The 70734-nt window shown below is 43.9% G+C and overlaps 1 protein-coding gene across 1 annotated transcript; it reads right to left on the reverse strand.

Annotated features, from left to right (window-relative positions):
* Positions 1–25116: 25116 nt before the first annotated feature.
* On the reverse strand, positions 25117–55250 carry LOC133622119 (uncharacterized). Its single transcript, XM_061984667.2, has 16 exons — positions 53431–55250; positions 53184–53354; positions 52904–53077; positions 52787–52833; positions 52142–52715; positions 47821–48106; positions 47548–47724; positions 45707–45758; positions 45054–45267; positions 28504–28760; positions 28325–28396; positions 26410–28255; positions 26163–26333; positions 25883–26056; positions 25765–25811; positions 25117–25691 (listed from the first exon to the last, which is right to left on the reverse strand). The coding sequence occupies exons 1-16, from the start codon at positions 55152–55154 to the stop codon at positions 25117–25119; spliced, it is 6561 nt and encodes a 2186-aa protein (XP_061840651.2). The 5' UTR covers positions 55155–55250.
* Between the last annotated feature and the right edge of the window lie 15484 nt (positions 55251–70734).

The raw sequence follows: 70734 nt of genomic DNA on the forward strand, positions 1-70734 counted from the left end.
TGTATTATCTTTAAACACCTTTAACTTATTACCAATATTAACTATAAGTGTTACCTCTGGATTGGCAGACCGGGGTGGTGGTTCCTCTCTTTAAGAAGGGGAACCGGAGGGTGTGTTCTAACTATCGTGGGATCACACTCCTCAGCCTTCCCGGTAAGGTCTATTCAGGTGTACTGGAGAGGAGGCTACGCCGGATAGTCGAACCTCGGATTCAGGAGGAACAGTGTGGTTTTCGTCCTGGTCGTGGAACTGTGGACCAGCTCTATACTCTCGGCAGGGTCCTTGAGGGTGCATGGGAGTTTGCCCAACCAGTCTACATGTGTTTTGTGGACTTGGAGAAGGCATTCGACCGTGTCCCTCGGGAAGTCCTGTGGGGAGTGCTCAGAGAGTATGGGGTATCGGACTGTCTGATTGTGGCAGTCCGCTCCCTGTTTGATCAGTGCCAGAGCTTGGTCCGCATTGCCGTTAGTAAGTCGGACACGTTTCCAGTGAGGGTTGGACTCCGCCAAGGCTGCCCTTTGTCACCCATTCTGTTCATAACTTTTATGGACAGAATTTCTAGGCGCAGTCAAGGCGTTGAGGGGATCTGGTTTGGTGGCTGCAGGATTAGGTCTCTGCTTTTTGCAGATGATGTGGTCCTGATGGCTTCATCTGGCTAGGATCTTCAGCTCTCAATGGATCGGTTCGCAGCCGAGTGTGAAGCGACTGGGATGAGAATCAGCACCTCCAAGTCCGAGTCCATGGTTCTCGCCCGGAAAAGGGTGGAGTGCCATCTCCGGGTTGGGGAGGAGATCTTGCCCCAAGTGGAGGAGTTCAAGTACCTCGGAGTCTTGTTCACGAGTGGGGGAAGAGTGGATCGTGAGATCGACAGGCGGATCGGTGCGGCGTCTTCAGTAATGCGGACGCTGTATCGATCCGTTGTGGTGAAGAAGGAGCTGAGCCGGAAGGCAAAGCTCTCAATTTACCGGTCGATCTACGTTCCCATCCTCACCTATGGTCATGAGCTTTGGGTTATGACCGAAAGGACAAGATCACGGGTACAAGCGGCCGAAATGAGTTTCCTCCGCCGGGTGGCGGGGCTCTCCCTTAGAGATAGGGTGAGAAGCTCTGTCATCCGGGGGGAGCTCAAAGTAAAGCCGCTGCTCCTCCACATCGAGAGGAGCCAGATGAGGTGGTTCGGGCATCTGGTCAGGATGCCACCCGAACGCCTCCCTAGGGAGGTGTTTAGGGCACGTCCGACCGGTAGGAGGCCGCGGGGAAGACCCAGGACACGTTGGGAAGACTATGTCTCCCGGCTGGCCTGGGAACGCCTCGGGGTCCCACAGGAAGAGCTGGACGAAGTGGCTGGGGAGAGGGAAGTCTGGGCTTCTCTGCTTAAGCTGCTGCCCCCGCGACCCGACCTTGGATAAGCGGAAGAAGATGGATGGATGGATGTTAAACATGCTTGTATTATCTTTAAACACCTTTAACTTGTTAACAATATTAACTATATGTGTTAAACATGCTTGTATTATCTTTAAACACCTTTAAGTTGTTAACAATATTAACTATATGTGTTAAACATGCTTGCATTATCTTTAAACACCTTTAACTTGTTAACAATATTAACTATATGTATTAAACATACTTGTATTATCATTAAACACCTTTAATGTATTAAAAATATTAACTATATGTGTTAAACATGCTTGTATTATCTTTAAACACCTTTAAGTTGTTAACAATATTAACTATATGTGTTAAACATGCTTGCATTATCTTTAAACACCTTTAACTTGTTAACAATATTAACTATATGTATTAAACATGCTTGTATTATCATTAAACACCTTTAATGTATTAACAATATTAAATATATGTGTTAAACATGCTTGCATTATCATTAAACACCTTTAACTTGTTAACCAAAACATATATTTCATAAATAAGTAGAGGTAGATCCCCACGACTTGATCAATTGAAAAGTAGCTCGCCTGCAGAAAAAGTGTGAGCACCCCTGGTCTAGATCATGCCTGCACAGCACTTTAGTAGAGGAAAAAAAAAGTATTTGAGATTTATGAAACAAGTTGCTGTTAGCATGTGAGCATAGTGTGGATGATGTTGTTGTCATGAGAAAGAGGTCCTCAGTGCACGTCGTCGCGAGTGTGTTTCTTTTCAAAGTTTGTGTGTGTGTGTGTTTGTGTGCCTTTAATGGAGAGCTGCAGATTATTTTCTTGATGTTTTTAGGCCGCCGCCATCCATCAAAGGCACAGGCTAATGGAGGTCAACCATCTTCTTCTTTCTCCTCCTCCTACCATGACCTCACACACTCGTAAGTCTGTGTGCGTGTGCGTGTGTGTGTGTGTGTGTGTGTGTGTGTGTGTGTGTGTGTGTGTGTTCTGGCAATGCTTACTTAATGGGGACATCGCTTTGTTTACAGAGTCACCTTTAGGGGACCTCTGACAGTAAGGGGACAAAAAAACAGGTCCCCTAAATGGAAACCTTTTTAATCAATCAATGTTTATTTATATAGCCCTAAATCACAAGTGTCTCAAAGGGCTGCACAAGCCACAACGACATCCTCGGTACAAAGCCCACATAAGGGCAAGGAAAAACTCACCCCAGTGGGACGTCGATGTGAATGACTATGAGAAACCTTGGAGAGGAACGCATACGTGGGTAACCCCCCCCCCCCCCCCCCCCCCCCCCCTCTAGGGGAGACCGAATGCAATGGATGTCGAGTGGGTCTGACATAATATTGTGAGAGTCCAGTCCATAGTGGATCCAACATAATAGTGAGAGTCCAGTCCATAGTGGATCTAACATAATAGTGAGAGTCCAGTCCATAGTGGATCCAACATAATAGTGAGAGTCCAGTCCATAGTGGATCTAACATAATAGTAAGAGTCCAGTCCATAGTGGATCTAACATAATAGTAAGAGTCCAGTCCATAGTGGATCTAACATAATAGTAAGAGTCCAGTCCATAGTGGATCCAACATAATAGTAAGAGTCCAGTCCATAGTGGATCTAACATAATAGTAAGAGTCCAGTCCATAGTGGATCTAACATAATAGTGAGAGTCCAGTCCATAGTGGATCTAACATAATAGTAAGAGTCCAGTCCATAGTGGATCTAACATAATAGTGGGAGTCCAGTTCATAGTGGATCTAACATAATAGTGAGAGTCCAGTCCATAGTGGATCTAACATAATAGTGAGAGTCCAGTCCATAGTGGATCTAACATAATAGTAAGAGTCCAGTCCATAGTGGATCTAACATAATAGTGAGAGTCCAGTCCATAGTGGATCTAACATAATAGTGAGAGTCCAGTCCATAGTGGATCTAACATAATAGTAAGAGTCCAGTCCATAGTGGATCTAACATAATAGTGAGAGTCCAGTCCATAGTGGATCTAACATAATAGTGAGAGTCCAGTCCATAGTGGATCTAACATAATAGTAAGAGTCCAGTCCATAGTGGATCTAACATAATAGTAAGAGTCCAGTTCATAGTGGATCTAACATAATAGTGAGAGTCCAGTCCATAGTGGATCTAACATAATAGTGAGAGTCCAGTCCATAGTGGATCTAACATAATAGTAAGAGTCCAGTCCATAGTGGATCTAACATAATAGTAAGAGTCCAGTCCATAGTGGATCTAACATAATAGTAAGACTCCAGTCCATAGTGGATCTAACATAATAGTAAGAGTCCAGTCCATAGTGGATCTAACATAATAGTAAGAGTCCAGTCCATAGTGGATCTAACATAATAGTAAGAGTCCAGTCCATAGTGGATCTAACATAATAGTGAGAGTCCAGTCCATAGTGGATCTAACATAATAGTAAGAGTCCAGTCCATAGTGGATCTAACATAATAGTAAGAGTCCAGTCCATAGTGGATCTAACATAATAGTGAGAGTCCAGTCCATAGTGGATCTAACATAATAGTGAGAGTCCAGTCCATAGTGGATCTAACATAATAGTGAGAGTCCAGTCCATAGTGGATCCAACATAATAGTAAGAGTCCAGTCCATAGTGGATCTAACATAATAGTGAGAGTCCAGTCCATAGTGGATCTAACATAATAGTGAGAGTCCAGTCCATAGTGGATCTAACATAATAGTAAGAGTCCAGTCCATAGTGGATCTAACATAATAGTGAGAGTCCAGTCCATAGTGGATCTAACATAATAGTAAGAGTCCAGTCCATAGTGGATCTAACATAATAGTAAGAGTCCAGTCCATAGTGGATTTAACATAATAGTGAGAGTCCAGTCCATAGTGGATCTAACATAATAGTGAGAGTCCAGTCCATAGTGGATCTAACATAATAGTAAGAGTCCAGTCCATAGTGGATCTAACATAATAGTGAGAGTCCAGTCCATAGTGGATCTAACATAATAGTGAGAGTCCAGTCCATAGTGGATCTAACATAATAGTAAGAGTCCAGTCCATAGTGGATCTAACATAATAGTAAGAGTCCAGTCCATAGTGGATCTAACATAATAGTGAGAGTCCAGTCCATAGTGGATCTAACATAATAGTGAGAGTCCAGTCCATAGTGGATCTAACATAATAGTAAGAGTCCAGTCCATAGTGGATCTAACATAATAGTAAGAGTCCAGTCCATAGTGGATCTAACATAATAGTGAGAGTCCAGTCCATAGTGGATCTAACATAATAGTAAGAGTCCAGTCCATAGTGGATCTAACATAATAGTGAGAGTCCAGTCCATAGTGGATCCAACATAATAGTAAGAGTCCTGTCCATAGTGGATCAAACATAATAGTAAGAGTCCAGTCCATAGTGGTTCCAACATAATAGTAAGAGTCCAGTCCATAGTGGATCTAACATAATAGTAAGACTCCAGTCCATAGTGGATCCAACATAATAGTAAGAGTCCAGTCCATAGTGGATCTAACATAATAGTAAGAGTCCAGTCCATAGTGGATCTAACATAATAGTAAGAGTCCAGTCCATAGTGGATCCAACATAATAGTAAGACTCCAGTCCATAGTGGATCTAACATAATAGTAAGAGTCCAGTCCATAGTGGATCTAACATAATAGTAAGAGTCCAGTCCATAGTGGATCTAACATAATAGTAAGAGTCCAGTCCATAGTGGATCTAACATAATAGTAAGAGTCCAGTCCATAGTGGATCTAACATAATAGTGTGAGAGTCCAGTCCATAGTGGATCCAACATAATAGTAAGAGTCCTGTCCATAGTGGATCTAACATAATAGTGAGAGTCCAGTCCATAGTGGATCTAACATAATAGTAAGAGTCCAGTCCATAGTGGATCTAACATAATAGTAAGAGTCCAGTCCATAGTGGATCCAACATAATAGTAAGAGTCCTGTCCATAGTGGATCTAACATAATAGTAAGAGTCCAGTCCATAGTGGATCTAACATAATAGTAAGAGTCCAGTCCATAGTGGATCTAACATAATAGTGAGAGTCCAGTCCATAGTGGATCTAACATAATAGTAAGAGTCCAGTCCATAGTGGATCTAACATAATAGTAAGAGTCCAGTCCATAGTGGATCTAACATAATAGTGAGAGTCCAGTCCATAGTGGATCTAACATAATAGTGAGAGTCCAGTCCATAGTGGATCTAACATAATAGTGAGAGTCCAGTCCATAGTGGATCCAACATAATAGTAAGAGTCCAGTCCATAGTGGATCTAACATAATAGTGAGAGTCCAGTCCATAGTGGATCTAACATAATAGTGAGAGTCCAGTCCATAGTGGATCTAACATAATAGTAAGAGTCCAGTCCATAGTGGATCTAACATAATAGTGAGAGTCCAGTCCATAGTGGATCTAACATAATAGTAAGAGTCCAGTCCATAGTGGATCTAACATAATAGTAAGAGTCCAGTCCATAGTGGATTTAACATAATAGTAAGAGTCCAGTCCATAGTGGATCTAACATAATAGTGAGAGTCCAGTCCATAGTGGATCTAACATAATAGTAAGAGTCCAGTCCATAGTGGATCTAACATAATAGTGAGAGTCCAGTCCATAGTGGATCTAACATAATAGTGAGAGTCCAGTCCATAGTGGATCTAACATAATAGTAAGAGTCCAGTCCATAGTGGATCTAACATAATAGTAAGAGTCCAGTCCATAGTGGATCTAACATAATAGTAAGAGTCCAGTCCATAGTGGATCTAACATAATAGTGAGAGTCCAGTCCATAGTGGATCTAACATAATAGTAAGAGTCCAGTCCATAGTGGATCTAACATAATAGTGAGAGTCCAGTCCATAGTGGATCTAACATAATAGTGAGAGTCCAGTCCATAGTGGATCTAACATAATAGTAAGAGTCCAGTCCATAGTGGATCTAACATAATAGTGAGAGTCCAGTCCATAGTGGATCTAACATAATAGTAAGAGTCCAGTCCATAGTGGATCTAACATAATAGTGAGAGTCCAGTCCATAGTGGATCTAACATAATAGTGAGAGTCCAGTCCATAGTGGATCTAACATAATAGTAAGAGTCCAGTCCATAGTGGATCTAACATAATAGTGAGAGTCCAGTCCATAGTGGATCTAACATAATAGTAAGAGTCCAGTCCATAGTGGATCTAACATAATAGTGAGAGTCCAGTCCATAGTGGATCTAACATAATAGTGAGAGTCCAGTCCATAGTGGATCTAACATAATAGTAAGAGTCCAGTCCATAGTGGATCTAACATAATAGTGAGAGTCCAGTCCATAGTGGATCTAACATAATAGTAAGAGTCCAGTCCATAGTGGATCTAACATAATAGTAAGAGTCCAGTCCATAGTGGATCTAACATAATAGTGAGAGTCCAGTCCATAGTGGATCTAACATAATAGTGAGAGTCCAGTCCATAGTGGATCTAACATAATTTTGTGAGAATCCAGTCCATAGTGGATCTAACATAATAGTGAGAGTCCAGTCCATAGTGGATCTAACATAATAGTGTGAGAGTCCAGTCCATAGTGGATCTAACATAATAGTGAGAGTCCAGTCCATAGTGGATCTAACATAATAGTGTAAGAGTCCAGTCCATAGTGGATCTAACATAATAGTGAGAGTCCAGTCCATAGTGGATCTAACATAATAGTGAGAGTCCAGTCCATAGTGGATCTAACATAATAGTAAGAGTCCAGTCCATAGTGGATCTAACATAATAGTAAGAGTCCAGTCCATAGTGGATCTAACATAATAGTAAGAGTCCAGTCCATAGTGGATCTAACATAATAGTAAGAGTCCAGTCCATAGTGGGGCCAGCAGGAAATCATTCCGAGCGGAGACGGGTCAGCAGCGCAGAGATGTTCCCAACCGATACACAGGCGAGCGGTCCACCCCGGGTCCCGACTCTGGACAGCCAGCACTTCATCCATGGCCACCGGACCTGTGCCCCCGCCCACCCCCCCTCCATAAGGGAGAGGGGAGCAGAGGAGAAAAGAAAACAAACTGGTCTAACAGGGGGTCTATTTAAAGGCTAGAGTATACAAATGAGTTTTAAGATGGGACTTAAATGCTTCTACTGAGGTAGCATCTCTAATTGTTACCGGGAGGGCATTCCATAGTACTGGAGCCCCAATAGAAAACGCTCTATAGCCCGCAGACTTTTTTTTGGGCTCTGGGAATCACTAATAAGCCGGAGTTCTTTGAACGCAGATTTCTTGCCGGGACATATGGTACAATGCAATCGACAAGATAGGACGGAGCTAGACCGTGTAGTATTTTATACGTAAGTAGTAAAACCTTAAAGTCACATCTTAAGTGCACAGGAAGCCAGTGCAGGTGAGCCAGTATAGGTATATATATATATATATATGTATATAAATGTATATACAGTATAGGCGTAATATGATCAAACTTTCTTGTTCTTGTCAAAAGTCTAGCAGTCGCATTTTGTACCAACTGTAATCTTTTAATGCTAGACATAGGGAGACCCCAAAATAATACGTTACAGTAGTCGAGACGAGACGTAACGAACGCATGAATAATGATCTCAGCGTCGCTAGTGGATAAAATAGAACGAATTTTAGCGATATTACGGAGATGAAAGAAGGCCGTTTTAGTAACACTCTTAATGTGTGACTCAAAGGAGAGAGTTGGGTGGAAGATAATACCCAGATTCTTTACTGATTCGCCTTGTGTAATTGTTTGGTTGTCAAATGTTAAGGTGGTATTATTAAATAAATGTCAGTGTCGAGCAGGACCGATAATCAGCGTTTCCGTTTTCTTGGCGTTGAGTTGCAAGAAGTTAGCGGACATCCATTGTAATGTTCCCCTTTAACATTTAAGTGGTGAAACTTCCTATAAGAGAACAGCTGTAGTGCTGTATTCTGACCATCATGTCATATTTCATATGAACCTTTTTTTTTTTTAAATGGTCCTCAGTAGTCCCGTACAAATTTGTGTGAATTATGCGAAATTATTAAAATTTGGTCCCCATGAACCATATTAACTTTTTTTTCCCCAGGGTCCCCAGTAAGAATGATCAGCACATTGTCATGTCTGTGTGATCATGTTTTTGTTTTGGTCATGTTTGTTTTGGGTTTTGGACTTTTTGTGCACTTTTGTTTTGTCACCATTAGTTTTCACCTGTCACGTCACGCACCTGTTTCACGTTTTGAGTCACGCACCTGCTTTCACTAATCATGTCCATAGTATTTAAGTTCATTCATTTTCTGTTGTTCGTCCTGACGACCTCACCCCATATATGCTTCTGCACACCCTTATGATCCTTGCTGCTCTTTTTTCATGCCGGTTCCATGCCAAGTAAGTTTTTGTTTATCAAGCCACAGTTAATGTTTTGTTTAATTGTTCATAGTTTCCGCCACTGTGCATGATTTTCATTTGTATTTTTTTTGCTATAGTCTTTTGGTTTCATAGTTTATTCTCCGCCACTGTGCGCGCTTTTCGTTTGTACTTTTTTTATATATTAAATAAATCATGTACCTTAATTCCCGTCTCGCCCGAGCCAACTTTCCGTTGCATCCCGGAAAAGCTAACACCCAGGACCAAGTCTTGACACACATTACTTCATCAATCCAGAGAATTAAAGACGTGTGTGAGCTATCTGAGCTGTGGCCATTTTACCAAAAATTGTTTATGCCTCCACAACCTGTAGAAAGGGGGGTCCCCACAAGTGATGATCAAAAACTTGGTCCCCATTCCAAATCATAACCTGTGTGTGTGTGTGTGTGTGTGTGTGTGTGTGTGTGTGTGTGTGTGTGTGTGTGTGTGTGTGTGTGTGTGTGTGTGTGTGTGTGTGTGTGTGTGTGTGTGTGCTTTCTTGTCTATCTGTCCTTCTTGAGACATGAAGAAGGAAAAGTATCTTCCATATGAGGAGGTGTGAATAAGTGATGACATAAATCAATAACATTGCATCTAATAGACAATGTCTCATTCGTGGTCCCAAAAAGGAGGGATTTTTATAATTGTCGCTTTTAAAAAGTGCTCCCCCTCTGGTCAACATATGAAATAACAAGTGTGTGTAACAATTTGAAGTACTCCCCCTCTGGTCAACATATGTAATGACAAGTGTGTGTAAGAAATTGAAATGGGCCCCCTTTGGCCAAAATTAATAAAACAAATGAAATCAATATGTATACAGAGACATACTGTAATAACTTGAAGTAAATAATGAAGATTAAAAACCAATTACAAACAAAACATTTAAAAAATGTATAAATTAACTAAAAGCAGTCATTTTCTCACAATGTGTCGACTTTTTTCTTATCAAATTGGGAACAATTTATTTTTATTGCAAAATGGTGACATTTGTCATATAAAATTCTGACTTTTATCACAACATTGCCAATTTTTGTGTTGTTCTTGTGAAACATTTTTTGGAGTAAAATGATGACTTTTGTCATAATTTTGCCAAGTAAAATTCAGATTATTATTATAATATTGCCAACATTGTAAAGGTTTCTTATAAAATTGTGACTTGTTGAGTAAAATTACGACTCTTTTCGTAACATTGCTAAAATTCTGAGCTTTTCTTGTCAAATTGCGACGGTTATTGAGTAAAATTCCAACTTTTATCATAATATTGCATAAATGTTCACTTCTTCTTGTCAAATTTTGACTTGCGTTGAGTAAAATGATCATTTTTATTATAACACTGCCAAAATTCTAAGTTTTTCTTGTGAAATTGTGACCTTTTTCTTGTGAAATTCCAACTCGTTTTTCACAACAAGCTTTTTTATATGTGCATAGTATGTATATATTATTAATGTTGTAAATACACATCTTTATATATCTAGAAAGGCTGGTCCTAAAGAGGGAGGCAATATTCACAGGGCTCAAGAAGGTAACAAATACAAGAATGTGTGTGTGTGTGTGTGTGTGTGTGTGTGTGTGTGTGTGTGTGTGTGTGTGTGTGTGTGTGTGTGTGTGTGTGTGTGTGTGTGCGTGCAGGCCCGGCCCTAACCAATCTGGCGCCCTAGGCAAGATTTTAGGTGGCGCCCCCCCACATCGGCAGTGAAGTGTATATACTCACAAGAAACCGAATAGCTTTGTCTTTGACCTTTTTTTTTACTTACAACCAGAGGTGGGTAGTAACGCGCTACATTTACTCCGTTACATCTACTTGAGTAACTTTTGGGATAAATTGTACTTCTAAGAGTAGTTTTACTGCAACATACTTTTACTTTTACTTAAGTATATTTATAGAGAAGGAACGCTACTTTTACTCCGCTACTTTTATCTACATTCAGCTCGCTACTCGCTACTAATTTTTATCGATCTGTTAATGCACGCTTTGTTTGTTTTGGTCTGTCAGACAGACCTTCAAAGTGCCTGCCTTACTGGTGACGTTTCACTTCGTTCCACCAATCAGATGCAGTCACTGGTGACGTTGGACCAATCAAACAGAGCCAGGCGGTCACATGACCTGACTTAAACAAGTTGAAAAACTTATTGGGGTGTTACCATTTAGTGGTCAATTGTACGGAATATGTACTGTACTGTGCAATCTAATAATAAAAGTTCCAATCAATCAATCAAAAGTGTGAAGGAAAAAAAATACTTTTTTTATTTCAACCGTACATCCCGTCAAAAGCCTAAAGACTGACCGCACAGTTCCTGTCTTCACAATAAAAGTGCCGCTCCATCGCGCCTGCGCTTTCAAAACAAGAGTCTCCGAAAGCCAGCGCAAACAAGCTAGCAAGCTACGGAGTTTGACGCCAATATATTTCTTGTAAAGTGTATAAAAACGAATATGGAAGCTGGACAAATAAGATGCCAAAAACCCACCACTTTCATGTGGTATTAGACAGAAAGGAGGAACTTTTCTTCTCCTCCATTTGAAAACGTGGACGTTATCATCACTGCTGTCTGATTACAATCAACGCAAGTCATCAGAATCAGGTAATACACCAACTTATATTCTAGTCTGCATGAAAGAAAGGAATCTATATGTGTTAAACATGCATGTATATTCATTAAAACATCTTTAACATGTAAACAAAAACAGCAAAATAAATACATATAAATTATATACTGTATATATCAATGTATATGTATGTATATATATATATATATATATATATATATATATATATATATATATATATGTGTGTGTGTGTGTGTGTGTATGTTACTCATCAGTTACTCAGTACTTGAGTAGTTTTTTCACAACATACTTTTTACTTTTACTCAAGTAAATATTTGGGTGACTACTCCTTACTTTTACTTGAGTAATAAATCTCTTAAGTAACAGTACTCTTACTTGAGTACAATTTCTGGCTACTCTACCCACCTCTGCTTACAACTATACCTAATACCTGTATATAAAGGGGTGGAAAAGTGACTATTACCTGCAGGGCAAACATTAGCTAACCAGAAGGCAATAACAATGTAAACAAAAAACACCTGCTTAAAAGATCTAATACAAATGCCCCTGAGGAATGTAAGGTGGGAGTACTGTAATTACCTAACGTTACATTATTATTTTCCATAACAATTTAGCCCCCTCCACAATATTAACCCGACGTTAAAACAGAACTAGCTATTTATTGATTAGCAATTGCCGAATCATGTAACATTAGCTTAATGCTAAAAAGCCAGGTTACTATCACATTCTGTAACAGACAAATCATTTCATGTAGGCTAACGTTACCTACCTGCTACCTCTGTCTTTTCTCGTTTCTCCTCTTCTTTTCTCTTTTTTCTTCCCTGGGCACCTGACAGTTTTGGCCGTTTTGACATCTTGTGTTGATTTTTTGATGTGGTGACGTCCAAAAAGAGTCATGATACGGGAAGGGGGGGGGGGGCGTAATGTTGTAACAAATAATATTTTTATTAAATAGGCTTTACTTTGCATTTTAATTAACGTGGGATTATTTTTTTGTATTTAGAAATAATAGTACCAACTTTATTTTTTATTTTTTATTTTTTTCTCCAACATTTGTGGAACTGGCGTGGCGCCCCCTGATGGACGGCGCCCTTAGCATGTGCCTATACGGCCTATGCCACGGGGCCGGCCCTGATTAATGTTGTAAATACACTTCTTTATATATCTAGAAAGGCTGGTCCTAAAGAGGGAGGCAATATTCACAGGGCTCAAGAAGGTAACAAATACAAGAATGTGTGTGTGTGTGTGTGTGTGTGTGTGTGTGTGTGTGTGTGTGTGTGTGTGTGTGTGTGTGTGTGTGTGTGTGTGTGTGTGTGTGTGTGTGCACGAGAAAGGAAATTAATGGAATAATTTGTGATGACCTATGATGAGCCTCGTTCTCCTCGTGGAGGAGGGAGGATGATGGCGATGAGGAGGCGGAGAGTCATCCATTCATCTTTAGGGAGTTAAGGAAGCAAATGAGGAAGTAGGAAGGAGCTTGGTTAGCGTGACAGATGAGCTCTGCGATTGGACGCGACACACCGATGGGTGGAGTCACCAGCTGATTGGCTGATTGATGGTCATGTCGTTAGCGGGCTCCTCGTTAGTCCCGCTCGGTGGCGCGGGGCAAATGGATGTTTATTCACCTGACAAACAATCTAATGACACTGCTAATGCTAACATGTGCTTTATTCCACCACACCACATCAACATCATTTGAACACTTTTGTCAGGCTTGTCCCTGACAGTTTGGTCAAGTTTTAGTTTTTCCTCTGTCATTTCCTGTCAACGCTCTTATTTTGGTTCTGTTTCCTGTTTCTCCCTGAGTGCACTCCGGTGGGTCTACAACCTACGGCACCACCATCCTGTCCGGTGGGCCAGCAGCAGAGGGCGCCACCATCCTCCTCTCCGGTGGGCCAGCAGCAGAGGGCGCCACCATCCTCCTCTCCGGTGGGCCAGCAGCAGAGGGCGCCACCATCCTCCTCTCCGGTGGGCCAGCAGCAGAGGGCGCCACCATCCTCCTCTCCGGTGGGCCAGCAGCAGAGGGCGCCACCATCCTCCTCTCCGGTGGGCCAGCAGCAGAGGGCGCCACCATCCTCCTCTCCGGTGGGCCAGCAGCAGAGGGCGCCACCATCCTCCTCTCCGGTGGGCCAGCAGCAGAGGGCGCCACCATCCTCCTCTCCGGTGGGCCAGCAGCAGAGGGCGCCACCATGCACTCCGGTGGGTCTACAATCCACGGGGCCACCATCGTCTCCGGTGGGCCAGCAGAGGGCGCCACCACCATCGTCTCCGGTGGGCCAGCAGAGGGCGCCACCACCATCGTCTCCGGTGGGTCCTCCCATGCCGGCGGTCGAGCCGCCTCGCCAATTGCGGCGGCGTTCAACTCGCCGTCGCCACCTAACTCTTCCCCGCTGGTTGCGGGGACACTTAGCCTGGTGGCCCACCTCCTTGTCCTCCCTCCACCCTCCCGTGACTTTGGACTTTTTTGGGGCGGGGGGGTTCTAGAACGTCTGGTATCCGTTATAGGAAGGGGAGCTACTGTCAGGCTTGTCCCTGACAGTTTGGTCAAGTTTTAGTTTTTCCTCTGTCATTTCCTGTCAACGCTCTTATTTTGGTTCTGTTTCCTGTTTCTCCCTGAGTGCACTCCGGTGGGCCGGCAGACGCCACCATGCACTCCGGTGGGCCGGCAGACGCCACCATGCACTCCGGTGGGTCTACAACCTACGGCACCACCATCCTGTCCGGTGGGCCAGCAGCAGAGGGCGCCACCATCCTCCTCTCCGGTGGGCCAGCAGCAGAGGGCGCCACCATCCTCCTCTCCGGTGGGCCAGCAGCAGAGGGCGCCACCATCCTCCTCTCCGGTGGGCCAGCAGCAGAGGGCGCCACCATCCTCCTCTCCGGTGGGCCAGCAGCAGATGGCTCCACCATCCTCCTCTCCGGTGGGCCAGCAGCAGAGGGCGCCACCATCCTCCTCTCCGGTGGGCCAGCAGCAGAGGGCGCCACCATCCTCCTCTCCGGTGGGCCAGCAGCAGAGGGCGCCACCATCCTCCTCTCCGGTGGGCCAGCAGCAGAGGGCGCCACCATCCTCTTCTCCGGTGGGCCAGCAGCAGAGGGCGCCACCATGCACTCCGGTGGGTCTACAATCCACGGGGCCACCATCGTCTCCGGTGGGCCAGCAGAGGGCGCCACCACCATCGTCTCCGGTGGGCCAGCAGAGGGCGCCACCACCATCGTCTCCGGTGGGTCCTCCCATGCCGGCGGTCGAGCCGCCTCGCCAATTGCGGCGGCGTTCAACTCGCCGTCGCCACCTAACTCTTCCCCGCTGGTTGCGGGGACACTTAGCCTGGTGGCCCACCTCCTTGTCCTCCCTCCACCCTCCCGTGACTTTGGACTTTTTTGGGGCGGGGGGGTTCTAGAACGTCTGGTATCCGTTATAGGAAGGGGAGCTACTGTCAGGCTTGTCCCTGACAGTTTGGTCAAGTTTTAGTTTTTCCTCTGTCATTTCCTGTCAACGCTCTTATTTTGGTTCTGTTTCCTGTTTCTCCCTGAGTGCTGTGTCCCTTCAGCTGTGGCTGATTGGCACCTGGCCACACCTGGTGTCAATCAGCCAGCTGCTATTTATACCTGCCCTACCCTCCAGTCACTGCTGGATCATTGTCGTTCCTACCTGTCGTGTCGTTGTTCTAAATACTTGTCGTTGTAGCTCTGTCTACTTTTGTTTCACTCTGCTCATGTCCTAGTTCCTTCGTGTCACAGTAAGTGTTTTTGGTTTCTTGTCCACAGTTAGCCTCTGTGCTATTTTAGTTCATAGCCAAGTTTGTTCTCCGCCTTGTGCGCGCCTTTTGTTACCCTTTCGTTTGTTGTTTTGCCTTAGTGTTTAATTAAATCATGTTTTCTCGTACAATGCCTTCCGCCTTCTCTGCATCTTGGGGTTCGTCACCTACAAACTCTGACATAATGATCCAGCCAAATTCGAATCTCGCAGAGATGTCCATGGCGGAGAGGCTTAACAAAGCTTTGGACTTAATGGCAGAATCTGAAGAAAAGTTCGGCCGCTTTTCGAGCCCTCTCCCTCCCACCCCTGTCGTCTGTGGTCCTATCTGGGGACGTCTGGGATCCGTCCCTTGGGGGAGGGGCTATGAGTAGCAGTGCAGCTGGGGAGGCACAGCTACTTCTCGCCCCAGTGGGTCTGCAAGAGACGGCGCCATCATCTCTGGTGGGTCTGCAACCTACGGCGCCACCATGCACTCCGGTGGGCCGGCAGACGCCACCATGCACTCCGGTGGGCCGGCAGACGCCACCATGCACTCCGGTGGGCCGGCAGACGCCACCATGCACTCCGGTGGGCCGCCAGACGCCACCATGCACTCCGGTGGGCCGGCAGACGCCACCATGCACTCCGGTGGGCCGGCAGACGCCACCATGCACTCCGGTGGGCCGGCAGACGCCACCATGCACTCCGGTGGGTCTACAACCTACGGCACCACCATCCTCCTCTCCGGTGGGCCAGCAGCAGAGGGCGCCACCATCCTCCTCTCCGGTGGAGAGGAGGATGGTGGCGCCACCATCCTGTCCGGTGGGCCAGCAGCAGAGGGCGCCACCATCCTCCTCTCCGGTGGAGAGGAGGATGGTGGCGCCACCATCCTGTCCGGTGGGCCAGCAGCAGAGGGCGCCACCATCCTCCTCTCCGGTGGAGAGGAGGATGGTACTACACACAAACACAAACCCACTCACACACCCTGGCCCTGTCAGGACTTTATGACGACACAGAGATTAATTGTGTTCACTTGTTTTATACTGTAAAGCACAGCTACCAAACTCTAGGCCCGGGGGCCAGATCTGGCCCGCGACATAATTTTACCTGGAAATGTTACGTGTCAATAAAGTACTTAATATTTTCTCACTAAATGTAATGTATTTTTTTCATTTTGACAGAAAAAATATATATGTACTGCTTGAAATTGCATAACTTTTAAACTTTAATAGTATCCAATATTGCAACAAATATTATTAGTGATGGGTTGATGAGGCGTCATGAAGCGTTTCGACACATTGCAAAACTGTATTGATACTGTGTCGATACTGTGTCACTAAATACTGACATCTGCTGGACATTAAAAATCCCTACAGGCAACCTATGGACCGACTCAACTGACACTGATTTGATGCCCTAGTACAGGGGTCACCAACCTTTTTGAAACCAAAAACTACTTCTTGGGTACTGATTAATGCGAAGGGCTACCAGTAGTGATGTGTCCGGCAACACCGATGCATCGGCGCATGCGTCGAGCTCATAGAGCAAAACCCTGTGTCGGTGCGCGTACCGCTTTTAGAAAGTCACGTGACCGATCATGAGCTGTTTTGGTCACGTGACCGATACGCCAACTGTGTCGCACTGACGCCTCCTCTGTGCCCTGTGAGCGGCTCTTTTCTACAGCCCGAGAAATAATAACTAAGAAGAGAAATCGTCTAAAATGTAATACGTCGGAAAAACTTTTTTTTTTTTAATAAAAATGTGTAAAAAAATTAAAAAAATTCCCAGTCCACAATCATCCACAACACGTTCTCTTCGATTTCCATGTTATGATACATGTTCACATTATTTATTGACTGTATCTAAAAAAGATACAAATATATTTTTATTTAAATGAAGATATGAAATAATCCTAAATGACTTGGTTTATATTATTGTATATACTAGGGCAGGGGTCACCAACGCGGTGCCCGCGGTCACCAGGTAGCCCGTAAGGACCAGATCAGTCGCCCGCTGGCCTGCCTGTTCTAAAAATAGCTCAAAGAGCAGCACTTACCAGTGAGCTGCCTCTATTTTTTAAATTGTATTTATTTACTAGCAAGCTGGTCTCGCTTTGCTCCACATTTTTAATTCTAAAAGAGACAAAACTCAAATAGAATTTGAAAATCCAAGAAAATATATTAAAGACTTGGTCTTCACTTGGAATAAGCGGTAGAAAATGGATGGATGGATGGGTCTTCACTTGTTTAAATAAATTCATTTATTTTTTACTTTGCTTCTTATTACTTTTAGAAATACAATTTTAGAGAAAAAATACAACCTTAAAAATGATTTTAGGATTTTTAAACAAATATACCTTTTTACATTTTACATTTCTTCCTCTTCTTTCCTGACAATTTAAATCAATGTTCAAGTACATTTATTTATTTTTATTGTAAAGAATAATAAATATTTTAGCTTCTGGTATTTCGACGAAGAATATTTGTGAAATATTTCTTCAAACTTACTATGATTAAAATTCAAAATAATTATTCTGGCAAATCTAGAAAATCTGTAGAATCAAATTTAAATCTTATTTCAAAGTATTTTGAATTTCTTTTAAAATTGTTGTTCTGGAAAATCTAGAAGAAATACTGATTTGTCTTTGTTAGAAATATAGCTTGGTCCAATTTGTTAAATATTCTAACAAAGTGCAGATTGGATTTTAACCAATTTAAAACATGTCATCAAAATTCTAAAATGTATCTTAATCAGGAAAAATGACTAATGATGTTCCATAAATTATTTTTTTAATTTTTTCAAAAAGATTCAAATTCAAGTTTTTCTCTTTTTTTTGTCGGTTGAATTTTGAATTTTAAAGAGTCGAAATTGAAGATAAACTATGTTTCAAAATGTTATTTTAATTTTTTTCGTGTTTTCTCCTCTTTTAAACCGTTCAATTAAGTGTTTTTTTTCATCATTTATTCTCTACAAAAAACCTTCCGTAAAAGGAAAAAAAAATATACGACGGAATGACAGACAGAAATACCCATTTTTTTATATATATAAATGTATTTATTTAGCTATTCTTGTTTAAATCACACTTACGTGTAACTTACAAATGACAATATATTTATTTATTTAAGTGTGTATCAAACTGGTAGCCCTTCGCATTAATCAGTACCCAAGAAGTAGTTTTTGGTTTCAAAAAGGTTGGTGACCCCTGTACTAGGGCATCAAATCAGTGTCAGTTGAGTCGGTCCATAGGTTGCCTGTAGGGATTTTTAATGTCCAGCAGATGTCAGTATTTAGTGACACAGTATCGACACAGTATCAATACAGTTTTGCAATGTGTCGAAACGCTTCATGACGCCTCATCAACCCATCACTAGCTACCAGTTTGATACACACTTAAATAAATAAATATATTGTCATTTGTAAGTTACACATAAGTGTGATTTAAACAAGAATAGCTAAATAAATACATTTATATATATAAAAAAATGGGTATTTCTGTCTGTCATTCCGTCGTACATTTTTTTTTCCTTTTACGGAAGGTTTTTTGTAGAGAATAAATGATGAAAAAAAACACTTAATTGAACGGTTTAAAAGATTTTTAGAACAGGCCAGCGGGCGACTGATCTGGTCCTTACGGGCTACCTGGTGACCGCGGGCACCGCGTTGGTGACCCCTGCCCTAGTATATACAATAATATAAACCAAGTCATTGTATTTCATTTAGGATTATTTCATATCTTCATTTAAATAAAAATATATTTTTATCTTTTTTTAGATACAGTCAATAAATAATGTGAACATGTATCATAACATGGAAATCTAAGAGAACGTGTTGTGGATGATTGTGGACTGGGAATTGTTTTAATTTTATTTTTTTACACATTTTTATAAAAATAAAAAAATAAAGTTTTTCCGACGTATTACATTTTAGACGATTTCTCTTCTTAGTTATTATTTCTCCGGCTGTAGAAAAGAGCCGCTCACAGGGCACAGAGGAGGCGACACAGTTGGCGTATCGGTCACGTGACCAAAACAGCTCATGATCGGTCACGTGACTTTCTAAAACCGACACAGGGTTTTGCTCTATGAGCTCGACGCATGCGCCGATGCATCGGTGTTGCCGGACCCGTCACTACTGTATATTATCATACTTTCCAAACATGTTTTTGTCTCAGTAAAAATACTTAACTTTACAGCAAACTATCCATCAAATTAATAAAAAGGACAATACATTTTACCTTCTTTACAGCGTATTACTGTAAATTGAAAAAAACTACGACTGTTTTTTGCGTTAAAATTCTGTTGACCGAGCTGCCAGTTTCTGACTGTAAAATCTACGGTTGTTGTTTTTAACGGTGTATTACTGTAAATGGAAAGACGGTACATTTGTTTTTACGGTAGAAAAACTTGCAGCTAAGTTGCCAGAATAAACAGATAACTTGTAATGTTTTTTCATTAGCAATATAATTGTCACGGCCAGGGTGCATTGGAATGCGCCCTCATCATTGCGCTCTGCGCTTCACACCGCGGGACACGCCCACGACTGTGGCGCACATCCAGGGACGCGCCGCGCGCGTCTCCGCCCTGCAGCTGCCGCCAGCTGCAATCACTTGCCGGCAATCATCACACCTGCCTGGAATGAAGGAGCTGCCTTCATAAGCCTGGACATCTTGGCATGCCGGCGCCGGAATATAATCATCTGTTGGCGTATAACCTCCGTTCCCGTGTTTTGACGTTGCTGTGTGTCTCGTCATTTCTCGTCGTCGTTCCCCTGCTTCTCGGACTGCTCCTTGGATCTCGACCTCCCGCTTGGACACGGATTTCCCTCTTCCCCTGTACTTCCTCATCTCTCGTTCAACACTTGGTAACGCACACCTCAGTTAAATACTACACATAGTCGTACACCATACACACTCTTGGATTTTGCCACACTCCATTTCCTTAGTTCATATATTTAGTGTTGTTTATTATATATATTACTATATATAATAAATCATTGAACGTTACTGCCATCTAGTGTCTGTTGCCGTCACCTCCCCTGCAAACCTTAACAATAATGTTGTAAAAACCAATGTAAATTTAAAAACAAAAATTCTGGCAACTAAGCTGCCAGCTTTTTTTGTAAACCCCCCCCCCCCCCCCCCCCCGCTCCCCCAAAAAACAACAAAAAACAGTGATACTTGTTGCGTTTTGGACCAGTTGTTCCTCCCAGGGAATTCAAGTCACAATTCGCTCCCAAGTTCTTTCCGACACTTAAAGCTGAGTTGAAAAACCACCAGAGACAGAATAGGTATTTTGTTGTATATTCTCAAAGCTTTGCCAATATACATTTTGATTGAGACCAGTCTAACCCTAGAACCTTCTATCGCGCCTCCCAAAAATGGTCTGTCTTCCCAACGCCAAAAAACCTCTCTTTCCTTCCCCCTCCCTAGCCATAACACAAGCACAACGTCTCCCTAGCCATAATACATTCCAAAGAACTCAAGGTTAACACACACAGTTTGCTCGCTGACAGAGCATCAAGAGAAGAAGTGGAAAACACGAGCTGTTTTCAAATATGACAAAGAAATGGAAGAAGTACAACCAGTACCAACCAATCTGGTGCCCTAGGCAAGATTTTAGGTGGCGCCCCCCCACATCGGCAGTGAAGTGTATATACTCACAAGAACCCGAATAGCTTTGTCTTTGACCTTTTTTTTTTTACTTAAAAGTTAAAGTTAAAGTTAAAGTACCAATGATTGTCACACACACACTAGGTGTGGCGAAATTATTCTCTGCATTTGACCCATCACCCTTGATCACCCCCTGGGAGGTGAGGGGAGCAGTGGGGAGCAGTGGGCAGCAGCGATGGCTGCGCCCGGGAATCATTTTTTGGTGATTTAACCCCCAATTCCAACCCTTGATGCTGAGTGCCAAGCAGGGAGGTAATGGGTCCCATTTTTATAGTCTTTGGTATGACTCGGCCGGGATTTGAACTCCCAACCTACCGATCTCAGGACGGACACTCTAACCACTAGGCCACTGAGTAGGTACTTACAACTATACCTAATATATAAAGGGGTGGAAAAGTGACTATTACCTGCAGGGCAAACATTAGCTAACCAGAAGGCAATAACAATGTCAACAAAAAACACCTGCTTAAAAGATCTAATACAAATGTCCCTGAGGAATGTAAGGTGGGAGTACTGTAATTACCTAACGTTACATTATTATTTTCCATAACAATTTAGCCCCCTCCACAATATTAACCCGACGTTAAAACAGAACTCGCTATTTATTGATTAGCAATTGCCGAATCATGTAACATTAGCTTAATGCTAAAAAGCAGGTACTCTCACATTCTGTAACAGACAAATAATTTCATGTAGGCTAACGTTACCTACCTGCTACCTCTGTCTTTTCTCGTTTCTCCTCTTCTTTTCTCTTTTTTCTTCCCTGGGCACCTGACAGTTTTGGCCGTTTTGACATCTTGTGTTGATTTTTTGATGTGGTGACGTCCAAAAAGAGTCATGATACGGGAAGGGAGGGGGCGCACCGTGCGGGGGGTGGAGGAGGGGCGTAATGTTGTAACAAATAATATTTCTATTAAATAGGCTTTACTTTGCATTTTAATTAACGTGGCATTATTTTTTGTATTTAGAAATAATAGTACCAACTTTTTTTTTTTTTTCTCCAACATTTGTGGCACTGGCGTGGCGCCCCCTGATGGACGGCGCCCTTAGCATTTGCCTATACGGCCTATGCCACGGGCCGGCCCTGAGTACAACTTAAATTCGGATATATGTAAATATCTGCCTCCGACATACTGTTTTTCCATTTACCCTAAAATGTTGTAAAAAACAAAACAAAAAAAACCCACTATATTTTACAGTAAAATGTTGTAAATGTAAAGTTTTACTGTAAAATCGACAGTCTACTTCAAACAATTTATATAATTAATAATGAAATCCAGATTCATACATTATTAGTTGTTACAAGCGACCCTCTGATAGCAGACTTATATAACTGCCATGTGGCCCTCAATAAAAAACAGTTTGATATGGAAGTTATGGAACTTATATATATCAATATGATATTAATACATATGCATATATTAATAAATATACAAATACAAATGTGATATACAAATAAATAAATAATTTGTATAAACGCGTTTTTGTAAATATATTTTTGAGATTTGAATATAAATATGCTTGAATTTGTATTTGTATTGAATTTGCATATGTGGATCACTTTTTAGCTTTCGTGTCGATGAGACATTCCTCCCACAAACCAGATGCACAAATAAATGTGACCTACACACTCCCCTGAACAACCAGCAGAGGGCACATTGCACTGATAAGAGATCAATATCTACATCGTGACTTTGATTGATTGATTGAAACTTTCATTAGTAGCTTGCACAGTACAGTAGATATTCCCTACAATTGACCACTAAATGGTAACACCCGAATACGTTTTTCAACTTGTTTAAGTCAGGGTCCACGTTAATCAATTCATGGTGATGTAATGGTAATGACAAGGTCATTAAACGGCATTGATACAATAAAATAAGCAGCTAGCACGGTTTTTCAGATTAACTGGATGAATTAGCATTAGCTAATACAACGCTAACGTTAGCAAGCTCAGGCCCGTTTTGCGTTCTCTCTGTAAAGACGTGGATTGTTTTTGTGCAGAGAACTCCGGGCATTTTGAATATAATGCATTAAAATGCTCTGTGACCGAGACCGCTCTGGCTGCAGTGCCCTCTGCTGGTTGTTCAGGGGAGTGTGTAGGTCACATTTATTTGTGCATCTGGGTTGTGGGAGGAATGTCTCATCGACACAAAAGCAAAAAAGCGATCCACAAATTCAGTACAAATATAAAATCAAGCATATTTATATTCAAATCTCAAAAATATATTTACAAATACACGTTTATTTATATACATTCTTGATTTATTAGTATGTCACATTTTTATATTTATACATTTTATTTGTATATATTTTCAAATCACAAAAATATATTTACAAATACGCGTTTATTTATACAAATTATTTATTTATTTGTAGATCATATTTGTATTTGTATATGTAATAATATATGCATATGTATTAATATCATATTGATATATACAGGTAAAAGCCAGTAAATTAGAATATTTTGAAAAACTTGATTTATTTCAGTAATTGCATTCAAAAGGTGTAACTTGTACATTATATTTATTCATTGCACACAGACTGATGCATTCAAATGTTTATTTCATTTAATTTTGATGATTTGAAGTGGCAACAAATGAAAATCCAAAATTCCGTGTGTCACAAAATGAGAATATTACTTAAGGCTAATACAAAAAAGGGATTTTTAGAAATGTTGGCCAACTGAAAAGTATGAAAATGAAAAATATGAGCATGTACAATACTCAATACTTGGTTGGAGCTCCTTTTGCCTCAATTACTGCGTTAATGCGGCGTGGCATGGAGTCGATGAGTTTCTGGCACTGCTCAGGTGTTATGAGAGCCCAGGTTGCTCTGATAGTGGCCTTCAACTCTTCTGCGTTTTTGGGTCTGGCATTCTGCATCTTCCTTTTCACAATACCCCACAGATTTTCTATGGGGCTAAGGTCAGGGGAGTTGGCGGGCCAATTTAGAACAGAAATACCATGGTCCGTAAACCAGGCACGGGTAGATTTTGCGCTGTGTGCAGGCGCCAAGTCCTGTTGGAACTTGAAATCTCCATCTCCATAGAGCAGGTCAGCAGCAGGAAGCATGAAGTGCTCTAAAACTTGCTGGTAGACGGCTGCGTTGACCCTGGATCTTAGGAAACAGAGTGGACCGACACCAGCAGATGACATGGCACCCCAAACCATCACCCAACCATGCAAATTTTGCATTTCCTTTGGAAATCGAGGTCCCAGAGTCTGGAGGAAGACAGGAGAGGCCCAGGATCCACGTTGCCTGAAGTCTAGTGTAAAGTTTCCACCATCAGTGATGGTTTGGGGTGCCATGTCATCTGCTGGTGTCGGTCCACTCTGTTTCCTGAGATCCAGGGTCAACGCAGCCGTCTACCAGCAAGTTTTAGAGCACTTCATGCTTCCTGCTGCTGACCTGCTCTATGGAGATGGAGATTTCAAGTTCCAACAGGACTTGGCGCCTGCACACAGCGCAAAATCTACCCGTGCCTGGTTTACGGACCATGGTATTTCTGTTCTAAATTGGCCCGCCAACTCCCCTGACCTTAGCCCCATAGAAAATCTGTGGGGTATTGTGAAAAGGAAGATGCAGAATGCCAGACCCAAAAACGCAGAAGAGTTGAAGGCCACTATCAGAGCAACCTGGGCTCTCATAACACCTGAGCAGTGCCAGAAACTCATCGACTCCATGCCACGCCGCATTAACGCAGTAATTGAGGCAAAAGGAGCTCCAACCAAGTATTGAGTATTGTACATGCTCATATTTTTCATTTTCATACTTTTCAGTTGGCCAACATTTCTAAAAATCCCTTTTTTGTATTAGCCTTAAGTAATATTCTCATTTTGTGACACACGGAATTTTGGATTTTCATTTGTTGCCACTTCAAATCATCAAAATTAAATGAAATAAACATTTGAATGCATCAGTCTGTGTGCAATGAATAAATATAATGTACAAGTTACACCTTTTGAATGCAATTACTGAAATAAATCAAGTTTTTCAAAATATTCTAATTTACTGGCTTTTACCTGTATAAGTTGATGTGAGACAATTCTACTTCCATAGTTTGACATACCTGCTCTAAAGTCTTAGTCTTGCTTGTGCGTGAGACGAGGGCGTCCTCGTGTGGTCATTGCAGAACGCTGCACCTTGTTACTACGTCACTGTGTCTCTGCTACAAAGTTACTGAGCCTCACCATTAACACACCCGCGCATACGCACACGCACGCACATTAACGCGCACACACACACACACACTACTGTACATTGTTATCAAACCTATCAAACAAATCAAAAGTTAAGTTAATTGGTTAGCTGGAAGTTATAGTGTCAGCATCAGTAAAAAGTGTTAGTGCTGGCAGTCTCGTCGGGGATCAGAAGCGGGTTGAAAGAGAATCTCCACCGATTGTCACGGAGCTTCCATAGCCTAAATAACCATTTTCAAAGCCGAAGCCGAATGCAGGGTAGAGTGACTGCGTGAAAGTGTGCTGGTACGTGTGCAGCAGGATTCTCTCGCCGGATTTCACTTTGTAGAAGGACAGCTCCCCGGCGGAAATGTCCAAAAACACGGCAACCTTTTTGGATATGGGAAAGGAGTCTTGCTCCAGGTATACAGTTCTGTCCTCATGCCGCACAGCGTAATAGCCTTCCTCATTGCAGAGCAGCGCCCAGGAAATATCTGCGTTTCCCAGGCAGATGTCGTCACCCTCTCCGATCCGCCTAAGTCCGGCATATGTCACAGCAATGTAGACCTCCCCTTCCCAGTCCACCTCCCAGTAGCAGCGTCCCACGAGCCCGGCACCACACAGAACCTGACGCCACGAATCAAACCTCTGTGGGTTTGTGGGATATGGCTGCACCTCCTTCACCACGGTTACCTTCCTGCAGTGGTCAGAGAGACTGAGGTTTCTGTGGGCAGTGTTGAGGTCCAGAGTGGGTCTGCATATATCTGACAACACAAGGAGACGAGGACAATTTTTAACTGCTTATGTCTTTTTTTAACTAGATTAAGTTTGTCTTACATTTTTTGATGCCAGGAATCAATCGATCTATGCTGCCATGCTCCAGGCTGAAGAAAGACACAGCGCATGACTATTTGACTAAACACTCTTTAAAGATCAACTAATTTTTTTATAATACTTGACAATCTCCAGGCAGGAATTGGGATCCATTTGGATCTCCATCAGGGCCGTTCTTCCTTCCTCTCCTGGGTGATTGTAGCTCAGGTCCAGCACCCGCAGGTGAGAGGGGTTTAACTTGAGAGCCTTGGCCAGTGACAAGCAGCCCACCACGGTGATAATGCAGCCTGATAGCCTGGAACAAACAGACATTAGGACTGACAGCCTGGAACAAACACACCTGATTGATTACCTTTACTTCAAAAGCTCTTTTGAAGTGTGTTTTCGCTGTAACTTCTGACCTGAGTATCTGCAAAGTGCATTGTGGTGTCTTTAGTCCAGCCGAGAGAAGCTCAATGCCTGCATCATAGAGGTTGTTGTCGCCAAGATCCAGTTCCCTCAGGTTGGAATGCGAGCCAAGAACAGAGGCCAAGAGCTGACAGCTGCTCTTTGTCAGGTTGCAGTTGTTAAGCCTGAAGACGAAACAAGAACAAGAACTTGAGCTTGCAGCTGGCCAAACATGTTGCATACTGACTTTAGCGCCCTCACAATGATTTTTGTGAAGCTTTGACCACTGGCAGCAACATGTATAGTCCTATCAGAGATGCCGAGTACCTCTTCAGCTCAAAGCACTTCAAAGCTTGGTCAGAGGAGCGTAGGAAGAATACCAGAGCCGCCCACATAGAGCGAGGCAGGTCGTCCGTAGACAAACTTCCTGACTTTATGTACTGTTGGATCTGCTCCAGCAAGGAACCATCCTTCAGCTCATTGAGGCAGTAAAACAAGTTTATATTGTCCTCTGGATAGTTCTGATCTATCTGTTTTTTGATTAACTGGATGGTGTCTTCGTTGCTTTCCCAAGAGTCCTTGGAAACTCTAAGTAGGCGCTTCAGGAGATTCTGGTTTGACTGCAAGGAAAGGCCCAATAGGAAGCGGAGGAACAAGTCCAAGAGTCCCTTACTCCTGGAGGCTTTGTGAATAGCTATCTCATGGACCTTCGTAACAGGTATCTGCTTGCAAAGTGTAAGAATCCCTTCTACTGACAGCTGTGACTCCGCTAAAACGTTCCTGTTGTCATTTAGGAGGGACATCATCACATACAAAGCAGCCAGATACTCCTGCATACTCTGATGGATGAACTCAAATATTTTTCCCTGTTGGTTTTTATACAGTGGACGTACCTCCTTAAAAACCTCAGTGAACATTCCACAATTCTTTGCAACTTTAAGGACATCAAATCCACTGTCCTGCAGGTCGTTTTCATAGAAGATCTGACTGTTTTTCATCAGGTGGTGAAAAGCCAGTTTTGCTAAGGCTTGGACATTCTTGATGGCCTTTTTGGCATCTCTCTTCATGGCTATATCCAGGTGGTAGAGCATGAACTCTGTGTACATCTCGGTCAGTGTTTCAGGCAGCTCTCCTCTCTTCCCCGTGTCCAAATAATCCTGAAGAACTGTAGTCGTGAGCCAGCAGAAGATGGGCATGTTGCACATGACAAAAATTGTATGAGAATTCTGGATGTAGGAGACAATGTGTTCTTTATTTGGAAACTTCCTCCTGAAATATTCTAGCTTCTGGTAATCATTGAACCCTTTCACCTCAGTTGTACTATCAATGAGGTGCTCAGGGATCTGTCGAGCGGTTGCGGGCCGCGTAGTGATCCACACCCGAGCACATGGAAGTAGGTTCTTCTTGATGAGATGTGCCAACAGAACCTCTACTGTGTAGGCCTTCGTCACGTCCAGGTCTACTTGCGTCTTCTTTTTCTTCTCCTTCAGGAATGCCTCCAGCTTGAGGCGGCACTCATCCAATCCGTCCAGCACAAAGACAATCTTTATGGGGGCGCTTTCATAGTCGCGCTTTCCTGACAACTGCAGTCGCATAAAGATGATGTTTAGCATTTCCAAGCTCAAAGGCTTTGTCTGGTAGATGGAGTGTCTGACGAGCTCCGCAAGTGAAAACCTTTTTCCCTTCTCCAAGTTTAGCTCGCGGAAGGTGAAGGGGAAAATAAATTGCACATCTTTGTTAGTTTTTCGATGGGCCCAGTCCATCACGAACTTGTGCACTAAGAAAGTTTTGCCAATCCCTGCAATGCCGACAGTCAACAGGGTGCGTACGGGCTCCATCTTTCCACTTGAACTTTTAAAAATGTTCCGTGGCTCAATAGATTTGTCCATCGCAGTGCACATTTCCATGTGAAGAGCCTCGTGCTGCGGGTTAGGACTCGCAGGCCCCCCGTACGTGATGTTGAGGTCCATGTAGACGTCATCCATCAGCTGCTGATAGCTGCGCTGAGTTCTACCCTCTTGTGCCTTGACATACTGGTATCGCAGGTTGTCCTGAAACTTCCACTTGTAATCTGCGATCTGCTCGTCAGACACAGAGAATATGGTACCTGTGAAGAAGAAAATGCTACTTAAACAAGTGTCAGGCGAGTTCTTCTCCTGCTAGCTGCTCAACTCACTGTTTTGACGCTTAAGACGAAACTTCTCCCTTTTTGGCGGCAGGTTGAATGTTTTGCTCCCAGGAGCAGAAGCTTTGGAACAAAACCGAAAGTATGTACATTAGATTACATTACATGTTACATGTAATGTTACATTACATGTTATATGTTTTTCTTCGGACACGTGGCTCATGCCTCACCTCTTAGCTGATCAAAATCTCTGCGTAACTTCTCTGCCAGATCGTATTCCCCGATTTTCTCTAGAATTTTGATAGCCTCCTCGACGGCCTGCTGTCCGTGCCTTTCCTCCAGCTCGCGGATTACGTCTCCCAGATTCGCCCTCTCCTCCTTGCTCTGGGGCAGGTGCATGTGAAACTTGAACGCCTTGAAGTCATCCTGTTTGACACCATTGAGCTTGTTCCACAACAGCTCTCTGCACCCCTCCTCCAGACTCATCCTTCCAACATGGACAAACACCTTCATTCTGTTATCTTGGTGGTGTTAACATTCATGGACCTACAATAACTTTGTCACATTTAGTCGTCATCATGCAACACATAAACATTGATCTGGAAGCAGCGCAATGTTTTCGAGGAACAACGCCATAGAGTCGTCACTAGTGTCCAGTGTTGGGACTAACGCGTTACTTTGTAGTTAACACCGTTAGTTTCGGCGGTAACTAGTAATCTAACGCGTAATGGGTGTGGGGAGGGAGGGAGGGGAGAGGGGCGTGTCTGATCATGGCGGAGCTGCAGTCGAGTTTCTTAACATGAAGATATTATCACTATTTTTCTTTTGTCGAGCACAAAGAAAAGAACATTTTAGTTAAATGTAAGTTGTGTCTTGGATCAAAAATCCCATCTACTGCCCAAAACAGCAATTGAAATCTGCTGAAACAGCTACAAAAGCAACATGCTTCGACGAAGCTAGTGAAGAGAGACACACTTCACCTCCTAAGCAACAGCGACTGGATTTTAACAAGGCACTGCTAGCCAGGACAACATTGATAAAGCCATTGCAGCGTATGTGCTAGAAGACATGCAGGCTATTTATACAGTGGAGTCACCCAATTTCAGGCAGCTAATTAGCATGATACCGGCGTCAAACAGCAAATGGCACGAAAACATTTTCCAAGCTCCCGGACACAGTGGACAGTGAGCACATAAACATGAAAAGCTAGCTAAAGAAGACACTCCAAACTCTGCCTCTGCTCATCATTCAGCACTGAAGGTACACACACTGTCAATTCTCTTATATACTCTTTCATTCTAGAGTGTTTGATTATCACATCACTCTAAATGTATAAACTATGGGGTTAGGTTTTTTCAATAGATCGCAATTTTAGCCAGTCCCGATGTGTGTGTTCAGTTTGGTGAGTTTTGAAGCATGTTAAGGGGGTCAAATTACAGCTCAAAGAGGCAAAAGTTACTGTTTTTAGTACTTTTTTGTCTTGAAGGGGGAATAGCCAACTTCCTGTTGATTTTTGCCCGAAAATATACCATTATGAAATCTAGGTCTAAGTCAGACCTACATAAAGGTTTTTGTTTCATGTCTCTCCGACCTTCCTAGTGGGAGTTACAGGCAGTCTAGTTCTTTTTTTCCTAGGGGGCGCTAGAGCGCAATTTTGAGTTTTGGGGTTCGGTTTTTTTATAAAAAAGTTTTGCCGTTTATTACTGATGTGTGTGTAAAATTTGGTGAGTTTTGAAGCATGCTAAGGGGGTCAAATTACAGCGCAAAGTTGCGGAAGAATAATAATAATAAAGAATAAAACCTTACAAATTCAATAGGTCCTTATGTCCCATTGCATAAGGACTCCCTGTGGGAGTCCTTATGCAATGGGCCATGCGGGCCCTAATTAAGGCTAAAAGGGCATTAATGGGAGCTTTAAAAAAAAAAGAAGAAAAAAAGAAGTACCGTATTTTCCGCACTATTAGCCGCACCTAAAAACCACAAATTTACTCAAAAGCTGACAGTGCGGCTTATAACCCGGTGCGCTTTATATATGGATTAATATTAAGATTCATTTTCATAAAGTTTCGGTCTCGCAACTACGGTAAACAGCCGCCATCTTTTTTCCCCGTAGAACAGGAAGCGCTTCTTCTTCTACGCAAGCAACCGCCAAGGTAAGCACCCGCCCCCATAGAAGAGGAAGCGCTTCTTCTTCTACTGTAAGCAACCACCCGCCCCCGTAGAAGAAGAAGAAGCGCGCGGATATTACGTTTCATTTCCTTTGTGTGTTTACATCTGTAAAGACCACAAAATGGCTCCTACTAAGCGACAGGTTTCCGGTTCATGAAAAGACGCAAACTCTCCATCCGCACACGGATTACTATTTCACAGCAACTGCCTAAAGACTTTCAAGAAAAGCTGGCTACTTTCCGTGCATATTGTAAAAACAAGATAGCTGAAAAAAAGATCCGGCCAGAGAACATTATCAACATGGACGAGGTTCCACTGACTTTTGATATTCCTGTGAACCGCACTGTGGATACAACGGGAGCACGTACGGTGAATATTCGCACCACAGGGAATGAGAAGTCATCCTTCACTGTGGTTCTAGCTTGCCATGCTAATGGCCAGAAACTTCCACCCATGGTGATATTCAAAAGGAAGACCTTGCCAAAAGAGACCTTTCCAGCCGGCGTCATCATAAAAGCTAACTCGAAGGGATGGATGGATGAAGAAAAGATGAGCGAGTGGTTAAGGTAAGTTTACGCGAAGAGGCCGGGTGGCTTTTTTCACGCAGCTCCGTCCATGTTGATATACGACTCCATGCGCGCCCACATCACGCTGGTTTTTAATATATTATTAAAGTTTGACTGACCTATCTGACTGTTTTTTTGACATTCCCTTTAGCGCAGTTAGATGCGGCTTATAACACGGGGCGGCTTATAGGTGGACAAAGTTTTGAAATATGCCGTTCATTGAAGGCGCGGCTTATAACCCAGGGCGCCTTATGGTGCGGAAAATACGGTAACTGAGTTAGTAACTGCGTTACTTTTGAAATAAAGTAACAAGTAGCTGTAACTAGTTACTGGTTTTCAGTAACTAACCCAACACTGCTAGTGTCACACCACCAGCGAGCAAAGGGCATCTTTATCTTTATCAGCAACTTTTATGAGTTACCGTCATCCACTATCTCCATTTCGTCAAACAACACACAGACTTCCTGCTCTTTTGATTGTGTGACAGGAAAACTACGCCTCGCTTTTACTTCAAGCTAACTTGAAACGATCAAGTTACGTGTATGATATAAGACAAAAAAATTTTTACATTCAACAACAGTTTGACGATTATTCTCATAATCCATCCATTTTCTACCGCTTATTCCCTTTTGGGGTCGCGGGGGGCGCTGGAGCCTATCTCAGCTACAATCGGGCGGAAGGCGGGGTACACCCTGGACAAGTCGCCACCTCATCGCAGGGCCTATTCTCATAATGAATAGTAAATAATCCATCCATCCATCCATCTTCTTCCGCTTATCCGAGGTCGGGTCGCGGGGGCAGCAGCTTAAGCAGGGAAGCCCAGACTTCCCTCTCCCCAGCCACTTCGTCCAGCTCCTCCCGGGGGATCCCGAGGCGTTCCCAGGCCAACCGGGAAACATAGTCTTCCCAACGTGTCCTGGGTCTTCCCCGTGGCCACCTACCGGTGGGACGTGCCCTAAACGCCTCCCTAGGGAGGCGTTCGGGTGGCATCCTGACCAGATGCCCGAACCACCTCATCTGGCTCCTCTCGATGTGGAGGAGCAGCGGCTTTACTTTGAGCTCCTCCCGGATGACAGAGCTTCTCACCCTATCTCTAAGGGAGAGCCCCGCCACCCGGCGGAGGAAACTCATTTCGGCCGCTTGTACCCGTGATCTTGTCCTTTCGGTCATGACCCAAAGCTCATGACCATAGGTGAGGATGGGAACGTAGATCGACCGGTAAATTAAGAGCTTTGCCTTCCGGCTTAGCTCCTTCTTCACCACAACGGATCGATACAGCGTCCGCATTACTGAAGACGCCGCACCGATCCGCCTGTCGATCTCACGATCCACTCTTCCCCCACTCGTGAACAAGACTCCGAGGTACTTGAACTCCTCCACTTGGGGCAAGATCTCCTCCCCAACCCGGAGATGGCACTCCACCCTTTTCCGGGCGAGAACCATGGACTCGGACTTGGAGGTGCTGATTCTCATCCCAGTCGCTTCACACTCAGCTGCGAACCGATCCAGTGAGAGCTGAAGATCCTGGCCAGATGAAGCCATCAGGACCACATCATCTGCAAAAAGCAGAGACCTAATCCTGCAGCCACCAAACCGGATCCCCTCAACGCCTTGACTGCGCCTAGAAATTCTGTCCATAAAAGTTATGAACAGAATCGGTGACAAAGGGCAGCCTTGGCGGAGTCCAACCCTCACTGGAAACGTGTCCGACTTACTACCGGCAATGCGGACCAAGCTCTGGCACTGATCATACAGGGAGCGGACTGCCACAATCAGACAGTCCGATACCCCGTACTCTCTGAGCACTCCCCACAGGACTTCCCGAGGGACACGGTCGAATGCCTTCTCCAAGTCCACAAAACACATGTAGACTGGTTGGGCAAACTCCCATGCACCCTCAAGGACCCTGCCGAGAGTATAGAGCTGGTCCACAGTTCCACGACCAGTACGAAAACCACACTGTTCCTCCTGAATCCGAGGTTCGACTATCCGGCGTAGCCTCCTCTCCAGTACACCTGAATAGACCTTACCGGGAAGGCTGAGGAGTGTGATCCCACGATAGTTAGAACACACCCTCCGGTTCCCCTTCTTAAAGAGAGGAACCACCACCCCGGTCTGCCAATCCAGAGGTACCGCCCCCGATGTCCACGCGATGCTGCAGAGTCTTGTCAACCAAGACAGCCCCACAGCATCCAGAGCCTTAAGGAACTCCGGGCGGATCTCATCTACCCCTGGGGCCTTGCCACCGAGGAGCTTTTTAACTACCTCAGTAACCTCAGCCCCAGAAATAGGAGAGCCCACCACAGACTCCCCAGGCACTGCTTCCTCATAGAAAGACGTGTTGGTGGGATTGAGGAGGTCTTCGAAGTATTTCCTCCACCGATGCACAACATCCGCAGTCGAGGTCAGCAGAACACCATCCTCACCATACACGGTGTTGATAGTGCACTGCTTCCCCTTCCTGAGGCGGCGGATGGTGGACCAGAATTGCTTCGAAGCCGTCCGGAAGTCGTTTTCCATGGCCTCACCGAACTCCTCCCATGTCCGAGTTTTTGCCTCTGCGACCGCTGAAGCCGCACACCGCTTGGCCTAGTAAATAATGTCATGATAAATAGAGCACTGATCAAGAAGGGACTTAAGTTTGTGTGTGGCGTGATTAAAGTGTGTCATGAATGATTGTCAGGATAAATAGTTTGTCTGAAACACAAAAGTAGAAAGTCAACTTACGTGCGGTTGTCTTCTCTCGGACGCTCTTATGCAGTGTGAAAACATGTGACACTAGGTCCCAAAGTCCCAGTCGCTATAAAAACATGATGTCATAACGACCACGCCTACAACGCGTGAGCGTGGGTGTACGTGACTGACGACACGAATGTGACACAAACACAAATAGAGGGTGTAGACGTCGTTCAACTTATATTTCATTGAATAGACTGCAAAGACAAGATATTTATGTTTGAACTGAGAAACTTATTTTTTGGGGGGCAAATAATCATTAACTTAGTGTGGAGAGGGGCGTGGTTCGCGCGTTCCCTGCGGGCGGGGTGTGTGCGGAGGCCGCTGGAGTGAGTTTTTCCTTGCCCTTATGTGGGCTTTGTACCAAGGATGTCGTTGTGGCTTGTGCAGCCCTTTGAGACACTTGTGATTTAGGGCTATATACAGGTAAAAGCCAGTAAATTAGAATATTTTCAAAAACTTGATTTATTTCAGTAATTGCATTCAAAAGGTGTAACTTGTACATTATATTTATTCATTGCACACAGACTGATGCATTCAAATGTTTATTTCATTTAATTTTGATGATTTGAAGTGGCAACAAATGAAAATCCAAAATTCCGTGTGTCACAAAATTAGAATATTACTTAAGGCTAATACAAAAAAGGGATTTTTAGAAATGTTGGCCAACTGAAAAGTATGAAAATGAAAAATATGAGCATGTACAATACTCAATACTTGGTTGGAGCTCCTTTTGCCTCAATTACTGCGTTAATGCGGCGTGGCATGGAGTCGATGAGTTTCTGGCACTGCTCAGGTGTTATGAGAGCCCAGGTTGCTCTGATAGTGGCCTTCAACTCTTCTGCGTTTTTGGGTCTGGCATTCTGCATCTTCCTTTTCACAATACCCCACAGATTTTCTATGGGGCTAAGGTCAGGGGAGTTGGCGGGCCAATTTAGAACAGAAATACCATGGTCCGTAAACCAGGCACGGGTAGATTTTGCGCTGTGTGCAGGCACCAAGTCCTGTTGGAACTTGAAATCTCCATCTCCATAGAGCAGGTCAGCAGCAGGAAGCATGAAGTGCTCTAAAACTTGCTGGTAGACGGCTGCGTTGACCCTGGATCTCAGGAAACAGAGTGGACCGACAGCAGCAGATGACATGGCACCCCAAACCATCACCCAACCATGCAAATTTTGCATTTCCTTTGGAAATCGAGGTCCCAGAGTCTGGAGGAAGACAGGAGAGGCACAGGATCCACGTTGCCTGAAGTCTAGTGTAAAGTTTCCACCATCAGTGATGGTTTGGGGTGCCATGTCATCTGCTGGTGTCGGTCCACTCTGTTTCCTGAGATCCAGGGTCAACGCAGCCGTCTACCAGCAAGTTTTAGAGCACTTCATGCTTCCTGCTGTTGACCTGCTCTATGGAGATGGAGATTTCAAGTTCCAACAGGACTTGGCGCCTGCACACAGCGCAAAATCTACCCGTGCCTGGTTTACGGACCATGGTATTTCTGTTCTAAATTGGCCCGCCAACTCCCCTGACCTTAGCCCCATAGAAAATCTGTGGGGTATTGTGAAAAGGAAGATGCAGAATGCCAGACCCAAAAACGCAGAAGAGTTGAAGGCCACTATCAGAGCAACCTGGGCTCTCATAACACCTGAGCAGTGCCAGAAACTCATCGACTCCATGCCACGCCGCATTAACGCAGTAATTGAGGCAAAAGGAGCTCCAACCAAGTATTGAGTATTGTACATGCTCATATTTTTCATTTTCATACTTTTCAGTTGGCCAACATTTCTAAAAATCCCTTTTTTGTATTAGCCTTAAGTAATATTCTAATTTTGTGACACACGGAATTTTGGATTTTCATTTGTTGCCACTTCAAATCATCAAAATTAAATGAAATAAACATTTGAATGCATCAGTCTGTGTGCAATGAATAAATATAATGTACAAGTTACACCTTTTGAATGCAATTACTGAAATAAATCAAGTTTTTCAAAATATTCTAATTTACTGGCTTTTACCTGTATGTTGCTCCAAAACCTGTATGTACCTTTCAGCATTAATGGCGCCTTCACAGATGTGTAAGTTACCCATGTCTTGGGCACTAATACACCCCCATACCATCACACATGCTGGCTTTTACACTTTGCGCCTATAATAATCCAGATGGTTCTTTTCCTTTTTGTTCCGGAGGACATGACGTCCGCAGTTTCCAAAAACAATTTGAAATGTGGACTCGTCAAGACCACAGAACACTTTTCCACTTTGCATCAGTCCATCTTAGATGAGCTCAGGACGGCATTTCTGGGTGTTGTTGGTAAACGGTTTTCGCCTTGCATAGGAGAGTTTTAACTTGCACTTACAGATGTAGCGACCAACTGTAATTACTGACAGTGGTTTTCTAAAGTGTTCCTGAGCCCATGTGGTGATATCCTTTACACACTGATGTCACTTTTTAAGTTAAAGTTCCAATGATTGCCACACACAAACACTAGGTGTTGTGAAATGTGTTCTCTGCATTTGACCCATCCCCTTGTTCACCTCCTGGGAGGTGAGGGGAGCAGTGAGCAGCAGCGGTGGCCGCACTCGGGAATCATTTTTGGTGATTTTTACCCCCAATTCCAACCCTTGATGCTGAGTGCCAAGCAGGGAGGTAATGGGTCCCATTTTTATAGTCTTTGGTATGACTCGGCCGGGGTTTGAACTCACGACCTACCCATCTCAGGGCGGACACTCTAACCACAAGGCCTGAGGGATCAAAGGTTACGGGCATTCAACGTTGGTTTTCAGCCATGCCGTTTATGTGCAGTGATTTCTCCACATTCTCTGAAACTTTTGATGATATTACAGACCTTAGATCAGTGGTTCTCAAACTTTTTTTGTCATCCCCCACTTTGGACAAGGGGGAGTTTTCAAGCCCCACCTGCCCCCATCGCCCCAACAGAGCGCTAATGCCAAGCTTTAACATTTTCAAATTTTATTGAACATCAAGTTGTATACATTCGAACTCAATAACATAAAATAACATCAAGTTCAATAATAAATAAAATAACTTCCATCAAGTTCAATAATAAATAAAACAAAAGTGTTATAACTTGCATCAAGTTCAATAATAAATCAAAAAAAGTGTTATAACTTGCATCACGTTCAATAATAAATTTAAAAAAACTGTTATAACTTGCATCAAGTTCAATAATAAATCAAAAAGTGTTATAACTTGCATCACGTTCAATAATAAATCAAAAAAAGTGTTATAACTTGCATCAAGTTCAATAATAAATCAAATAAAAGTGTTATAACTTGCATCAAGTTCAATAATAAATCAAATAAAAGTGTTATAACTTGCATCAAGTTCAATAATAAATCAAAAAAAGTGTTATAACTTGCATCAAGTTCAATAATAAATCAAATATTTTGCTTCAAGTTCAATAATAAATCAAAAAAAGTGTTATAACTTGCATCAAGTTCAATAATAAATAAAACAAAAGTGTTATAACTTGCATCAAGTTCAATAATAAATCAGAAAAAGTGTTATAACTTGCATCAAGTTCAATAATAAATCAAAAAAAGTGTTATAACTTGCATCAAGTTCAATAATAAATCAAATATTTTGCTTCAAGTTCAATAATAAATCAAAAAAAGTGTTATAACTTGCATCAAGTTCAATAATAAATAAAACAAAAGTGTTATAACTTGCATCAAGTTCAATAATAAATCAGAAAAAGTGTTATAACTTGCATCAAGTTCAATAATAAATAAAACAAAAGTGTTATAACTTGCATCAAGTTCAATAATAAATCAGAAAAAGTGTTATAACTTGCATCAAGTTCAATAATAAATCAAAAAAAGTGTTATAACTTGCATCAAGTTCAATAATAAATAAAACAAAAGTGTTATAACTTGCATCAAGTTCAATAATAAATCAGAAAAAGTGTTATAACTTGCATCAAGTTCAATAATAAATCAAAAAAAGTGTTATAACTTGCATCAAGTTCAATAATAAATCAAATATTTTGCTTCAAGTTCAATAATAAATAAAAAAAAGTGTTATAACTTGCATCAAGTTCAATAATAAATAAAACAAAAGTGTTATAACTTGCATCAAGTTCAATAATAAATCAGAAAAAGTGTTATAACTTGCATCAAGTTCAATAATAAATAAAACAAAAGTGTTATAACTTGCATCAAGTTCAATAATAAATCAGAAAAAGTGTTACTGTTGCTATATCTGTCAAACTTTCGCTCGTACCGAGAAATATAAAGCCTACAGTAAAAATAAGTACCGGTAATTTCCATTTATTTATATAGTGGATTTCACAGACAGAATCACAAAGTGATTTACAGTGTGTATAGAAAATGAAAGCATAGTAAAAAAAAAATAATCTAAGAATATAATAATTAAAAAAAAAAAAATTTAAGTGAAATTTCCTCCCGTTCCTCGCGCCCCACCTGTCATGTCTCTATTCCCCACCAGTGGGGCGCGCCCCACACTTTGAGAAACGCTGCCTTAGATGGTGAAATCCCTAAATTCCTTGCAATAGCTGGTGGTTGTTCTTTAACTGTTGGACAATTTGTTGACAAAGTGGTGACCCTCGCACAATCCTTGTTTGTGAATGACTGAGCATTTCATGGAATCTACTTTTATACCCAATCATGGCACTAGTGATGGGTTGATGAGGCGTCATGAAGCGTTTCGACACATTGCAAAACTGTATTGATACTGTGTCGATACTGTGTCACTAAATACTGACATCTGCTGGACATTAAAAATCCCTACAGGCAACCTATGGACCGACTCAACTGACACTGATTTGATGCCCTAGTACAGGGGTCACCAACCTTTTTGAAACCAAAAACTACTTCTTGGGTACTGATTAATGCCAAGGGCTACCAGTTTGATACACACTTAAATAAATAAATATATTGTCATTTGTAAGTTACACGTAAGTGTGATTTAAACAAGAATAGCTAAATAAATACATTTATATACAAAAAAAAATGGGTATTTCTGTCTGTCATTCTGTCGTACATTTTTTTTTCCTTTTACAGAAGGTTTTTTATAGAGAATAAATGATGAAAAAAAACACTTAATTGAACGGTTTAAAAGAGGAGAAAACACAAAAAAATTTAAAATAAAATTTTGAAACATAGTTTAGCTTCAATTTCGACTCTTTAAAATTCAAAATTCAACCGACAAAAAGAAGAGAAAAACTAGCTTATTGAATCTTTTAGAAAAAATTTAAAAAAATAATTTATGGAACATCTTTAGTAATTTTTCCTGATTAAGATACATTTTAGAATTTTGATGACATGTTTTAAATTGGTTAAAATCCAATCTGCACTTTGTTAGAATATTTAACAAATTGGACCAAGCTATATTTCTAACAAAGACGAATCAGTATTTCTTCTAGATTTTCCAGAACAAAAATTTTAAAAGAAATTCAAAATACTTTGAAATAAGATTTAAATTTGATTCTACAGATTTTCTAGATTTGGCAGAATTTTTTTATTTTATTTTAATCATAGTAAGTTTGAAGAAATATTTCACAAATATTCTTCGTCGAAAAACCAGAAGCTAAAATATTTATTATTCTTTACAATAAAAAAATTAAAAAATTACTTGAACATTGATTTAAATTGTCAGGAAAGAAGAGGAAGAAATTTAAAAGGTAAAAAGGTATATTTGTTTAATAATCCTAAAGTTGTATTTTTTCTCTAAAATTGTATTTCTAAAAGTAATAAGAAGCAAAGTAAAAAATAAATGAATTTATTTAAACAAGTGAAGACCCATCCATCCATCCATTTTCTACCGCTTATTCCAAGTGAAGACCAAGTCTTTAAAATATTTTCTTGGATTTTCAAATTCTATTTGAGTTTTGTCTCTTTTAGAATTAAAAATGTGGAGCAAAGCGAGACCAGCTTGCTAGTAAATAAATACAATTTAAAAAATAGAGGCAGCTCACTGGTAAGTGCTGCTCTTTGAGCTATTTTTAGAACAGGCCAGCGGGCGACTGATCTGGTCCTTACGGGCTACCTGGTGACCGCGGGCACCGCGTTGGTGACCCCTGCCCTAGTATATACAATAATATAAACCAAGTCATTGTATTTCATTTAGGATTATTTCATATCTTCATTTAAATAAAAATATATTTGTATCTTTTTTAGATACAGTCAATAAATAATGTGAACATGTATCATAACATGGAAATCTAAGAGAACGTGTTGTGGATGATTGTGGACTGGGAATTTTTTTAATTTTATTTTTTTACACATTTTTATATAAAAAATTTAAAAAAAAGTTTTTCCGACGTATTACATTTTAGACGATTTCTCTTCTTAGTTATTATTTCTCCGGCTGTAGAAAAGAGCCGCTCACAGGGCACAGAGGAGGCGACACAGTTGGCGTATCGGTCACGTGACCAAAACAGCTCATGATCGGTCACGTGACTTTCTAAAACCGACACAGGGTTTTGCTCTATGAGCTCGACGCATGCGCCGATGCATCGGTGTTGCCGGACCCATCACTACATGGCACCCACCTGTTCCTAATTAGCCTGTTCACCTGTGGGAATAAGTGTTTGATGAGCATTCCTCAACGTTCTCAGTCTTTTTTTGCCACTTGTGCCAGCTTTTTTGAAACATGTTGCAGGCATCAAATTCCAAATGAGCTTATATTTGCAAAAAATTAAGTTTACCAGTTTGGATGTTTAAGTATCTTGTCTTTGCAGTCTATTCAATTGAATATAAGTTGAAAAGGATTTGCGAATCATTGTATTTGGACCGGTCGGACGTGCCCTAAACACCTTCCTAGGGAGGCGTTCGGGTGGCATCCTGACCAGATGCCCGAACCACCTCATCTGGCTCCTCTCGATGTGGAGGAGCAGCGGCTTTACTTTGAGCTCCCCCCGGATGACAGAGCTTCTCACCCTATCTCTAAGGGAGAGCCCCGCCACCCGGCGGAGGAAACTTATTTCGGCCGCTTGTACCCGTGATCTTGTCCTTTCGGTCATAACCCAAAGCTCATGACCATAGGTGAGGATGGGACCGTAGATCGACCGGTAAATTGAGAGCTTTGCCTTCCGGCTCAGCTCCTTCTTCACCACAACGGATCGATACAGCGTCCGCATTACTGAAGACGCCGCACCGATCCGCCTGTCGATCTCACGATCCACTCTTCCCTCACTCGTGAACAAGACTCCGAGGTACTTGAACTCCTCCACTTGGGGCAAGATCTCCTCCCCAACCCGGAGATGGCACTCCACCCTTTTCCGGGCGAGAACCATGGACTCGGACTTGGAGGTGCTGATTCTCATCCCAGTCGCTTCACACTCGGCTGCGAAACGATCCAGTGAGAGCTGAAGATCTTGGCCAGATGAAGCCATCAGGACCACATCATCTGCAAAAAGCAGAGACCTAATCCTGCAGCCACCAAACCAGATCCCCTCAACGCCTTGACTGCGCCTAGAAATTCTGTCCATAAAAGTTATGAACAGAATCGGTGACAAAGGGCAGCCTTGGCGGAGTCCAACCCTCACTGGAAACGTGTCCGACTTACTGCCGGCAATGCGGACCAAGCTCTGGCACTGAGCATACAGGGAGCGGACTGCCACAATCAGACAGTCCGATACCCCGTACTCTCTGAGCACTCCCCACAGGACTTCCCGAGGGACACGGTCGAATGCCTTCTCCAAGTCCACAAAACACATGTAGACTGGTTGGGCAAACTCCCATGCACCCTCAAGGACCCTGCCGAGAGTATAGAGCTGGTCCACAGTTCCACGACCAGGACGAAAACCACACTGTTCCTCCTGAATCCGAGGTTCGACTATCCGGCGTAGCCTCCTCTCCAGTACACCTGAATAGACCTTACCGGGAAGGCTGAGGAGTGTGATCCCACGATAGTTAGAACACACCCTCCGGTTCCCCTTCTTAAAGAGAGGAACCACCACCCCGGTCTGCCAATCCAGAGGTACCGCCCCCGATGTCCACGCGATGCTGCAGAGTCTTGTCAACCAAGACAGCCCCACAGCATCCAGAGCCTTAAGGAACTCCGGGCGGATCTCATCTACCACTGGGGCCTTGCCACCGAGGAGCTTTTTCACTACCTCAGCAACCTCAGCCCCAGAAATAGGAGAGCCCACCACAGACTCCCCAGGCACTGCTTCCTCATAGGAAGACGTGTTGGTGGGATTGAGGAGGTCTTCGAAGTATTCCCTCCACCGATCCACAACATCCGCAGTCGAGGTCAGCAGAACACCATCCCCGCCATACACGGTGTTGATAGTGCACCGCTTCCCCTTCCTGAGGCGACGGATGGTGGTCCAGAATTGCTTCGAAGCCGTCCGGAAGTCGTTTTCCATGGCTTCCCCGAACTCCTCCCATGTCCGAGTTTTTGCCTCTGCGACCGCTGAAGCCGCACACCGCTTGGCCTGTCGGTACCTGTCCGCTGCCTCAGGAGTCCTATGAGCCAAAAGAACCCGATAGGACTCCTTCTTCAGCTTGACGGCATCCCTCACCGCCGGTGTCCACCAACGGGTTCTAGGATTACCGCCACGACAAGCACCAACTACCTTGCGGCCACAGCTCCAATCAGCCGCCTCGACAATAGAGGCGCGGAACATGGTCCATTCGGACTCAATGTCCAGCACCTCCCTCGTGACATGTTCAGAGTTCTTCCGGAGGTGGGAATTGAAACTCTCTCTGACAGGAGACTCTGCCAGACGTTCCCAGCAAACCCTCACAATGTGTTTGGGCCTGCCAGGTCTGTCCGGCATCCTCCCCCACCATCGCAGCCAACTCACCACCAGGTGGTGATCGGTAGAAATCTCCGCCCCTCTCTTCACCCGAGTGTCCAAAACATGAGGCCGCAAATCCGATGACACAACTACAAAGTCGATCATGGAACTGCGGCCTAGGGTGTCCTGGTGCCAAGTGCACATATGGACACCCTTATGTTTGAACATGGTGTTCGTTATGGACAATCTGTGACGGGCACAAAAGTCCAATAACAAAACACCGCTCGGGTTCAGATCCGGGCAGCCATTCTTCCCAATCACGCCTCTCCAGGTTTCACTGTCGTTGCCAACATGAGCATTGAAGTCCCCCAGTAGAACGAGGGAATCACCCGGGGAAGCACCCTCAAGTACACCCTCGAGTGAATCCAAAAAGGGTAGGTACTCAGAGCTGCGGTTTGGCGCGTAAGCGCAAACCACAGTCAGGACCCATTCCCCCACCCAAAGGCGGAGGGAAGCTACCCTCTCGTCCACCGGGTTGAACTCCAACGTACAGGCTCTGAGCCGGGGGGAAACAAGAATTGCCACCCCAGCCCGTCGCCTCTCACTGCCAGCAACGCCAGAGTGGAAGAGAGTCCAGCCCCTCTCGAGAGAACTGGTTCCAGAGCCCTTGCTGTGCGTCGAAGTGAGTCCGACTATATCTAGCCGGAACTTCTCCACCTCACGCACTAGCTCAGGCTCCTTCCCCCCCAGCGAGGTGACGTTCCACGTCCCAAGAGCTAGCTTCTGTAGCCGAGGATCGGACCGCCAAGTGCCCTGCCTTCGGCTGCCGCCCAGCTCACATCGCACCCGACCTCTATGACCCCTGCTATGGGTGGTGAGCCCATTGGAGGGGGGACCCACGTTGCCTCTTCGGGCTTTAATCTCTTGTTTAATAACTCTCAAATATTAAAATGAACTGATTCTGTACATTATGAAATGGCAAAAATCATGAAAAAAGCAAATAACAACTGGCTGCCCGGACATATACAACAGTATTTCTAAACAAGAGAAGAGAAGTAACAATCTTAGGAATAAATGGAATTCAAAAAATGTATAAACACGCACAACTTTGAACGCTTTTTGTGTATCTGTATGTGGAATTTAAACCATGGAGCGGATTAAGTAAAGAACTGAAACCACGTACTAAAGTGAACCAGTTTAAGAAACAATACGAGCAGATGATGTTTACAAAGAACACAAAATAACAGTTGAAGTGTCTGATATTGCTAGGAGATACTTGTTAGAGGACACGGGTAGAAACAAATAGGCTGGACTTTATCCTATTCTTCTGAACTACAGTGTATGTTATTTCTTATCTCTCACTCGACCCTGTCTCTCTCTCTCTCTCTCTCTCTCTCTTTACCCAAGTGCTTGCTCGTGTGGGGTTCAGGTGGTTCCTTCCTTCTTTTTTTCTCTCTTTGGAATGCTGTTTATGGTACACGGGTAGGACCAGACCCCCATACCATCACAGATGCTGGCTTTTCAACTTTGCGCCAATAACAATCCGGATGGTTCTTTTCCTTTTTAGTCCGGAGGACACGACGTCCACAGTTTCCAAAAACAATTTGAAATGTGGACTCGTCAGACCACAGAATACTTTTCCACTTTGTATCAGTCCATCTTAGATGAGCTCAGGCCCAGCGAAGCCGACGGCGTTTCTGGGTGTTGTTGATAAACGGTTTTCGCCTTGCATAGGAGAGTTTTAACTTGTACTTATAGATGTAGCGACCAACTGTAGTTACTGACAGTGGGTTTCTGAAGTGTTCCTGAGCCCATGTGGTGATATCCTTTACACACTGATGTCGCTTGTTGATGCATTACAGCCTGAGTGTTGTGGTTTTAGTGTTTTTCCTGCTTTCTCCTCTTGTCTACACCTGTGCTTCTCCCATCGCCTTTTGTTGCAGTTGTTGGACTTATTAAATATTCCCCTTTTATTATTCAACATTGCCTCTCGTCTCTGCATCCTGGGATCACCGTGATCAAATCCTAACATAATAACCGGCCACATCATGAATCCCGCAGAGACCGAACCGGTCAGAAGAACTCTACGCCAACAGGAAGAACAGTTTAGCCTGCTTGGGGCTTGTGTCAACACCATGGCGGAACGCCAAGACTCTTGCCTAAATGCCCTGGAGACACAACTGGGAAGTGTACTCACCGCGCTGCAGGCAATGACTTCTCCCTCGTCCGACCCAGCAGTCCAACTGCGCCATCTTCGTCCCACAGATAATCCGCTGCCTAACGACATCCCTCCTGCTGCTTGTCCTCCACTCTCCAAGCCCGAGCGATTCTCCGGCGAATCAGGTGACGTGCGATCCTTCCTCACCCAGTGTGAGATTTTTTTTTAACTGCTACCAACATCTTTTTACTCCGAAAGAGCTCGTGTGGCTTTTGTCATGTCCCATATGAGTGGCAGGGCTTCCTCCTGGGCCACCGCGGAATGGGGACGTCAATCTCCCGTGTGTGCTTCATACGCCGCGTTCGCCAAAGCCATGAAGAACATTTTCCAGCGCGAAAGGCCAGGACGTGAGGCAGCTCGGTCATTACTTCGTCTGCAGCAAGGACAGCGGAGCGTCACGGACTTCGCCATCGAATTCCGAAGGCTTGCGGCTGATAGTGGATGGCCCACTTCCGCATTGGTGGACGTCTTTTCCCTCGGTCTGGCTGACCAAGTCCGGAAGCAGATGATCCCGCTTAAAACTCCCGACAACCTTGATGAGCTCGTCGCTCTGGCGGTGGAGATTGAAAATCGCCTTGTTGACTGGGAAAAAGAGAGACTCCGCACTTCAACATATAATGGGAGTGGCCATGGAGCGCGTCAAACTGCATTCGCGCCGATACCCAGTGTCGATACCCCGCCGATATCATACAAAGAGAAGACAATGCAGCTCGGAGGAAATCGTCTCGCTCCAGCTGAGAGAGATCGTCGCCTTCGTCTCCAGCTGTGTTTTTATTGCGGCAAGGCTGAGCATCGCATCACCCACTGTCCTCTTCGTCCTGCCCGCCGCCGCATCCAAGCGTCACCTCCTCGCCGCATCCAAGCGTCACCTCCTCACCGTCTCCAAGCGTCACCTCCTCGCCGCATCCAAGCGTCACCTCCTCGCCGCATCCAAGCGTCACCTCCTCGCCGCCTCCAAGCGTCACCTCCTCACCGCCTCCAAGCGTCACCTCCTCGCCGCATCCAAGCGTCACCTCCTCACCGCATCCAAGCGTCACCTCCTCCAGCGACCGACCCTGCTCCTCTACTGCCATCTACAGGTCAGACATTATCTAGGCTTCAACTCACGGGCATACTTACCTGGGATAAGGACCAGAGATTGGACATTAGGGCGCTCATTGACTCAGGTTCTGATGACAATTTTATTGATGAGTCTGTTGTTAAACATTTTTCTATACCCGTTGCTAAATTACCCAGACCTAGAGTGGTCCGATCCCTCGACGGAGGCCACCTGGCGAGCGTCACCCATCAAACTCAGCCGTTATCTCTCAAATTATCTGGTAACCATTTTGAGTCAATCAATTTTCTTATCATTCCCTCTCGTTCGGCTCCTGTTGTGCTCGGGCTTACCTGGCTAGCAAAACATAATCCCCATATTGACTGGGTCAAGACCACTATCATTAACTGGGGTCTTTTTTGTCATACGCACTGTCTGCGGTCCGCATGCCCTCGCACTGTTCCCACACGCGTCGTAACCCAGGAGGTCATTGATTTATCGGTTGTGCCAACTGCTTACCACAACCTTAAAGAAGTCTTTAGCAAGGACCGCGCGTTGTCGCTACCTCCACACCGTCCCTATGATTGTTGCATTAATCTCCTCCCTGGTGCCACACTCCCTTCATCCCGTCTTTATAACATTTCAAAACATGAAAGAGATGCACTAGAGGAATATATCACCACTTCGCTCGCTTCTGGTCTCATCCGTCCCTCCAACTCTCCTCTAGCCGCCGGTTTTTTCTTTGTGGAAAAGAAAGATAAAACACTCCGCCCCTGCATCGATTACCGAGCCCTCAATAATATTACTGTTAAAAATAAGTATCCTCTTCCGCTTCTCGACTCAGCTTTCAACCCACTAGACGCTGCTAGACATTTCACCAAGTTGGACCTCCGCAATGCTTACCACTTAGTCAGAATTAAGCAAGGGGATGAATGGAAAACTGCATTTAACACACCACTAGGACACTTTGAATACCTGGTCATGCCTTTCGGCCTCACCAATGCTCCTGCCGTTTTTCAGGCCCTCATCAATGATGTCCTGCGTGACATGCTCGACCGCTTCGTGGTAATTTACTTGGATGATATCCTCGTTTTCTCGCCGACCTCTGAACTTCACATTCAGCACGTCCGCTTAGTTCTCCAACGCCTTCTCGAGAATCGTCTGTATGTCAAGGCTGAGAAATGTGTTTTTCATTCCAAGTCTGTTCCTTTTTTGGGTTTTATTGTTGAGAGGGGTCAACTCCGAGCAGATCCAGCGAAGATCCAGGCGGTGGTTGATTGGCCCACACCCACGTCTAGAAAGCACCTCCAAAGGTTTTTAGGTTTCTCAAATTTTTATCGTCGTTTTATCCGTAATTTTAGTAGAGTAGCTGAACCATTAACGAGACTGACTTCCACTAAGCTCCCCTTTTTATGGACCTCAGAGACTCAGTCTGCTTTTGATAAACTCAAGTCTTCGTTCACCTCTGCACCGGTTCTTGTCCACCCTAACATTTCCTCTCAATTTTTTGTCGAGGTTGACGCATCTGACTCCGGCGTGGGGGCTGTTCTCTCCCAGCGCTCCACCTCCGACCAGAGGCTGCACCCCTGTGCCTTCTTCTCACGCCGCCTGACACCAGCAGAACGCAATTATGATATCGGCAATAGAGAGCTACTTGCCGTGGTGTTGGCGCTGCAAGAATGGAGGCACTGGCTGGAGGGCTCGGAGACCCCTTTTGTGGTATTCACAGACCATAAGAATCTGGCCTACATTCGAACTGCTCGACGGCTCAATCCCAGACAAGCAAGGTGGGCATTATTCCTAGCCAGATTCAATTTCACCATGACCTTCCGCCCCGGCTCCCAGAATGGTAAGCCAGACGCCCTGTTGAGGATGCACTCCTGCCCCGAGGAAGAGGTCAAGACCGAGATGATCATTCCGTCATCACAAGTGCTGGGAGCGTTGCAGTGGGACATTGAAGGCCGTGTTAAGGAGGGACTCAAGAACGTCCCCTCTCCTAAGAACTGCCCTCAGGGACGTTTGTTTGTGATCCCAGAGCTCCGTCCAGAAGTGCTGAACTGGTCCCACAGTTCCAAGGTCGCCTGCCACCCAGGCATTACCCGTACCATTTTCCTCCTGTCCCAGCGCTTTTGGTGGCCAACCTTCAGGGCCGACACCAGGGAATTCGTATCCGCCTGTGCCACTTGTGCCCGTAATAAGGCCTCACACCGGGCACCAGCTGGTCTTCTGCGCCCACTCCCCATCCCCTCCCGCCCGTGGTCACATGTGGCGTTGGACTTCATCACAGGACTTCCACCATCCAAGGGCAACACTGTGATATTGACTTTGGTGGACCGCTTCTCCAAGATGGCCCATTTCGTAGCCCTTGCCAAATTGCCCTCTGCACTTGAAACGGCAGAACTGATCGTACACCATGTTTTCCGGCTGCATGGTATCCCGGTGAATGTGGTGTCGGATAGAGGGCCACAATTCTCGTCTGCAGTTTGGAGGGCATTCTGCAAATCATTAGGAGCATCGCCAAGCCTCTCTTCAGGATACCACCCGCAGACAAACGGTCAGACTGAGCGCACCAATCAAGATCTGGAGACCGCCATCCGCTGCGTCTGTCACCAGCAACCAGCCTCCTGGGCGTTCAATCTACCGTGGATCGAGTATGCCCATAATACACTCATCAGCTCTGCTACAGGCATGTCACCCTTTCACTCTGCCTACGGTTACCAACCTCCCATTTTTCCTTCTCTGGAATCCGAGGTCACTGTCCCTTCTGTGGCTGCCCACCTGCACCGTGCACATCAAGCCTGGCGCAATACCCGGTCTGCACTACTACGCACCTCAGAACGCAACCAGCGCCTCGCTAACCGCCACCGCAGCACAGCACCAGACTACAGGCCCGGTCAGATGGTGTGGTTGTCGTCCCGTGATCTACCTCTCCAAGTGGACTCCAAGAAACTCCAGCCACGATTTATTGGACCCTATCCCATTGAGCGAATCATTAATCTCTCCGCCGTGCATCTACGCCTTCCCTAATCCTTGAGGATACATCCCTCATTCCATGTCTCTTTAATCAATCCCGTTTCCACCAGTCCCTTGAGTCCTCCAGAGGTGCCTCCTCCACCTCCCAGACTTATTGATGGCCATCCCGCGTTCTCAGTCAAGGCTATTCTCGATGTGAGGAGAAGGGGCAGGGGTTTCCAGTATCTGGTCGACTGGGAGGGCTACGGCCCCGAGGACCGATCATGGGTCCCACGTTCACTTATTCTAGACCCCTCACTGTTAACTACCTTTTATGATCACTTTCCGGAGAAACCAGGTAAGCCGCCAGGTGGCGTCCATTAAGGGGGGGGGGGGGGGGGGTACTGTTGTGTTTTTAGTGTTTTTCCTGCTTTCTCCTCTTGTCTACACCTGTGCTTCTAGTGATTTGTCCTCGGCGAGGGGCGGACCTTGATGCACACCTGCTCACAATTAGCACTCCGGTATATAGGCACGTCACGGTCAGCTTGACCTCGCCGGTTATTGTCTCCTGCACCTCCCACGTGCATGTGCCTGCTTCGTTTCATCAGTCCCGGTATGTTGCCACTCCTTATTCCTGTAATCCCTCACCTCTTTGTGCTTGCTTCCTAGCCCCCCCTGAGGTAAAGAGGATTTTTGTGTTGGACTTATTGCTGTGTTAAGTGCGCCCTGGCCTACCTCCCTGCCGACCACTGTGGAACCTGTTTTTGTTGATTATTCATGGTGTGCATTTTTTGCCCCATCGCCTTTTGTTGCAGTTGTTGGACTTATTAAATATTCCCCTTTTATTATTCAACATTGCCTCTCGTCTCTGCATCCTGGGATCACCGTGATCAAATCCTAACACTGAGGGATCGAAGGTCACGGGCTTAGCTGCTTACGTGCAGTGATTTCTCCAGATTCTCTGAACCCTTTGATGATATTACGGAGCGTAGATGGTGAAATCCCTAAATTCCTTGCAATAGCTGGTTGAGAAAGGTTTTTCTTAAACTTGACAAAGTTTGTTGACAAAGTGGTGACCCTCGCCCCGTCCTTGTTTGTGAATGACTGAGCATTTCATGGAATCTATTTTTATACCCAATCATGGCACCCACCTGTTCCCAATTTGCCTGTTCACCTGTGGGATGTTCCAAATAAGTGTTTGATGAGCATTCCTCAACTTTATCAGTATTTATTGCCACCTTTCCCAACTTCTTTGTCACCTGTTGCTGGCATCAAATTCTAAAGTTTAATGATTATTTGCAAAAATAAAATGTTTATCAGTTTGAACATCAAACATGTTGTCTTTGTAGCATATTCAACTGAATATGGGTTGGAAATGATTTGCAAATCATTGTATTCCGTTTATATTTACATCTAACACAATTTCCCAACTCATATGGAAACGGAGTTTGTATAAAAACGTGTGTGTGCATATATGTGTGTATATATATTTGCATATTTGTATATATATATATATAAGTGTGTATATATATGTATATGGATGTATATGTGTGTATATATGGATGTATGTATATACAGTATATATATATATATATATATATGTGTGTGTGTGTGTTTTGTGTGATACAGTAGATACATAAATATAGAGTCACATTTTATTCTTTCTTGTTTATTTTTTGATATTGCTCAAATTTGAGGGGAAATTCAAAATAGTGATTTCTTTGTCAAGGCATGGGGGTTATTGCACCACCCGAAGGAATGTTTACAATGAAAGTAAAAGGAAAAATTAAATTACAGTCACTATTTCAAGCTAATTTCCATTAATAGAGTAATAGTTGTTCAAATGTTATTTATTCTGATCAACATCTTATCTTACAACTGCTACCATTGATCGTTTACTTCATTAAAAAAATAAATCAAACGGTTAAAAAAAAAATCTATAATAACAAATCAATCAATCAATCAATGTTTATTTATATAGCCCTAAATCACAAGTGTCTCAAAGGGCTGCACAAGCCACAACGACATCCTCGGTACAAAGCCCACATAAGGGCAAGGAAAAACTCACCCCAGTGGGACGTCGATGTGAATGACTATGAGAAACCTTGGAGAGGACCGCATATGAGCTCTGGTTTCTTCTGTAAACCATGGGGTGCGCCTTTTAGGGGCCCTTTTTTGTTTTAGCGGTGCTATACTATCAATGGTTTAGCGCAGGGCATTGTCAAAGTTGTTAGTTAGGTTATCAATAGAGCCGACATAATTTGGGAATGGTGCCATTACCGAAGGCAGTAGGTCAGCAAGAGTCATCGTTGTGGCAGCATTAATGTTGCGGCTGCTATAGCAGTTATTATTGTTATTAGTTTGTTGACAATGAGTCAGAACTTCGAATTTTATAAGGTAATGATCGGACATTACTTTAGTATACGGGAGTACCATAACTTTGGAGGTGGTGACACCCCTGACCAGCACTAGATCTATCGTATTACCGTTGCGATGCGTAGGTTCATTTATTATTTGTGTAAGACCACAGCTATCAATTATAGTCTGGAGCGCCACGCACTGAGGGTCCGATGGGGTATTCATATGAATATTAAAGTCCCCCATTATGATTATATTGTCTGCGTGCGTCACTAGATCAGCAACGTTGTGCGTTCTCTCTGTAAAGACGTGGATTGTTTTTGTGCAGAGAACTCCGGGCATTTTGAATATAATGCATATAATGCTCTGTGACCGAGACCGTTCTGGCTGCAGTGCCCTCTGCTGGTTGTTCAGGGGAGTGTGTAGGTCACATTTATTTGTGCATCTGGTTTGTGGGAGGAATGTCTCATCGACACAAAAGCAAAAAAGCGATCCACAAATTCAGTACAAATATAAAATCAAGCATATTTATATTCAAATCTCAAAAATATATTTACAAATACACGTTTATTTATATACATTCTTGATTTATTAGTATGTCACGTTTTTATATTTATACATTTTATTTGTATATATTTTCAAATCTCAAAAATATATTTACAAATACGCGTTTATTTATATAAATTATTTATTTATTTATTTGTAGATCATATTTGTATTTGTATATGTAATAATATATGCATATGTATTGATATCATATTGATATATATAAGTTGATGTGAGACAATTCCACTTCCATAATTTGACATACCTGCTCTAAAGTCTTAGTCTTGCTTGTGCGTGAGACGAAAGCGTCCTCGTGTGGTCATTGCAGAACGCTGCACCTTGTTACTACGTCACTGTGTCTCTGCTACAAAGTTACTGAGCCTCACCATTAACACACCCGCGCATACGCACACGCACGCACATTAACGCGCACACACACACACACAGTACTGTACATTGTTATCAAACCTATCAAACAAATCAAAAGTTAAGTTAATTGGTTAGCTGGAAGTTATAGTGTCAGCATCAGTAACAAGTGTTAGTGCTGGCAGTCTCGTCGGGGATCAGAAGCGGGCTAAAAGAGAATCTCCACCGATTGTCACGGAGCTTCCATAGCCTAAATAACCCTTTTCAAAGCCGAAGCCGAAGGCAGGGTAGAGTGACTGCGTGAAAGTGTGCTGGTACGTGTGCAGCAGGATTCTCTCGCCGGATTTCACTTTGTAGAAGGACAGCTCCCCGGCGGAAATGTCCAAAAACACGGCAACCTTTTTGGATATGGGAAAGGAGTCTTGCTCCAGGTATACAGTTCTGTGATCATGCCGCACAGCGTAATAGCCTTCCTCATTGCAGAGCAGCACCCAGGAAATATCTGTGGCTCCTAGGCAGATGTCGTCACCCTCTCCGACCCGCCTAAGTCCGGCATATGTCACAGCAATGTAGACCTCCCCTTCCCAGTCCACCTCCCAGTAGCAGCGTCCCACGAGCCCGGCACTACACAGAACCTGACGCCACGAATCAAACCTCTGTGGGTTTGTGGGATATGGCTGCACCTCCTTCACCACGGTTACCTTCCTGCAGTGGTCAGAGAGACTGAGGTTTCTGTGGGCAGTGTTGGGGTCCAGAGTGGGTCTGCATATATCTGACAACACAAGGAGACGAGGACAATTCTTAACTGCTTATGTCTTTTTTTAACTAGATTGTTTGTCTTACATTTTTTGATGCCAGGAATCAATCGATCTATGCTGCCATGCTCCAGGCTGAAGAAAGACACAGCGCATGACTATTTGACTAAACACTCTTTAAAGATCAACTATTTTTTTATAATACTTGACAATCTTCAGGCAGGAACTGGGATCCATTTGGGTCTCCATCAGGGCCGTTCTTCCTTCCTCTCCTGGGTGATTGTAGCTCAGGTCCAGCACTCGCAGGTGAGAGGGGTTTAACTTGAGAGCCTTGGCCAGTGACAAGCAGCCCACCATGGTGATAATGCAGCCTGACAGCCTGGAACAAACACACATTATGACTGACAGCCTGGAACAAACACCTGATTGATTACCTTTACTTCAAAAGCTCTTGGAAGTGTGTTTTCGCTGTAACTTGTTCTGACCTGAGTATCTGCAAAGTGCATTGTGGTGTCTTTAGTCCAGCCGAGAGAAGCTCAATGCCTGCATCATGGAGGTTGTTGTCGCCAAGATCCAATTCCCTCAGGTTGGAATGCGAGCTAAGAACAGAGGCCAAGAGCTGACAGCTGCTCTTTTTCAGGTTGCAGTTGTTAAGCCTGAAGACGAAACAAGAACAAGAACTTGAGCTTGCAGCTGGCCAAACATGTTGCATACTGACTTTAGCGCCCTCACAATGATTTTTGTGAAGCTTTGACCACTGGCAGCAACATGTAAAGTCCCATCAGAGATGCCGAGTACCTCTTCAGCTCAAAGCACTTCAAAGCTTGGTCAGAGGAGCGTAGGAAGAATACCAGAGCCGACCACATAGAGCGGGGCAGGTCGTCCGTAGACAAACTTCCTGACTTTATGTACTGTTGGATCTGCTCCAGCAAGGAACCATCCTTCAGCTCATTGAGGCAGTAAAACAAGTTTATATTGTCCTCTGGATAGTTCTGATCTATCTGTTTTTTGATTAACTGGATGGTGTTTTCGTTGCTTTCCCAAGAGCCCTTGGAAACTCTAAGTAGGCGCTTCAGGAGATTCTGGTTTGACTGCAAGGAAAGGCCCAATAGGAAGCGGAGGAACAAGTCCAAGAGTCCCTTACTCCTGGAGGCTTTGTGAATAGCTATCTCATGGACCTTCGTAACGGGTATCTGCTTGCAAGGTGTAAGAATCCCTTCTACTGACAGCTGTGACCCCGCTAAAACGTTCCTGTTGTCATTTAGGAGGGACATCATCACATACAAAGCAGCCAGATACTCCTGCATACTCTGATGGATGAACTCAAATATTTTTCCCTGTTGGTTTTTATACAGTGGACGTACCTCCTTAAAAACCTCAGTGAACATTCCACAATTCTTTGCAACTTTAAGGACATCAAATCCACTGTCCTGCAGGTCGTTTTCATAGAAGATCTGACTGTTTTTCATCAGGTGGTGAAAAGCCAGTTTTGCTAAGGCCTGGACATTCTGGATGGCCTTTTTGGCATCTCTCTCCATGGCTATATCCAGGTGGTAGAGCATGAACTCTGTGTACATCTCGGTCAGTGTTTCAGGCAGCTCTCCTCTCTTCTCCGTGTCCAAATAATCCTGAAGAACTGTAGTTGTGAGCCAGCAGAAGATGGGCATGTTGCACATGACAAAAATTGTATGAGAATTCTGGATGTAGGAGACAATGTGTTCTTTATTTGGGAACTTCCTCCTGAAATATTCTAGCTTCTGGTAATCATTGAACCCTTTCACCTCCGTTGTACTATCAATGAGGTGCTCAGGGATCTGTCGAGCGGTTGCGGGGCGCGTAGTGATCCACACCCGAGCACATGGAAGTAGGTTCTTCTTGATGAGATGTGCCAACAGAACCTCTACTGTGTAGGCCTTCGTCACGTCCAGGTCTACTTGCGTCTTCTTTTTCTTCTCCTTCAGGAATGCCTCCAGCTTGAGGCGGCACTCATCCAATCCGTCCAGCACAAAGACAATCTTTATGGGGGCGCTTTCATAGTCGCGCTTTCCTGACAACTGCAGTCGCAGAAAGATGATGTTTAGCATTTCCAAGCTCAAAGGCTTTGTCTGGTAGATGGAGTGTCTGACGAGCTCCGCAAGTGAAAACCTTTTTCCCTTCTCCAAGTTTAGCTCGCGGAAGGTGAAGGGGAAAATAAATTGCGCATCTTCGTTAGTTTTTCGATGGGCCCAGTCCATCACGAACTTGTGCACTAAGAAAGTTTTGCCAATCCCTGCAATGCCGACAGTCAACAGGGTGCGTACGGGCTCCATCTTTCCACTTGAACTTTTAAAAATGTTCCGTGGCTCAATAGATTTGTCCATCGCAGTGCACATTTCCATGTGAAGAGCCTCGTGCTGCGGGTTAGGACTCGCAGGCCCCCCGTATGTGACGTTGAGGTCGATGTAGACGTCATCCATCAGCTGCTGATGGCTGCGCTGAGTTCTACCCTCTTGGGCCTTGACATACTGGTATCGCAGGTTGTCCTGAAACTTCCACTTGTAATCTGCGATCTGCTTGTCAGACACAGAGAATATGGTACCTGTGAAGAAGAAAATGCTGCATAAACAAGTGTCAGGCGAGTTCTTCTCCTGCTAGCTGCTCAACTCACTGTTTTGACGCTTAAGACGAAACTTCTCCCTTTTTGGCGGCAGGTTGAATGTTTTGCTCCCAGGAGCAGAAGCTTTGGAACAAAACGGAAAGTATGTACATTAGATTACATTACATGTTACATGTAATGTTACATTACATGTTACATGTTTTTCTTCGGACACGTGGCTCATGCCTCACCTCTTAGCTGAGAAAAATCTCGGTGTAACTTCTCTGCCAGATCGTATTCCCCGATTTTCTTTAGAATGTTGGTAGCCTCCTCGACAGCCTGCTGTCCGTGCCTTTTCTCCAGCTCGCGGATTACGTCTACCAGATCCGCCCTCTCCTCCTTGCTCTGGGGCAGGTGCATGTGAAACTTGAACGCCTTGAAGTCATCCTGGTTGAGACCATTGAGCTTGTTCCACAACAGCTCTCTGCGCTCCTCCTCCAGACTCATCCTTCCAACATGGACAAACACCTTCATTCTGTTATCTTGGTGGTGTTAACATTCATGGACCTACAATAACTTTGTCACATTTAGTCGTCATCATGCAACACATAAACATTGATCTGGAAGCAGCGCAATGTTTTCGAGGAACAACGCCATAGAGTCGTCACTAGTGTCCAGTGTTGGGACTAACGCGTTACTTTGTAGTTAACACCGTTAGTTTCGGCGGTAACTAGTAATCTAACGCGTAATGGGTGTGGGGAGGGAGGGAGGGGAGGGGGGCGTGTCTGATCATGGCGGAGCTGCAGTCGAGTTTCTTAACATGAAGATATTATCACTATTTTTCTTTTGTCGAGCACAAAGAAAAGAACATTTTAGTTAAATGTAAGTTGTGTCTTGGATCAAAAATCCCATCTACTGCCCAAAACAGCAATTGAAATCTGCTGAAACAGCTACAAAAGCAACATGCTTCGACGAAGCTAGTGAAGAGAGACACACTTCACCTCCTAAGCAACAGCGACTGGATTTTAACAAGGCACTGCTAGCCAGGACAACATTGATAAAGCCATTGCAGCGTATGTGCTAGAAGACATGCAGGCTATTTATACAGTGGAGTCACCCAATTTCAGGCAGCTAATTAGCATGATACCGGCGTCAAACAGCAAATGGCACGAAAACATTTTCCAAGCTCCTGGACACAGTGGACAGTGAGCACATAAACATGAAAAGCAAGCTAAAGAAGACACTCCAAACTCTGTCTCTGCTCATCATTCAGCACTGAAGGTACACACACTGTCAATTCTCTTATATACTCTTTCATTCTAGACTTTGAGAGTGTTTGATTATCACATCACTTGAAATGTATAAACTATAAAGTTCACAAACATAAAGAGGGATCCTAGTGGGCCAGGCCAATCTTTCCTTATCTCTAAACTAAAACTGGGGAAATGCGTAGAGTGTTCTGAGCTTCAGACATGATTTTATTTCAGAATTCATTGAGAGAGAAAAACGCCTGGTTAGGCTTTGTGTATGTAAAGTTAAAGTTAAAGTACTTCCTTGGTTTACAGCTATGTTGTTATTATGCATGTCAAGTTGATCAACATATTGTATTATTCTCCAGTGCAATAACAATACTGAAATTAAAGCTGCAAGCAGCATTGGTCGGGCCCGCATATTTGGCAGGTGCTAATCCTAAGTGTCCCAATACGTTTGTCAAGTTTGAGAAGTGTCCCAAAACTTTTGTCCAGTGTAAGTGTCCCAATACTTTTGTTCAGTGGTAGTCCTTAGTGTCCGAATACTTTTGTCCAGTGGTAGTCATAAGTGTCCCAATACTTTTGTCCAATGGTAGTCCTAAGTGTCCCAATACTTTTGTCAAGTTTTAGTCCCAAGTGTCCCAATACTTTTGTCCAGTGTAAGTGTCCCAATACTTTTGTCCAGTTGCCCAATACTTTTGTTCAGTGGTAGTAGTAAGTGTCCCAATACTTTTGTCAAGTTGTAGTCCCAAGTGTCCCAATACTTTTGTATCGTGGTAGTCATAAGTGTCCCAATACTTTTGTCTACTTTTAGTCCGAAGTGTCCCAATACTTTTGTCTAGTGTTCCTACCTTGTCTGCATTGTGTGGGCACTTTGGTGCTTCCTGCTTTTAAGCAGCCAGCTTGAGAAAACATCAGCGCAGCGGTTCTTTGAAGGCTCATAAAATCAAAACCGGAGCAGTTAGAAACATTCTTTCGATAACTTTTATTTGGAAGGGTTCAATCTCTCTCCTGTGTAAGTTTTAAGCTGAAACGACAAACGCGCTCAGAGGAGATAATGTTTGAAGAGAAGTGACCGGTTTATAAAAAAAATTTGTTTTGAAGGGGAAATTGCAAACTTCCTGTTGATTTTTGCTGAGGGTTGTCAATCTATGAAATGTAGGTCTAAGTGAGACCTACTTAGAGGTTTTTGTTTCATGTCTCTCCGACTTTCCCAGTGGGAGTTACAGGCAGTTTTGTCATTTTTTTCTTCCGAGGAGCAGTTTTTTCTGAGTTTTATAAAAAAAATTGCGGTAGAGCACAATTTTGAGATTTGGGGGTTAGGTTTTTTTAATAGATCGCAATTTTAGCCAGTCCTGATGTGTGCGTTCAGTTTGGTGAGTTTTGAAGCATGTTAAGGGGGTCAAATTACAGCTCAAAGAGGCAAAAGTTACTGTTTTTAGTACTTTTTTGTCTTGAAGGGGGAATAGCCAACTTCCTGTTGATTTTTGCCCGAAAATATACTATTATGAAATCTAGGTCTAAGTCAGACCTACATAAAGGTTTTTGTTTCATGTCTCTCCGACCTTCCTAGTGGGAGTTACAGGCAGTCTAGTTCTTTTTTTCCTAGGGGGCGCTAGAGCGCAATTTTGAGTTATGGGGTTTGGTTTTTTTATAAAAAGTTTTGCCGTTTATTACTGATGTGTGTGTAAAATTTGGTGAGTTTTGAAGCATGCTAAGGGGGTCAAATTACAGCGCAAAGTTGCGGAAGAATAATAATAATAAAGAATAAAACCTTACAAATTCAATAGGTCCTTATGTCCCATTGCATAAGGACTCCCTGTGGGAGTCCTTATGCAATGGGCCATGCGGGCCCTAATTAAGGCTAAAAGGGCATTAATGGGAGCTTTAAAAAAAAAAGAAGAAAAAAAGAAGTACCGTATTTTCCGCACTATTAGCCGCACCTAAAAACCACAAATTTACTCAAAAGCTGACAACCCGGTGCGCTTTATATATGGATTAATATTAAGATTCATTTTCATAAAGTTTCGGTCTCGCAACTACGGTAAACAGCCGCCATCTTTTTTCCCCGTAGAACAGGAAGCGCTTCTTCTTCTACGCAAGCAACCGCCAAGGTAAGCACCCGCCCCCATAGAACAGGAAGCGCTTCTTCTTCTACTGTAAGCAACCACCCGCCCCCGTAGAAGAAGAAGAAGCGCGCGGATATTACGTTTCATTTCCTTTGTGTGTTTACATCTGTAAAGACCACAAAATGGCTCCTACTAAGCGACAGGTTTCCGGTTCATGAAAAGACGCAATCTCTCCATCCGCACACGGACTACTATTTCACAGCAACTGCCTAAAGACTTTCAAGAAAAGCTGGCTACTTTCCGTGCATATTGTAAAAACAAGATAGCTGAAAAAAAGATCCGGCCAGAGAACATTATCAACATGGACGAGGTTCCACTGACTTTTGATATTCCTGTGAACCGCACTGTGGATACAACGGGAGCACGTACGGTGAATATTCGCACCACAGGGAATGAGAAGTCATCCTTCACTGTGGTTCTAGCTTGCCATGCTAATGGCCAGAAACTTCCACCCATGGTGATATTCAAAAGGAAGACCTTGCCAAAAGAGACCTTTCCAGCCGGCGTCATCATAAAAGCTAACTCGAAGGGATGGATGGATGAAGAAAAGATGAGCGAGTGGTTAAGGGAAGTTTAAGTTTACGCGAAGAGGCCGGGTGGCTTTTTTCACGCAGCTCCGTCCATGTTGATATACGACTCCATGCGCGCCCACATCACGCTGGTTTTTAATATATTATTAAAGTTTGACTGACCTATCTGACTGTTTTTTTGACATTCCCTTTAGCGCAGTTAGATGCGGCTTATAACACGGGGCGGCTTATAGGTGGACAAAGTTTTGAAATATGCCGTTCATTGAAGGCGCGGCTTATAACCCAGGGCGCCTTATGGTGCGGAAAATACGGTAACTAAATAATTACTTTTCACAGAAACGCATTACTTTTTGGTGTAAGTAACTGAGTTAGTAACTGCGTTACTTTTAAAATAAAGTAACAAGTAACTGTAACTAGTTACTGGTTTTCAGTAACTAACCCAACACTGCTAGTGTCACACCACCAGCGAGCAAAGGACGTCTTTATCTTTATCAGCAACTTTTATGAGTTACCGTCATCTCCACTATCTCCATTTCGTCAAACAACACACAGACTTCCTGCTCTTTTGATTGTGTGACAGGAAAACTACGCCTCGCTTTTACTTCAAGCTAACTTGAAACCAGGGCCGGCCCGTGGCATAGGCCGTATAGGCAAATGCTAAGGGCGCCGTCCATCAGGGGGCGCCACGCCAGTGCCACAAATGTTGGAGAAAAAAAAAAAAGAAAAAAAAGTTGTTACTATTATTTCTAAATACAAAAAAATAATCTCACGTTAATTAAAAATGCAAAGTAAAGCCTATTCAATAGAAATATTATTTGTTTCAACATTACGCCCCCCCCCCTCCTCCCCCCGCACGGTGCGCCCCCTCCCTTCCCGTATCATGACTCTTTTTGGACGTCACCACATCAAAAAATCAACACAAGATGTCAAAACGGCCAAAACTGTCAGGTGCCCAGGGAAGAAAAAAGAGAAAAGAAGAGGAGGAGAAACGAGAAAAAGACAGAGGTAGCAGGTAGGTAACGTTAGCCTACATGAAATTATTTGTCTGTTACAGAATGTGATAGTAACCTGGCTTTTTAGCATTAAGCTAATGTTACATGATTCGGCAATTGCTAATCAATAAATAGCTAGTTCTGTTTTAACGTCGGGTTAATATTGTGGAGGGGGCTAAATTGTTATGGAAAATAATAATGTAACGTTAGGTAATTACAGTACTCCCACCTTACATTCCTCAGGGACATTTGTATTAGATCTTTTAAGCAGGTGTTTTTTGTTTACATTATTGCCTTCTGGTTAGCTAATGTTTGCCCTGCAGGTAATAGTCACTTTTCCACCCCTTTATATATTAGGTATAGTTGTAAGTAAAAAAAAAAAAAAGGTCAAAGACAAAGCTATTCAGTTTCTTGTGAGTATATACACTTCACTGCCGATGTGGGGGGGCGCCACCTAAAATCTTGCCTAGGGCGCCAGATTGGTTGAAACGATCAAGTTACGTGTTTGATGTAAGACAAAAAATGTTTGACATTCAACAACAGTTTGACGATTATTCTCATGATGAATAGTAAATAATGTCATGATAAATAGAGTCATGATCAAGAAGGGACTGAAGTTTGTGTGTGGCGTGATTAAAGTGTGTCATGAATGATTGTCAGGATAAATAGTTTGTCTGAAACACAAAAGTAGAAAGTCAACTTACGTGCGGTTGTCTTCTCTCGGACGCTCTTATGCAGTGTGAAAACATGTGACACTAGGTCCCAAAGTCCCAGTCGCTATAAAAACATGATGTCATAACGACCACGCCTACAAGGCGTGAGTGTGGGTGTACGTGACTGACGACACGAATGTGACACAAACACAAATAGAGGGTGTAGACGTCGTTCAACTTATATTTAATTGAATATACTGCAAAGACAAGATATTTATGTTTGAACTGAGAAACTTATTTTTTGGGGGGCAAATAATCATTAACTTAGTGTGGAGAGGGGCGTGGTTCGCGCGTTCCCTGCGGGCGGGGTGTGTGCGGAGGCCGCTGGGGTGAGTTTTTCCTTGCCCTTATGTGGGCTTTGTACCAAGGATGTTGTTGTGGCTTGTGCAGCCCTTTGAGACACTTGTGATTTAGGGCTATATACAGGTAAAAGCCAGTAAATTAGAATATTTTGAAAAACTTGATTTATTTCAGTAATTGCATTCAAAAGGTGTAACTTGTACATTATATTTATTCATTGCACACAGACTGATGCATTCAAATGTTTATTTCATTTAATTTTGATGATTTGAAGTGGCAACAAATGAAAATCCAAAATTCCGTGTGTCACAAAATTAGAATATTACTTAAGGCTAATACAAAAAAGGGATTTTTAGAAATGTTGGCCAACTGAAAAGTATGAAAATGAAAAATATGAGCATGTACAATACTCAATACTTGGTTGGAGCTCCTTTTGCCTCAATTACTGCGTTAATGCGGCATGGCATGGAGTCGATGAGTTTCTGGCACTGCTCAGGTGTTATGAGAGCCCAGGTTGCTCTGATAGTGGCCTTCAACTCTTCTGCGTTTTTGGGTCTGGCATTCTGCATCTTCCTTTTCACAATACCCCACAGATTTTCTATGGGGCTAAGGTCAGGGGAGTTGGCGGGCCAATTTAGAACAGAAATACCATGGTCTGTAAACCAGGCACGGGTAGATTTTGCGCTGTGTGCAGGCGCCAAGTCCTGTTGGAACTTGAAATCTCCATCTCCATAGAGCAGGTCAGCAGCAGGAAGCATGAAGTGCTCTAAAACTTGCTGGTAGACGGCTGCGTTGACCCTGGATCTCAGGAAACAGAGTGGATCGACACCAGCAGATGACATGGCACCCCAAACCATCACCCAACCATGCAAATTTTGCATTTCCTTTGGAAATCGAGGTCCCAGAGTCGGGAGGAAGACAGGAGAGGCACAGGATCCACGTTGCCTGAAGTCTAGTGTAAAGTTTCCACCATCAGTGATGGTTTGGGGTGCCATGTCATCTGCTGGTGTCGGTCCACTCTGTTTCCTGAGATCCAGGGTCAACGCAGCCGTCTACCAGCAAGTTTTAGAGCACTTCATGCTTCCTGCTGCTGACCTGCTCTATGGAGATGGAGATTTCAAGTTCCAACAGGACTTGGCGCCTGCACACAGCGCAAAATCTACCCGTGCCTGGTTTACGGACCATGGTATTTCTGTTCTAAATTGGCCCGCCAACTCCCCTGACCTTAGCCCCATAGAAAATCTGTGGGGTATTGTGAAAAGGAAGATGCAGAATGCCAGACCCAAAAACGCAGAAGAGTTGAAGGCCACTATCAGAGCAACCTGGGCTCTCATAACACCTGAGCAGTGCCAGAAACTCATCGACTCCATGCCACGCCGCATTAACGCAGTAATTGAGGCAAAAGGAGCTCCAACCAAGTATTGAGTATTGTACATGCTCATATTTTTCATTTTCATACTTTTCAGTTGGCCAACATTTCTAAAAATCCCTTTTTTGTATTAGCCTTAAGTAATATTCTAATTTTGTGACACACGGAATTTTGGATTTTCATTTGTTGCCACTTCAAATCATCAAAATTAAATGAAATAAACATTTGAATGCATCAGTCTGTGTGCAATGAATAAATATAATGTACAAGTTACACCTTTTGAATGCAATTACTGAAATAAATCAAGTTTTTCAAAATATTCTAATTTACTGGCTTTTACCTGTAAATAAAGATTGATTGAAATAAAGATTGAAGCAGCAGACAGGTGAGTGGATGACTCAGCTGGAACGAGTTATCTAATCACCTGTTCCTTTATTAAGCAGCGTCGAAGACCATGAGAGTGGAGGGACCTGGAAAGCAGCTGAAAAGCCACGGAAGAGTGCTGAAAAGCCGAAAAGAGAAACATTGTGAGGAGGAGGAGAGCTGAAAAGCCGACAGAGACTTGTGTGAGAATATAATTAAAAGAATTGTAAAACGCCGACCCAAAGTGTTGTGCCCTTTCCTGTGGTCCCAGAAGAACCCGAGACAGAGACATCTTCACAGTGGCACCCAACAAGGCGGACCACAGAAAATGTCGACAACATCCCCGCTGGAGGCGCCGGGCCAAGTGTTGGCCGAGGTGTCAACGGCAAGCCGGCAGCAGACACAGGTGCTGCAGGCATTAATGGACAGAGCAGAGGCGGCGGGAGGAATGTCCGCCAGGAAACGCATGGTGGAGGGGGAGGACCCCCAGACATTCCTCGATGTCTTTGAGGCCACGGCGACATCGTGCAGGTGGCCGGAGGAGGAATGGGGCGCTAAGCTGCTGCCGCTCCTGGTGGGGGAGGCGCAGCGGGCGGCGGTGAGTCTCCCGGCGTCCGCCCGCATGCAGTATACAAACTTGCGCTGCGCCATACTAGATCGGGTCGGCAGCAGCCCCGAAGACCATCGCCGGAAGTTCCGGGCCATGATGTCGGGGCAAGGGGACCGGCCCTTCGTACTGGCATTCCAACTTCGAGACGCAGCAACCCGTTGGCTCCAGCCAAACGGACTGGACCCAAAAATGCTGGAGGCCATTGTCCTGGAGCGATTTCTGGAGGCAGGACCTCCGCGTGGGTACGGTACCACACCCCCCCGGACGTCAAAGCTGCGGTGAAACTGACGGAGGAACACCTGGCGGTACAGCGGGAGACAACAACCAAAACGGCCAAGGGACCCACCCCAGCACCCCGCCGACGACTCGCCCCGCTCTGGGTGGGGGGGGGGTCTCCGCAGTGGCAACCAAGCCAGCCTGAGCCACCCGGAGCCAGCGAACAGGTTCACCACACGGACATAAAAAAAGAACACGCACCCACACACACCCAGAGACAGACGACAAGGGCATTGCAGGGTACCGACGCTGCGGGGAGAGGGCTTCCCTCGCAGATGGCACCTCAAACCCCAGGGCCGGTGTGCTGGAGGTGCGGACGGCCCGGGCACGTGCGCCGGGAGTGCTCCCTAATGGAGGTGGGGCAGGTGTTGCGGGTTGTCGGGCCTCCAGCACCCGCCCCCGATCGGGGGGAGACGTACTGTGTCCCGGTAAGGGTACAAGGGGGTACATATCGGGCGATGGTGGATTCGGGCTGAAAACAGTCCATGATCCACCAAAACCTGGTTTGGCCCGGGGCGTTGAGGCAGGCGACACGGGTGAAAATTAGGTGTATTCATGGGGATGTGCACGAGTACCCTATGGTGCCAGTGGAAATTATATATAAGGAACAAAAGCATAAGGTTAAGGTTGCCGTAAGCGCGCAACTTACGCACCCCGTAATTCTAGGGACGAATTGGCCGGGATTTAACCATTTGGTGACACAATGTGTGGGGTTGCGTTCACGGACAGTAGGCGAGGGGAGTATCCGCGCGGTTCTCAGCGGCGACGCGGCTTCATCCGGTGCTGCCGAGCGGGAACCGGTGGGGGCTTCGCGGGAGGCCCCCCCCCCGGCCCCCCGGTGGCAACCTACTGAGGACTTTCCCCTCGAGCAGTCCCGTGATGAAACCTTGCGCGAGGCCTCGGACCAGGTGGATTATATTGACGGTCAGCTGGTGCGCCCGGGGAAAGCGCGGGTATTCCCCCATTTTTCAATTATTAGGGATAGATTATACAGAGTGGGCCGTGACACTCAAACCGGGGAGGAACACACACAGTTGTTGGTGCCAAAACACCGCCGGGAAATGGTTTTCCAGGCGGCGCATTTTAATCCCATGTCTGGCCACTTAGGGTATGATAAAACACTTAATCGGGTAATGGTCCGATTCTATTGGCCAGGCCTCCGGGCAGACGTGCGCCGTTGGTGCGCTGCCTGCCCGGACTGCCAGCTGGTGAACCCAGCGGCCACCCCAAAGGCGCCCGAGACAGAGACATCTTCACACTTAGAATTTAATGGCAGCAACACTTTGCAAAAAAGTTGGCACAGGGGCATTTTTACCACTGTGTTACATGGCCTTTCCTTTTAACAACACTCAGTAAACTTTTGGGAACTGAGGAGACACATTTTTTAAGCTTTTCAGGTGGAATTCTTTCCCATTCTTGCTTGATGTACAGCTTAAGTTGTAGTCTCTGTTGTGCTATTTTAGGCTTCATATTGCGCCACACATTTTCAATGGGAGACAGGTCTGGACTACAGACAGGCCAGTCTAGTACCCACACTCTTTTACTATGAAGCCACGCTGTTCTAACACGTGGCTTGGCATTGTCTTGCTGAAATAAGCAGGGGCGTCCATGGTAACGTTGCTTGGATGGCAACATATGTTGCTCCAAAACCTGTATGTACCTTTGGTGCCTTCACAGATGGGTAAGTTACCCATGTCTTGGGCACTAATACACCCCCATACCATCACACATGCTGCCTTTTACACTTTGCACCTATAACAATCCAGATGGTTCTTTTCCTTTTTGTTCCGGAGGACACGACGTCCGCAGTTTCCAAAAACAATTTGAAATGTGGACTCGTCAAGACCACAGAACACTTTTCCACTTTGCATCAGTCCATCTTAGATGAGCTCAGGACGGCATTTCTGGGTGTTGTTGATAAACGGTTTTCGCCTTGCATAGGAGAGTTTTAACTTGCACTTACAGATGTAGCGACCAACTGTGATTACTGACAGTGGTTTTCTAAAGTGTTCCTGAGCCCATGTGGTGATATCCTTTACACACTGATGTCACTTTTTAAGTTAAAGTTCCAATGATTGTCACACACAAACACTAGGTGTTGTGAAATGTGTTCTCTGCATTTGACCCATCCCCTTGTTCACCTCCTGGGAGGTGAGGGGAGCAGTGAGCAGCAGCGGTGGCCGCGCTCGGGAATCATTTTTGGTGATTTTACCCCCAATTCCAACCCTTGATGCTGAGTGCCAAGCAGGGAGGTAATGGGTCACATTTTTATAGTCTTTGGTATGACTCGGCCGGGGTTTGAACTCACGACCTACCCATCTCAGGGCGGGCACTCTAACCACAAGGCCTGAGGGATCAAAGGTTACGGGCATTCAACGTTGGTTTTCAGCCATGTCGTTTATGTGCAGTGATTTCTCCACATTCTCTGAAACTTTTGATGATATTACAGACCTTAGATCAGTGGTTCTCAAACTTTTTTTGTCATCCCCCACTTTGGACAAGGGGGAGTTTTCAAGCCCCACCTGCCCCCATCGCCCCAACAGAGCGCTAATGCCAAGCTTTAACATTTTCAAATTTATTGAACATCAAGTTGTATACATTCGAACTCAATAACATAAAATAACATCAAGTTCAATAATAAATAAAATAACTGTGCAGCTGTGGTATAACTTGCATCAAGTTCAATAATAAATAAAATAACTTCCATCAAGTTCAATAATAAATAAAACAAAAGTGTTATAACTTGCATCAAGTTCAATAATAAATCAAAAAAAGTGTTATAACTTGCATCACGTTCAATAATAAATTTTAAAAAACTGTTATAACTTGCATCAAGTTCAATAATAAATCAAAAAAAGTGTTATAACTTGCACCACGTTCAATAATAAATCAAAAAAAGTGTTATAACTTGCATCAAGTTCAATAATAAATCAAATAAAAGTGTTATAACTTGCATCAAGTTCAATAATAAATCAAATAAAAGTGTTATAACTTGCATCAAGTTCAATAATAAATCAAAAAAAGTGTTATAACTTGCATCAAGTTCAATAATAAATCAAAAAAGTGTTATTACTTGCATCAAGTTCAATAATAAATCAAAAAGTGTTATAACTTGCATCACGTTCAATAATAAATCAAAAAAAGTGTTATAACTTGCATCAAGTTCAATAATAAATCAAATATTTTGCTTCAAGTTCAATAATAAATCAAAAAAAGTGTTATAACTTGCATTAAGTTCAATAATAAATAAAACAAAAGTGTTATAACTTGCATCAAGTTCAATAATAAATCAGAAAAAGTGTTATAACTTGCATCAAGTTCAATAATAAATCAAAAAAAGTGTTATAACTTGCATCAAGTTCAATAATAAATCAAAAAAAGTGTTATAACTTGCATCAAGTTCAATAATAAATCAAAAAAGTGTTATTACTTGCATCAAGTTCAATAATAAATCAAAAAGTGTTATAACTTGCATCACGTTCAATAATAAATCAAAAAAAGTGTTATAACTTGCATCAAGTTCAATAATAAATCAAATATTTTGCTTCAAGTTCAATAATAAATCAAAAAAAGTGTTATAACTTGCATTAAGTTCAATAATAAATAAAACAAAAGTGTTATAACTTGCATCAAGTTCAATAATAAATCAGAAAAAGTGTTATAACTTGCATCAAGTTCAATAATAAATAAAAAAAAGTGTTATAACTTGCATCAAGTTCAATAATAAATAAAACAAAAGTGTTATAACTTGCATCAAGTTCAATAATAAATCAGAAAAAGTGTTACTGTTGCTATATCTGTCAAACTTTCGCTCGTACCGAGAAATATAAAGCCTACAGTAAAAATAAGTACCGGTAATTTCCATTTATTTATATAGCGGATTTCACAGACAGAATCACAAAGTGATTTACAGTGTGTATAGAAAATGAAAGCATAGTAAAAAAAAAAAAAAATCTAAGAATATAATAATTTAAAAAAAAAATTTTAAGTGAAATTTCCTCCCGTTCCTCGCGCCCCACCTGTCATGTCTCTATTCCCCACCAGTGGGGCGCGCCCCACACTTTGAGAAACGCTGCCTTAGATGGTGAAATCCCTAAATTCCTTGCAATAGCTGGTGGTTGTTCTTTAACTGTTGGACAATTTGTTGACAAAGTGGTGACCCTCGCACAATCCTTGTTTGTGGATGACTGAGCATTTCATGGAAGCTGCTTTTATACCCAATCATGGCACTAGTGATGGGTTGATGAGGCGTCATGAAGCGTTTCGACACATTGCAAAACTGTATTGATACTGTGTCGATACTGTGTCACTAAATACTGACATCTGCTGGACATTAAAAATCCCTACAGGCAACCTATGGACCGACTCAACTGACACTGATTTGATGCCCTAGTACAGGGGTCACCAACCTTTTTGAAACCAAAAACTACTTCTTGGGTACTGATTAATGCGAAGGGCTACCAGTTTGATACACACTTAAATAAATAAATATATTGTCATTTGTAAGTTACACGTAAGTGTGATTTAAACAAGAATAGCTAAATAAATAAATGTATATATATATATAAAAAATGGGTATTTCTGTCTGTCATTCCGTCGTACATTTTTTTTTCCTTTTACGGAAGGTTTTTTGTAGAGAATAAAAGATGAAAAAAACACTTAATTGAACGGTTTAAAAGAGGAGAAAACACGAAAAAAAATTTAAAATAAAATTTTGAAACATAGTTTATCTTCAATTTCGACTCTTTAAAATTCAAAATTCAACCGACAAAAAGAAGAGAAAAACTAGCTTATTTGAATCTTTTAGAAAAAATTAAAAAAAGAATTTATGGAACATCAATAATCATTTTTCCTGATTAAGATACATTTTAGAATTTTGATGACATGTTTTAAATTGGTTAAAATCCAATCTGCACTTTGTTAGAATATTTAACAAATTGGACCAAGCTATATTTCTAACAAAGACAAATCAGTATTTCTTCTAGATTTTCCAGAACAAAACTTTTAAAAGAAATTCAAAATACTTTGAAATAAGATTTAAATTTGATTCTACAGATTTTCTTGATATGCCAGAATAATTTTTTTTGAATTTTAATCATAGTAAGTTTGAAGAAATATTTCACAAATATTCTTCGTCGAAAAAACAGAAGCTAAAATATTTATTATTCTTTACAATAAAAAAAATAAAAAATAACTTGAACATTGATTTAAATTGTCAGGAAAGAAGAGGAAGAAATTTAAAAGGTAAAAAGGTATATTTGTTTAATAATCCTAAGGTTGTATTTTTTCTCCATCCATCCATCCATCCATCTTCCTCCGCTTATCCGAGGTCGGGTCGCGGGGGCAGCAGCCTAAGCAGGGAAGCCCGGACTTCCCTCTCCCCAGCCACTTCGTCCAGCTCCTCCCGGGGGATCCCGAGGCGTTCCCAGGCCAGCCGGGAGACATAGTCTTCCCAACGTGTCCTGGGTCTTCCCCGTGGCCTCCTACCGGTCGGACGTGCCCTAAACACCTCCCGAGGGAGGCGTTCGGGTGGCATCCTGACCAGATGACCGAACCACCTCATCTGGCTCCTCTCCATGTGGAGGAGCAGCGGCTTTACTTTGAGCTCCCCCCGGATGACAGAGCTTCTCACCCTATCTCTAAGGGAGAGCCCCGCCACTCGGCGGAGGAAACTCATTTCGTCCGCTTGTACCCGTGATCTTGTCCTTTCGGTCATGACCCAAAGCTCATGACCATAGGTGAGGATGGGACCGTAGATCGACCGGTAAATTGAGAGCTTTGCCTTCCGGCTCAGCTCCTTCTTCACCACAACGGATCGATACAGCGTCCGCATTACTGAAGACGCCGCACCGATCCGCCTGTCGATCTCACGATCCACTCTTCCCTCACTCGTGAACAAGACTCCGAGGTACTTGAACTCCTCCACTTGGGGCAAGATCTCCTCCCCAACCCGGAGATGGCACTCCACCCTTTTCCGGGCGAGAACCATGGACTCGGACTTGGAGGTGCTGATTCTCATCCCAGTCGCTTCACACTCGGCTGCGAACCGATCCAGTGAGAGCTGAAGATCTTGGCCAGATGAAGCCATCAGGACCACATCATCTGCAAAAAGCAGAGACCTAATCCTGCAGCCACCAAACCAGATCCCCTCAATGCCTTGACTGCGCCTAGAAATTCTGTCCATAAAAGTTATGAACAGAATCGGTGACAAAGGGCAGCCTTGGCGGAGTCCAACCCTCACTGGAAACGTGTCCGACTTACTGCCGGCAATGCGGACCAAGCTCTGACACTGATCATACAGGGAGCGGACTGCCACAATCAGACAGTCCGATACCCCGTACTTTCTGAGTACTCCCCACAGGACTTTCCGAGGGACACGGTCGAATGCCTTCTCCAAGTCCACAAAACACATGTAGACTGGTTGGGCAAACTCCCATGCACCCTCAAGGACCCTGCCGAGAGTATAGAGCTGGTCCACAGTTCCACGACCAGGACGAAAACCACACTGTTCCTCCTGAATCCGAGGTTCGACTATCCGGCGTAGCCTCCTCTCCAGTACACCTGAATAGACCTTACCGGGAAGGCTGAGGAGTGTGATCCCACGATAGTTAGAACACACCCTCCGGTTCCCCTTCTTAAAGAGAGGAACCACCACCCCGGTCTGCCAATCCAGAGGTACCGCCCCCGATGTCCACGCGATGCTGCAGAGTCTTGTCAACCAAGACAGCCCCACAGCATCCAGAGCCTTAAGGAACTCCGGGCGGATCTCATCTACCCCTGGGGCCTTGCCACCGAGGAGCTTTTTAACTACCTCAGCAACCTCAGCCCCAGAAATAGGAGAGCCCACCACAGACTCCCCAGGCGCTGCTTCCTCATAGGAAGACGTGTTGGTGGGATTGAGGAGGTCTTCGAAGTATTCCCTCCACCGA

Source organism: Nerophis lumbriciformis, linkage group LG25 (assembly GCF_033978685.3).
Source record: "Nerophis lumbriciformis linkage group LG25, RoL_Nlum_v2.1, whole genome shotgun sequence".
In the NCBI taxonomy this organism is placed as follows: domain Eukaryota; kingdom Metazoa; phylum Chordata; class Actinopteri; order Syngnathiformes; family Syngnathidae; genus Nerophis; species Nerophis lumbriciformis.

Excerpts from the sequence above, each read along its gene's own strand:
- LOC133622119 (XM_061984667.2), bottom strand. The coding sequence starts at position 55,154 with ATGGATGACGTCTACATCGACCTCAACGTCACATACGGGGGGCCTGCG. Across the intron at positions 52,834-52,903 it reads TCCTGCCTGAAGATTGTCAA|CCTGGAGCATGGCAGCATAG; the intron begins GTATTATAAAAA and ends GTCTTTCTTCAG. Across the intron at positions 25,692-25,764 it reads GATTCCTGGCATCAAAAAAT|ATATATGCAGACCCACTCTG; the intron begins GTAAGACAAACT and ends TTGTGTTGTCAG.